We start from the raw sequence: 70,347 nt of genomic DNA, 5'->3' as shown, positions 1-70,347 counted from the left end.
CTCAGTATCCGGGCAGAACGATGGGGTTAAGGTCTGGTGAAGTACAACCACAACCTTGTAAAGTATACAGTTTGGGGGTCCCCCCCCCCATTGATTTTCCCTTCTACACGGTTCTGTTTCTCTCTTTTATTTACATCTCACAATGTTAGTGCACATGAAATGATGTGCTTTTTGAATTCTCAATGAAGATGCTTTTAAAAAAAGGAAAAAAGATGTCTGCAAATGTGACATGAATGCTGACAACAGCAACCCTGTTGTGGGGTAATTGCTGTCAGGAGTTCAGCCTACACTCGAGTAGGACCCTGGCAGAGACACATGCCTGACTGGCATGTTCTCTCCCTCCTGGTCGATCGTTCGGGAGCTTCATAAGCTTTCTTCTGCCCGAACATCACAGCGACCGATGGCAACAGACACGGGCACACTTAAGAGATCCGCAGAGTCTTCGCAGTTTGCGTAACAGACCTCAGCAACTCAGCATTTTGGCTAATCTACTTTATTTGCATATAAACACACACGGAGCACTGCAACATGGCTCCCTCTCTCTCTCTCGCATCAGACAGCAAAGAGAAAAAGACAAAGGACAATAGTCCCACTTCACGGAACACAGGAACACAAACATCCTGTCTCCGTCACTTCCCACTCTGTGGAGTCAAAACATGTGAAAGACAACAATCCCATGACTGCAATCACGGAGCAGGAATTCCAACAATCGCTTGCAGAGGACCGCAATGCCTGGAGACAGGTCATGCATCCATAGCAGTAACCGGAGGAGAAATGACCAGTGGGAGCAGTGCATAGAGAAGTAATGAACTGGTGCATCTGCAGCAGCACAACTGGGCGCCTTCATCTACGCCAGATGCAACAAAACATGTCTCCCCCACATTGCTATCTACAGCCATGGCAGGAGCTGTAACCTTCCAACAGTTTGACTTAACCCCTGAAAGCACACTCCACCATTGTCCTCCGAGTCGGATGGGTGCCAACAACAGAAACCTACGTTCTTACGTTCTGTTGCTGTACAACGCTCCCACTCTGAGCTCCGTACAGGGAAAGTGAGCTGTACATAGATATTTTGGGAAGCCAAAATAGCTACAGGGATCGAAACAATGCCTGCCAATAAAGCACCACATTGCGCCCTGAATGTGGTGGGAGGGAGTTGCCGGTTAGAGCACAGATAAAAAGAATCGCCGCAATGACAATAACATCCCTTATTGCTACGAGGTTTCAAAGAAAGGATTCGAGAGCAGAGGATGCCAGTAACCTGTTCGGCACGTCTCAGAACTCGCGGGGCCAAAAGAGAACAATAAATCCAGAACAAGGATGGTTAACCTGTATCCGGAGTGCTTTAATAAAGGAGAAAGGAATCAGCCTGGCCTCCGCCAGCCCCTGCCAAGCTGTGGTTTTAGTATTGCTCACAGCGAGAAGTTTATTGTGCCATTTCCCTGCTTGGCTCTCTCTCTCTCTCTCTCCTTGCCTTGCCTTTGATTTAGCAGGACTTTCAGGGCCCAAAAGTGCTGACTTATCCAGGTCAAAGTTGGTCCTTTGTGGAGCAGCAGCTGCCGCGGACAGGAAGCTATTTCTCTCGAGGCCTCTTCCTGAGTTACGATGGTTGTGCAGGAGAAACCCATTGCCATGTGAACTAAGATGGTCACCAGTGGACATGCAGACTGGTGCGTTCTGGCACATCCTGACATTTCTGAGCATCTTAACTACTCTCTTTATATTAAATGTCTTTGCTCATCCCGAGCCTTCGGACAGGCGGACAATGTCAAAGGATAACACTGGTGCGCATGGTTGTGCTTAAAGACTCTTTGCAAGAGCATAAGAAAAATCAAAATTTCCTTTATCTACCTGCCCGCATACTGTCTGGCCAGAGTGGTGCATGCTCTAGTTATCTCCCACTTGGACTACTGCAATGCGCTCTATGTGGGGCTACCTTTGAAGATGACTGGAAACTGCAATTAATCCAGAAGGCGGCAGCTTGACTGGTGACTGGGAGCGGCTGCTGGGACCACATAACACCTGTCCTGAGAGATCTGCATTGGCTCCCAGTATGTTTCCAAGCACAATTCAAAGTGTTGGTGCTGACCTTGAAAGCCCTAAACTGCCTCAGTCCTATATACCTGAAGGAGCGTCTCCACCCCCATTGTTCTGCCCGGACACTGAGGTCCAGTGCCGAGGGCTTTCTGGCGGTTCCCTCATTGCGAAAAGTGAGGTTACAGGGAACCAAACAGAGGGCCTTCTTGGTAGTGACACCCGCCCTGTGGAATGCCCTCCCATCAGATGTCAAAGAGATAAAAAAACTACCTGACATTTAGAAGAATTCTGAAGTCAGCCCTGTTCAGGGAGGTTTTTAATATTCAATGCTGTATTGTTTTAACACTCGTGGGGTATGAATAATAAATTGTTGTTGTTGTTGTTGTTGTTGTTGTTGTTGTTGTTGTTTAGTCATTTAGTCGTGTCCGACCCCCTGGACGAGAGCACGCCAGGCACTCCTGTCTTCCACTGCCTCCCGCAGTCTGGTCAAATTCATGCTGGTAGCTTCGACTACACTGTCCAACCATCTCATCCTCTGTCATCCCCTTCTCCTTGTGCCCTCCATCTTTCCCAGCATCAGGGTCTTTTCCAAGGAGTCTTCGCTTCTCATGAGGTGGCCAAAGTCTTGGAGCCTTAGCTTCAGGATCTGTCCTTCCAGTGAGCACTCAGGGCTGATTTCCTTCAGAATGGAGAGGTTTGATCTTCTTGCAGTCCATGGGACTCTCAAGAGTCTCCTCCAGCACCAGAATTCAAAAGCATCCATTCTTTGGCGATCAGCCTTCTTTATGGTCCAGCTCTCACTTCCATACATCACTACTGGGAAAACCATAGCTTGAACTATACGGACCTTTGTTGGCAAGGTGATGTCTCTGCTTTTTAAGACGATGTCTAGGTTTGTCATTGCTTTTCTCCCAAGAAGCAGGCGTCTTTTAATTTCGTGACTGCTGTCACCATCTGCAGTGATCCTGAACCCAAGAAAGTAAAATCTCTCACTGCCTCAATTTCTTCCCCCCTTGTTTGCCAGGAGCTGATGGCCATGATTTTCGTTTTTTTTATGTTGAGCTTCAGACCATATTTTGGGCTCTCCTCTCCTCTCCTCTCCTCTCCTCTCCTCTATTTTGCGCTCTCCTCCATGCACAGCCTACCACCAAGTTAAACCCCAGTCTGGGCCAAAATCCTGCCAAATGTTCTGGCAAGAGGGTGGAGTCCGCATTCCAGAGCTCCCAAATCCCCATTGTGCCAACACACCCACCTACCCCACTGGTGCCTCACTTGCCGCTCAGATTCCCCCCCCCCCTTCACAACCAATCACAAACAACCCTATAACGAGACCAAATTTGGCCTGTGCTCAAAGAGTATTTTGTTTTAATGTGATAGCAGGCTAACACAATAAAGAACGCCGGGGCAGCTGATCACCACCAAATGTGGGCTCCGGTTTTGTCTTAAAAGCTGCCGAAATCAGCGAGATGAGAGGAAACCCCCAAATGCCTAACATGTGCGAGCTATAAAGGTTCCGAACCCCGAAAGATGACAGTAATGGGGTCTGGCAGGCAGCTCCATTAAGGAGTCAAAGTTTCCAGTCTCGCCCACCTTCTCTGTGGCTGTGGTATAACTCAGTTCTGGATGCAAGGAGACACAGACACGGAGTCCCACCACGGGCCCATCGAGTCCAATAATATCTGAAAGTGGAATTCCGAAATCTGTGCCAAACATCTCCTGCACCCCTGAGATGTGGGATCCTTTAAGTGGCGTTTGTTGCCAGCAGCCGAATCTGCAAACTATGGAGAACATGGTACAGCATCTGCTTTGCTTGCAAAAAGTCCCAGTTTCAATCTCTTGAAGAGTCTACAGTTAGGAAATCACACCTCTCTGAAACCCCAGAAAGCCCACTGACAGCCAGGGCAGACCAGATAATTCCCCCAGCCAGGTGCCTGCCTCCTGTGGCAGTGAGTTCCATAGGGGTTCTTTTTTGGGAGGGGGTTGCTATGAATAAGGTTTTATTTCTTTAATTAACAAAATAAACCAAAGACAAAGGGCATAAAGAAATACTGTTACAGCAGGTTTGGAAGCAAGGTAAGGTTGGACCTTGTCATTGAATTTGTTGTTCCAAAACATTACAAAAAAACCCCACCAATTTTCTCCGTAGCTTTATCATAGTCACTGTGGACCAAATTTTCTCAATCCCTTTAGATATAGTAGGAGATACAGGTTTTGTTGTGTGAATCTTTGTACTTTTGTCCATTTCTGTATTTATTTTTCCCCATTTGAACTATAAAATGGTGAGATTACCTTTAAACATTTTTTTAAAGAAAAAAGCACTGTTTTTTCTTTCTTTTGATTTTTAGCTATTAAAAAAGCATTTGGCTGTTCAGAAGGATTGCTGCCTCCAATTGTGAAGAGCGTTGCTAGTCTGATTAGCAGCCTTCTTCTCCTCCGTGAAATTCCCCAATCCTCTTTTAAAGCCATCCGGGTTTGTGGCCATCACTGCTTCCTGTGGCGGGGAGTTCCACAGTCTCACCATGTGCTGTGTGAAGATCCTCCGACGAACCAGTGAGGACATCTGTGGCAGTCTCAATTTACCTTCTGGGAGCAGACCCAAGCGATGCCTCCTGGTTTAGTTGGTCCCATCCGCCTCCTGTAGGAATGATCGCTGGGTTGTGGAGCACACTTCCGCCCGCAGGCAGCCTCAGCTGTCTGAGTGCGTGACCTTGGGGTGTGGAGCACACTCCCCCCCAAAAAATAATGCCACAGCTGTCTGAACATCATGCCCTCTATCTAACCTTTGCTCTCTTAGTGGTCTTCCGTGCCCTCTCTGTGACCTTAGTCTCCTTCGTCACACATTGTGCAAGGGGAAAATGATGCAGTGGAAACAGGTGCCATTATAACTTTGCAGCACCCCACTATCTCGGGATTGGAAGATGTGTAAAGGTCACAGTCCAAAATGTATCTGACTGGTTTTGCATATTGTGCCAATAAAAGGAGCTTCTGCAGAGCTAGCCGCCAGCTTGCCTGAGCACAGCTCACCTCCATTACAACTCCTGCCTCATGTTCTTTACTTCAACTAGCCTAGAGGAGAGCAGAGCCAAAAGATTGCCCCTCGCCGGCCAGAGACTCCTACCACCATGTGACGTTGGATTGTGACGTGGTTGTCAAAAGTAAGCGGAGTTATCTGTCCTGAATCTTCCAGCACTCAACTTCAATTTCTCTATGATTGTTTTTGCTGTTGTTGTTGTTGTTAAATATAATTTACAGTGGTACCTCGGGTTATGTACTTAATTTGTTCTAGGGGTCCGTTCTTAACCTGAAACTGTTCTTAACCTGAAGCACCACTGTCAGGGAACTGCCATCAGTGTCCGAGGGAGAGAGCAAGCTCCAAAGGGATCCCAGAGAGCGTCCCGGGAGTGGGAGAGGCAGCCCGTCTTCTGGGGAAGAGAATCAGCGTAGCTCCAGTGGAGAAGGGGGGCAGATGGGGGAATCAGCGAGGCGATCCCATGACTCCTTGCCGGGGACCAGCGGGGAGAGAAGGGGTCCTCCACTGCCCACGCCCTCCTTGCGCAGAAGGCTTTTGCGCAGGGAAAGTAGGCGGAGACTGGGCGTCAAAGAACTTCTTTGCTGGAAGAAGTTTAAGAAACGCCCACTGACGGATTCTGCCAGCGACTGAGACGGTCACGAGCGAGTGGCTGCCCAGACAGAAAAGGTTCACTCCGGCAATCCAGCCAGACGTTGGGACAAGCTTACGCACGAGCAACCCCTAGAACCATTACAACCACTTTAGCTAATGGGGCCTCCTGCTGCCGCCACGCTGCCGGAGCACGATTTCTGTTCTCATCCAGAAGCAAAGTTCTTAACCCGAGGTACTATTTCTCCGTGAGTAGACTCTGTAACCTGAAGCATATGTAACCTGAAGCATATGTAACCCGAGGTACCACTGTATATTCCTCCCCTCAGCTGATGATCTCAGAGCAGGGATTCATGCCACACATACTTTTATAAGCTTCTATCACATTGCCTCTGACTCGCCTTTTCTCTAAACCAGTGGTTCCCAACCTTTGTTTGGCCATGCCCCACCTAAAGACAGCAGGTGGCACTGTGGTCTAAACCACTGAGCCTCTTGGACTTGCCGATCAGAAGGTCAGTGGTTCGAATCCTCACAACGGGGTGAGCTCCCGTTGCTCGGTCCCTGCTCCTGCTAACCTAGTAGTTCAAAAGCACGCCAGTGCAAGTAGATAGATAGGTACTGCTGTGGTGGGAAGGTAAACGGCGTTTCTGTGTGCTCTGGCTTCCGTCACAGTGTCCCGTTGCACCAGAAGCGGTTTAGTCATGCTGGCCACATGACCTGGAAAGCTGTCTGTGGACAAACTCCGGCTCCCTCGGCCTGAGAGCGAGATGCGCGCCGCAACCCGATAGTCGCCTTTGACTGGACTTAACCGTCCAGGGGTCCTTTACCTTACCTAAACATATCTAAAATCCTGATGCCCCACCCTCTGACCAACATATAATTCTTATTATTCATAAAGTGAATTCCTTTTCATGTGCCGGAAGCCTAAAAGGCCATTAACTTAGTCTAAACAAGCTTCCAAACAACATGGCATCCATGAAAAAGAAAAGAGCGAAAGGACAGTTGAAGTACTGTCCATTGTCACCAGCTGACCGTGTGTACATTCCGATTTTAATTTTAAAAACGTGCATGTCACAATATATATTTAATACTGCATGTGAGGTCCCTAGAAGCATAAGAAATGCAAAAAAATCACTGTTAATAACTCATCCCGAATTGCCCCCCTTAAAAATCATATTGCCCCCCCTGTGGGAACCACGGCTCTAAACTGAAACGTTCCAAATGTGGCAACATTTCCTCAACAGGGAGTAGCTTCTCCTTGATCATTCTGGGTGCCGTATCCTGAACATTTTCCAACTCTTTGTGGTGTGGAGGCCAGCACTGCCCCCTTCGCCCTCTCCTGGAGCAGAGAAGATATGCGTGGTTCCTCTCTTCTCTTCCAGCACTGGAGCCCCTCGCTGTAACCACTGCATCGCACTGCCTCCCTCCTCCTGCCCATTGCAATCTACATTTTTATAAGCCTCACAGCATGGATTCCAGGCTACTGCAATCTGCAGCAAGCCACTAAAACCTGCCCATAAACCATCTCCAAACTTCCTTGTTATAACTAACCCTACATTAAGAAGGAGGCTGGGCTTTTTACAGCCGCTCTTTGATTCCGAAATCTACAATGAAATGGATATAAGATACAGCAATGAATCTCGGCTAGGAGACATTTAAACAGAACCGGCATAAACTTTAAAGCCTCTCGCTTTTTTATTTCCCCCTCCCTCCTCTGCACTCTCTATCTCTCTTTAAAAAGTTATTGCTCTTCATCCCCCCTCCTTTCCTTTAAAAAGGGACGGCTACCCCCCGCCTGACAATGTCTGTTCTATAAATCCAGGGGAACAAAGCGACGTTCAGATCAGCAAGGCGACGGGCAGAGAACAAAGGCGGATTCTGACAGGAGCGCTTGGGCTTTCATCCCCCCAGGAAAAATTATTAGTAGAGCGCGGAGAATGACATCACTCCTTTCCAGATGTGAATTTCATATTTGGATCGCATAATTGGCAGGCGTTGGAAGGGAGGCGGCACGAGACGAGCGCCAAGGTCAGGCTGAGCGAAGGTAACACACACCACGGCGTCCTCTGTTTTGGGGGTGCAGACCTGGATCCGACAGGTGGGCTGGATCCTGTCTTCCTTCACCCCATACGGGGCAAGTCTGGCAGGTGATTAGAGCTGTGTACCTGTCAGTCAATTGACATCACAATGACATCAGCTGACCTGTTTTTCCAGAGCTTTGCAAGCCCCGGGAAGCAGCTGCTCACCGGGCTTTCAAAGCTTCAGCAACCCAAGGCTTTTCACAGGGCTTGGCAGGTGCTGTCAGTCAACTGGTTGCCATTGCTTGCAGCACAACTCTCCCACCCCCCACTTTGACCCATACACATATACCACTTTGATCGCCTGTGAACCGGACCGTGACAGAGGCAGAGCACAGCCATTAGGGCTAGCAGCCTTGGATAGCCCTCTTCTCCATGAATTGGTCCATTAAATCCATCTAGGTTGGTGGCTATCATTGCTTCCTGAGGCAGCGAGTTCCACAGTTTAACCATACACTGCATGAAGAAGGACTTCCTTCTATCTGACCCTAATCTTCCAACTTTCAGCATCGTTGGGTGTTCACAAACTCTAGTGTTATGAGAGAGGGAGAAATTCAGACCCTCCAAGTGTCTCTATTTCCAAGGAAAAAACCTGGATTTACAGAAGCCATCCCAGTTTCTGACTTGATCCTGGAATGTCCCGCTTTTCCTTAGGACGTCAGGAAAATGTTGGAGGGGATGGAAATCTATCCTTTCTTCCCACTGTGCATAATTTTGTACACTTCAATCTTCTTCATCTTTCCCTAAACTAAAAGGTTCTGAATGCTACAACTTTTCCACATGGGGGGGCCCACTCCACATTTGCATGCCCGGACATCCCCACCCCCCACCCTGGCCCTATGGACCACCCAAAATCCATGAATAATGAGACACGGCAACTAATGTTTAGGTCAAAATCAAGCCACAGCTTTATTGAGTGCAGATGTAAGAAGTTTGGCATAGGTGTTGGGTAGAACCAACCACTTCTGGCCCGCCTGCCGGAAGGTCTTAGATTTGGGGTCAACCGGAAGTGAAGGAGTCCTTGATCCACATCAAGGAGTCGCTGGGTTGCACCTGGGGAGTGTGGGGTGTGATACATAAGTAGCAGTCAAGTACAATATTCCTTGTTTTCCTAGAGTGGACATGCGGGGGAATGTTTGGTCCAGCCAGTCGAAAACTTCCTGTTTCCTCCTGGCTGGGACAGACTTCCTTTGCATGTGAGTAGTGGTGGGCATGACCTTACCTGCCCAGGTAACAAAAGGGCAAGGCACGCAGCACACCCTCTCTCTTTGACTTCCTCTTTCCCATCTTCCTTTCGTCGTGTGAACTACAGTGACTGGCAGTCTGCAGTCACTGGGATTAACCCCCCATATGGGGTAAATCCACATGTATATACTTTGTAGCTAAGTCTGCCTTCAGGGATCCAACTGTGAACTGATGATGTGAGTAAACTTCTTTTATATATACCAGAGGTAGGCAAAATAAGGCCTGGGGGCCAGATGCGGCCCAATCGCCTTCTCAATCCGGCCCATGGATGGTCCAGGAATCAGTGTGTTTTTACATGAGGAGAACATGTCCTTTTATTTAAAATGCATCTCTGGGTTATTTGTAGGGCATAGGAATTCGTTCATTTTCCCCCAAAAAATATAGCTCAGCCCACCACATGGTCTGAGGGACAGTGGACTGGCCCACGGCTGAAAATGTTTGCTGAACCCTGATATATACTTTACACAAGATTGTGGCATGTTTATTCTTTTAAGAGGGATTAAAAGGGAACTTACCAGGAACCTAGGGACGCTGTGGTCTAAATCACAGAGCCTAGGACTTGCTGATCAGAAGGTCGGCGGTTCGAATCCCTGAAACGGGGTGAGCTCCCGTTGTTTGGTCCCTGCTCCTGCCAACCTAGCAGTTCGAAAGCATGTCAAAGTGCAAGTAGATAAACAGGTACCGCTCCAGCGGGAAGGTAAACAGCGTTTCCGTGCACTGCTCTGGTTCGCCAGAAGCGGCTTAGTCATGCTGGCCACATGACCTGGAAGCTGTACGCCGGCTCCCTCGGCCAGTAAAGCGAGATGAGCGCCGCAACCCCAGAGTCAGCCACAACTGCACCTAATGGTCAGGGGTCCCTTTACCTTTACCTTTTACCAGGAACCTAATATTGAGAGGCTTAAACGAGCCTGCAACCAGCTATCTGCTGTGCATTTAAAAGGGGAATGTTTTTAAAGAAGTAAAACTCTGCTAAGTTATAGAACTTGCTAGAGCAAGTTAGGACGGATATGAATAAACAATATATCCGCTCCTGCCTCCCTGAACATTCCCGCAGGGAGTGCTGTGGCCCTAGCCCTGTCCAGCCAGAAGCCTCTCCCACTTCTGAGCCCACCCCTGGGAGTGACCTGTCCCCTCGTCTTACTCACAATTGGCCAGCTGAGCGATCGGGCAGGATCCGCTTCCCAGGCAGAAAGCTCAGTCCAGGGACCTCCTTTGCTGCCCGGTAAGCAGCCCAAGGAGCCCTGTCTGTCAGATCGTGGAGGGCGGATGGAAAGGTGACCCGCAAACAGTGCCCACCCAGAAGGGTTGAGGGGACTTCTCAGGAGCAAGAGCAGTTAGAAAAAGAGCAACCTCAAAGCTGCTCTTGCTCACTTGGCAGGGAGGGAATCCAACTTCTGTTACAAAGGGTTGGCAGAGTAGGATTGCAGAGCCTGTGATAAATGCAACCCTATCATTGCATCTACAAGTCTCATTTATATGGAAGGCTGACCAGCTGGAAACGGGCCTTGTCTGCTCTGTTCCTGCCATCCCCTGTGAAAGCAATATGAGTTCTTGAGCCTGATTTAGAAGCAGCCCCATTTTTTTCATGTTTGAATGAAATGCCTGGAGGTTCTGATATCCTAATTAATGATTCCCCGGGGCTGACTCCTGGGCAAGCGTCACTGGATCGCCGCCTAAAGCTACAATCCCATCTGGCCCTGTTTAGGAGCAAATAGCTTTGAACTCTGAGGAGTTTTCTTTGGAGCAGCGTGCGAAAGGTTGGGTTGCATGCGAGGAGAAAATCTCAGCCACTTGGCAGCCTTCTCTTATTCTGAAATGGACAGTTTGTGGCAGGTATGGGGAACCAGGTTGATGAAACACAACTCCCAACCGCAAGGATGGCCAGTGGCAAGGGATGATGGGAGTTGTAGTTCAGGAAATACCTGGAGGGCCAGAGGTTCCCCACACCTGGCTTATGGGATGCTTAATGGAAAGATCCTGCTTCTATTGGACAATGCAACCCTCAGAAAAGCATCCTGAATGGATTTGGGTTGTGTTTTTTTACCATGAGTAATTTTCTGGGAAGTATATAAATAAATTTCATGTTGTTTTCTTACATAAAGCAATCCAACATCTTAAATTATTATTATTACTATTATACTAGTGTGGTGTCTCTCCTATGCCACTCACAAGACAACTTCGTTCTTAATGAATTTGCTAAATAGTTTAAGATTCCAGTCCAATTAATGTTAACTCAGAAGTGAAGCCCAACGAAGCTCAATTGGCCTTACTCCCCGGTAAGTATAGATCTGTAGCTTAAATCTTATTAAGACTGTATTTCAGAAACATGTGTGGTAATGTTTAAATTAAAACAAGTAAATAGAATAAGAAAAAAGCATACTTTTTATAATGTAAAAATTCACAGGTAAGAATAGAAGAATTGTCCTCCCTGTCCACAAATTCTGAAATGGACAGAAGAGGGAGGAGGAGATAATGAAGATGATGATGATAAGAATGACGAAGAAGAAGAAGAAGGAGGAGGAGGAGGAGGAGGAGGAGGAGGAGGAGGATGCTGTGGTGACAATGAAGATGGTGATGAAAACAGAGGAGAAGGAGATGTTAACTTTCTGATTTACTCCTTTCCTTATAATTTAGCCCTTGCTTTCCCCTCATTTCCAAGTCTGCTAATTACAGGAGTGCCTGGCGTGCTCTGGTCCATGGGGTCATGAAGAGTCGGACACGACTAAACGACTAAACAGCAACAACAACATACTGGAACATATCCTGCATTTTTGGTGTTCCTGCAGCCCTGTGTACCCAGTTTGTAATTAAATAATAAAACTTCCTGGAGCAACGCAGACCCAATCGGTGAATTCCAGTAAGGCTACACTTCAAGGGTAGGTCTGGTCACAGAACTGCCAGCAGGGGATCCCTCTCCTATAGATCTCAAACACACACACACACACACACACACACACACACACACACACACCCCACTGGGCAAGTCTATCTGAGAAGAGAGCCTTGTCCTTGCAAGGCTCTGGGCCACGATTCGGGCTCCTCCTCTCCTCCCCTCCCGCCAGAGCCCCAGCCCTTCCATCTGGTGGGGTGCCTATTCAGCACTTACTCGAAATTGCTTTCCCAATTGCGCTGAGTTGTACCTGCTGCAATATTAAAAGGTTATGGAGGTTTTATGGAGGCCTGCCACTGACAGTGCCTATGAATTTCAATGCCATTTGCATCGCAGGCGAGAGAGCCAGCGTTATCTCCCAAATCTCTCGCGTCCACAGGCTCCTGGCACTTTCTTTAAAGCTTCCATGAATCCCCACAAAAAGCAGCTCCCAGTCACGCTTCCACCTGGGGAAAAAGACATCGTGATCTTAAGATCAAGAAATGTCTTGCGGGATCATTAGCAGCCCACTTAGTCCAGTATCGCTGAGCAACAGGAAGCAGCTCTATACCAAGGTAAAGGTAAAGGGACCCCTGACCATTAGGTCCAGTCGTGGCCAACTCTGGGGTTGCAGTGCTCATCTTGCTTTACTGGCCGAGGGAGCCGGTGTACAGCTTCTGGGTCATGTGGCCAGCAAGACTAAGCCGCTTCTGGTGAACCAGAGCAGTGCACAGAAACACCTTTACCTTCCCGCTGGAGCAGTACCTATTTATCTACTTGTACTTCATGCTTTCGAACTGCTAGGTTGGCAGGATCAGGGACTGAGCAACAGGAGCTCACCCCGTCACGGGGATTCGAACTGCCGACCTTCTGATCGGCAAGTCCTAGGCGCTGTGGTTTAACCCACAGCACCACCTGTGTCCCAATATACCAAGTAGGCAGCTTGAAATCTTTAAGCCCAAGTTTGGGAAACACTGATGTGCTCCAATGCCCTGCAATGCAGAAATCGCCACTAAAGAATCCCTGACAGGTGGCCATTTAGCCTCTGCTTAAAAAACCCCAATACCAAGATGAAGGTCTACCAGGCTTGTGTCTTGAGCTCGCTGCTTGATGGAAGTGAGTCGTGGGCAGCTTACAACCTCTAGGAGCAACACCTCCAAGCCTTCCACATGTGCTGTGTCAGAAAGACTTTGAGCATCACAGGGCAGGACAGAGTCTCAAACAAAGATGTGGTCTCCCAAACCCACATTCCCAGCATGTTCACACTCCTGTCTCAGCGTCATCTAGGCTGGCTAGGCCAGAATTTTAGGAGCAAGAAATTGGAAAAACACAACAATACCCAACATGGAAGATTGGCAAATCCTAATGGTAGAATATCTGCAGCTAGCGAAAGCGACAGGAAGAGTAAGAGGCTAACCAAAACAAAAAGTCTACAAGGATTGGAGAATCTTTAAAGAATATTTAGAAAACCATGGAATAAAAGGAAACATCTTGGCAGAATTAGACTGATCCCTGTATTGTATAAATATAAGTTTGTAGGGAGGTACAAAGAAATTATATATGAAATATATAACGGTGCGGTATAAAGTAATGGATAGAAAAAGTACAGTGAGATTAATTGGAGGTCAGTTTTAAATTTCTTTTCTATAAATTTTAGAATTGTGTTCAATACCAGGAGTATATATGATGATAATTATATTAATCTTCTTATATCTTATAGTGTGGTGGTTTGTTTGATTTTTCTGTTTGTTTGTTTGATTGTATGTTTGTTTACTTGTCTGTACATCTGTTTTTCATAAATATATTTATTATAAATTAATAAAGATATATTTTTTAAAAAGAATATGTAATGAGCACTGATCCTTAGCCCACGTCTTGTGTTTGTATTGTTGTGATTGGTTCTTATTGCAACGAAGGGGCTTGTTTCTGAGTCATGTATCCACAGCAGTGACCAGAGGAGGAATGACGACTGGGAGGAGCACAGAACAGCAAAACTGGACTCCTTCCTCTGCCCCAGCTGCAACAAAACATGTCTCTCCCTTATCAGTCTCTGCAGCCACTGCAGGTGCTGTGACTCTCCAACAGTTTGATGTCACCCCCAAAGGTGCACTCCTCCATTGTCTCCTGAGACAGATGCCAAAAATAAAAATAAAAACTCAGTCCTCATTTATCTAATTGCACTCTCATATGCAGTTCAGCAAATTGTGCTTTTTCCTGACGGAAAGAGAGTTAGCATTCGGATTTCTGCTGGCATTTTGAATTGTACCTTTATTAATCATTGTTGTGTGGTTTTGATGTTTGCTCTGCAAGCCTCTTTAGGGGGTTTATACTAGAGGAAGAGAAAGTGGGACACAGATCGATAGAATAAATATAACAAACTTGTTGGCTTCAAAGAACGTTGTACCTCTTAAAAAAAACAGTTTGAAAAGGAGATACTGCTCTTGGTTGGGAAACTAGATAACTCGTTCCTTCCATTTGGGAGATGAGTGTTTGCTTTTAGAAGATGAAAACTGGGTTGGGCAAGTTGCAACGAGGAGATGTTCCGTTCGGTTTGCATTTTAATGCCAACCTCCCTCATTTGCACTTCCTGAAACAATCCATGAACTGAAACACAGTTCTCCTCCGAAATTCACACTTCTCAAGATTTGACAATATCTGGTTCTCCAACCAAAACATGTGATCCCAAATGTGTCTGTCGGGGCAAAAGTGTGAATCAAAATGCACACACGCCTGTGAAAATAACGTGCAAGAATGCAGTACATATATTACGGGGGAAATTGCACACACAAAATGTCTATTGTTGCAAGTTAGGAGGCTCAGTTTGGCTGGTGCCCTGAATGCCTTCCGAATCTTGGGATCCTGAATCTGTGGGGGCAGATGGTATGGGATGCCAGTGGTCTCTAGGTGATGGCTTTCGCTGACTAGTTAAGCACTAAAAAAGTTGCAAAGTGTCATAGAACAAAGGCAGGGGCTTCCTTCCACTCCATTAGCTGATAGGTAAGATCATGGCCACTGGCCCCATCAGTTCCTGGCAAATAGAAGGGGAAGAAATGGAGGCAGTGAGAGATTTTACTCTCTTGGGCTCCATGAGCACTGCAGATGGTAACAGCAGTCACAAAATTAAAAGACGCCTGCTTCTTGGGAGAAAAGTGATGACAAACCTAGACATCGTCTTAAAAAGCAGAGACATCACCTTGCCAACAAAGGTCCGTATAGTTAAAGCTATGGTTTTCCCAGTAGTGATGTATGGAAGTGAGAGCTGGACCATAAAGAAGGCTGATCGCAGAAGAATGGATGCTTTTGAATTCTGGTGCTGGAAGAGACTCTGGAGAGTCCCATGGACTGGAAGAAGATCAAACCTCTTCATTCTGAAGGAAATCAGCCCTGAGTGCTCACTGGAAGGACACATCCTGAAGCTGAGGCTCCAAGACTTTGGCCACCTCATGAGAAGAGAAGACTCCCTGGAAAAGACCCTGATGTTGGGAAAGATGGAGGGCAAAAGGAGAAGGGGACGATGGAGGACGAGATGGTGGGACAGTGTTCTCGAAGCTACCAGCATGAGTTTGACCAAACTGCAGGAGGCAGTGGAAGACAGGAGTGCCTGGCGTGCTCTGGTCCAGGGGGTCACGAAGAGTCGGACACGACTAAACAACTAAACAAAGGAGAATGATAGCCAGAATAATGTGTGAGAGCTGAGCTGGAAGCAGGCTGGAAGCTGGAGACACAGAGACCTGCTTGCTCTGTGCTGGATTCAAAGCCGGTGTCAACTTTGCTGCCTTCGCAGCACTAGGCATATCCTTTCTGCTTTCCTCAGGCTCTTGATTTCTAACTTCTAGCGCAGCTGCTTTAGTCCGTGCACTTAACTTGCTGTTTTATATATTGCTGCAGCATTTTTAATCTCTTTTCTTATATTGCTGCTTCCTCTTAGAGGTGTGTAGGCTGCCTTGCGGCTGAAAGGAAAGGGAGGCAATCTTAAAAAAAGAGACAAACTTTAGGCCACGGCTCTGTCGCATCAGCATGGATGTTGCTGTCTTGCTGCCCTGACCCCTCCTGGGTGGTGCTGCCTCCATCTCATTCTGCAATCTCAGCTCCTTGCTTTGCAGCAGAGCAGATTTCGGTCTTCACCGCCAGGGGCTGGCGGGCCACAGCCGCCTTGGCTGATGGGCCGTGAATGTTCTCCTGTCTCTCCAAAGCTGCTCCGGTGGCAGAGAGATGCCAAGAGCGGCAGGCAGCAAACAAACAAACAAAAAATCACCCCTCCAGCTCTTTGGAGAGCAAAACCAAGACAGATGGGCAAGTCTGGCCTCTGCTGGTGGTTGCAACTTGCCAGCAAGTTTAGAAATCTGAGTGGAAGGCAGGATATGAAAGTCATACAGAGATTTATACCCAGATATGCAGAATGTTGATGTGTGTCTTTTAATCTGTTTTCAGTTTATCGCTGACTTTACATTTTCTTTTGAGTGTTTTAAATGGATGTTTTTTGACTCTTCTTACTGATAATTTCATTGTCTTCTCCTGACTGTGCCCCCAAATCCCCCAGTAATAAGATCATAAAGTTTGCAGATGATACAACAGTGGCGGGTTTAATCAGGGCTGGAGAGGGGGAGGCGGCCTATAGGAAGGAAGTTGAGCAGTTGGGGGAGTGGTTCAGGAAAAACAACTTACTGCTTAACTCAATTGCACAGTAAAGGCTTCTTTGCAATCCGCACTAGAATGACAACTTTGTCCTGTGTTTGATGTTTGATGTTGGGTTTTCGGTTACTGCATTGGACACCACTTTGGACGCTCTGCAGAGAAGTGGCTTATCAAAGCAGGAAGCGGAACGATATCAAAGTATCTTTGCCTCGCAGCTGCTCCTACAGAAAAACAAAGCAACAAGCCCTTTTGCAAGATGTTTCCCATATGGAAGGTATTTCATCACTGCAGGCAGCCAGCAATGTGAAAAGTACAGCAGTCCATGTGAAAAGGATTTAGGGGTCTTAGCAGACCACAAGCTTAACATGAGTCAACAGTGTGATGCAGTAGCAAAAAACAACACCGTAATGCTGTTCTAGGCTGCGTCAACAGAAGTCGAGTGTCCAGATCAAGGAAATAATTGTCGTCGTTTAGTCGTGTCCGACTCTTCATGACCCCATGGACCAGAGCACGCCAGGCATTCCTGTCTTCCACTGGCTCCCGCAGTTTGGTCAAACTCATGCTGGTAGCTTCGAGAACACTGTCCAACCATCTTGTTCTCTGCCGTCCCCTTCTCCTTGTGCCTTCCATCTTTCCCAACATCAGGGTCTTTTCCAGGGAGTCTTCTCTTCTCATGAGGTGGCCAAAGTCTTGGAGCCTCAGCTTCAGGATCTGTCCTTCCAGTGAGCACTCAGGGCTGATTTCCTTAAGAATGGATAGGTTTGCTCTTCTTGCAGTCCATGGGAGTCTCAAGAGTCTCCTCCAGCACCAGAATTCAAAAGCATCCATTCTTCGGCGATCAGCCTTCTTTATGGTCCTTTATGCTCTCACTTCCATACATCATACTGGGAAAAACATAGCTTTAACTATACGGACCACTCTATTCTGCCTTGGTCAAACCACACCTGGAATACTGTGTCCAGTTCTGGGCATCATAATTTAGGAAAGATGTTGACAAGCTGGAACATGTGCAGATGAGGGCAACCAAGATGGTCAAAGGTCTGGAAGCCAAGCCTGATGAGGAACGGTTGAGGCAGTTAGGGATGTTTAGTCTGGAGAAGAGGAGGTTGAGAAGAGATATGAGTGTCACCTTCAAATACCTGAAGGGTTGGCCCATGGAAGAGGGAGCAAGCTTTTTTTCTGGAGGGTAGGACCCAATCCAATGGATTCAAGTGACAAGGAAGGAGATTCTGACTAAACATCAGGAAGAACTTTCTGAGAGTAAGAGCTGGAACTGACTCCCTTGGAAACTGGACTCTGATTCACGAGAAGCTGGATTCTTTCACTGTGATTCTTGCATTGTAGGAGGCTGGACTAGATGACCCTTAGGGTCCCTTTTAACCCTACAGTTCTACGATTCAATTGTTCTAGTGCCTCTCTATAGCAATCTTCTGCAACCCAGTGCTCTCCAGACCACAAGTCCCATCAGTCCCATCATGTAGTCGAATACATTTGGAGGGTACCTGGTTGACAAAGGTTTCTATATACCTCCGCTATCTGCATTCTCCCTTTTGAAATATTGGGGGGGGGGTGTGTGTGTGTGTGTGTTGATTAACACTCCAGTTCTAGGGGAAAAACAAGGGTGAACTCTCAGCATCTCTTTCTGAAAAATGGGTCCCCAGTGGGAAATGCCTCTGACTCATTTTGGGTATAGTTGTAATCTTTTCTTGCAAATGTTAATTAAATGATTGATTTACCGAGAGCTTTAACTAACTCTGATAAGCTCACACAATTTTCTGGCCAGTAATTGCCTTTTCCTCCAGGGGTTAGCTAAGAAAGTGATGTTGAGGGGTAGAGGGAGGCTTATTCCGCACTAGAAGTTCAGTGAGAGGTTTTTGCCTTTGGGCCTTGAAGAACGCGAGATACGAAGCAAGTTGGACTGTTTTCTAGCACGGCCTTATCTCTATTCTTTCCTCCTTCTTTCATTTTCTCAAACATTAGAAATGGACCGGAAAATGCTTGCAGCAAAAAGAGCAGCCATCTCAATGAGCGGTGGGATTTTGTTTTGTTTTGTTTTTCAAGTCTCTGGCGAGGCATGCCGCCATACCTCATGAAGACTCTTTGGTTCACTTCAAACCAATGCACATATCTCCTTCAGGGAAATGCTGTTTGTGGCTATAGGAAGAAAACATGGTTTTGCGAGTTTGTCTTTTGATTCCTGAGCCTTTCTGCCCCGGTGTCATTTGTGGAGCAGATTGGCTAGGTAGTGAAAATCAGTGGGCAAGGTCCCATCTCCCATCACCAAATTTGTCAATATTAGGAGCCCCTGTTCCTACATGCAGTGAAGTTAAGCATGGAAGGAGAGGCTGTTTGACCTTTAAAATATGTCCTTGTGACTTCCTCCCAACGTTTCCCTCTTCCTCTAGCATAGAAAAAGACCACACATTTGGTAAGTTTAAAATGGTTTACTTACATAGTCTCCAAAGGTCAGATTCATGTGCTTTTCCATACAGCATTCAGAAAGTATTGCACAGGCAGTAAAACCTGACTTAGTTACAGCGGTGAAAGTTCCTAAATTATTGTTACAGGAACACAATAACGGCTTGTAAGAGTCATGTGGTCTGAGCCTGGAGCAACCAGCTCAGAACTCTTTGCATGCTGAGCTTCTCAAGTAGCTTCAGGGGAAGAAAGGCCTTCATTGCCTAGTCCCTTCTCAAGGTGAACTAAACCTGGCAGGACAGCTTACTCTATGGTCTTAACCCCTTCATGCATTAATTAGACTTGTGCACGTTGGTGATATGAGGCTGGTTACTGTACACCTACACCCTTGACAGAAGCTTAATACAGGAGGCTGTGATGACCACCAACCTCAACGGCTTTAAAATAGAATTAGACAAATTCATGGAGAAAAGGACTATCAATGGCTACTAGCCCAAATGGATGTGCTTTGGCTTCCTTGGTCAGAGGCAGCAGTGCTTCTGAACACCAGTTGCTGGAAAACACAGGTGGGGAGAGTACTCTTGTGCCCGGATCCTGCTTGTAGGTTTGCGACTGTGGGATGTAACATCAATGAAGCAGTCAAATACAACATTTCCTGTTTGCCCAGAGTGGGAATGTTGCTCCAGCCAGGAGGACTTCCTGTCACACCTGGTCTGGAGCATCTTCCTCCTGCTTGTGACCAGGTAGATGGGCGTGACCCTGGCAGACCCTATAAAGGGGCTAGTCACACAGCCATCTTCCTCTCACTCTTCTTGACTCTCTTGATGCCTTTTGCTGTCTGCTGGCTCTCAGCCAGCAGCACATGGGCTCATCCCTCACAGAGGATGAAGCCACACTTTTCTCTGCAACTGTAACTACAGGCTAAAGCCTGCCTTCAGGATCATACTGTGAACTGAATATAAACCTCATCATTACTTTTAAAAGAAGGCTGTTGTGTCATTATTATTTGTAAGAGAGAACTAAAGGGGATTTTGGGACGCGGGTGGCACTGTGGGTTAAACCACAGAGCCTAGGACTTGCCAAGCAGAAGGTCGGTGGTTCGACTCCCCGTGACGGGGTGAGCTCCCGTTGCTCGGTCCCTGCTCCTGCCAACCTAGCAGTTCAAAAGCACGTCAAAGTGCAAGTAGATAAATAGGTACCGCTCTGGTGGGAAGGTAAACGGCATTTCCGTGCACTGCTCTGGTTCGCCAGAAGCGGCTTAGTCATGCTGGCCACATGACCCAGAAGCTGTACGCCGGCTCCCTCGGCCAGTAAAGCGAGATGGGCGCTGCAACCCCAGAGTTGGCCATGACTGGACCTAATGGTCAGGTGTCCCTTTACCTTTACCTTTAAAGGGGATTTGCCAGGAACAATCCAATCTGCACAAGCCAGACTGGATCACTCAACTTACATGGTTCTAATGAATCCATCAACTAGCTTCCAGCAATGTGCAAGGGAATGTGCTCTGGTACAATCTCACTATCCTCTTCTAATATCCTCAGCATTCCCACAGCTACAAGAGGCATATGGAGAAGGCGATTGGGCCAAACAACAGCAGCAAGAGTATTGTTAGCCCAGAAATGGAATCAAGAAGGAATCCTGACGAAAGAAGAATGGCAGACAAAATTAATGGACTACGCAGAATTGGATAAAATGACAGGAAGGATTCGAAACCTGCGGGACCAGAGATGCACAGAAGATTGGAGGAAATATACGAACTATTTGAAGAGCAACTGTAATCAACAAATTACACTAGTAGGACTACAAGAAGTTTTGTAAGGAGGAATATATGAAAAATTGCAAAGTAGAGAAAGAATAGAGATATTAGTTATGAGATTTAAATGTAATAGTGAAAGTAAGAAAAATTGAGTGAATAGATTGGAAAATTTTCAGATGTGATTGATGGAAGTTAAAAAAAATTGTATAAGATATAAAAGTATGTTTAATTATTGTTGAAAATGATATGTTAAAAAAAACTAATAAAATTTATTTTTTTAAAAAAAGAGAGAGAGAAGGCGATTGGGCTGCATCCGGCCGCAGGGCCTTAGGTTACCTACCCCTGGCTTATATTCTTACGGCTGTGGAGAAGGTGGGGGGGGCTCTCCTTCCTTAGAGGATTTTACACAGAGGTTGGGGGGCCATCTGTGAGGGAGTCTTTCCTGCAATGCAAGCATTTGGACCCCAATGACCCTTCGGGTCCCTTCCATCTCTGTACTTCCATAGAATCATAGAATCATAGAGTTGGAAGAGACCACAAGGGCCATCGAGTCCAACCCCCTGCCAAGCAGGAAACACCATCAGAGCACTCCTGACATATGGTTGTCAAGCCTCTGCTTAAAGACCTCCAAAGAAGGAGACTCCACCACACTCCTTGGCAGCAAATTCCACTGTCGAACAGCTCTTACTGTCAGGAAGTTCTTCCTAATGTTTAGGTGGAATCTTCTTGTTGTTTGGATCCATTGCTCTGTGTCCGCTTCTCTGGAGCAGCAGAAAACAACCTTTCTCCCTCCTCTATGTGACATCCTTTTATATATTTAAACATGGCTATCATATCACCCTTAATCTCCTCTTCTCCAGGCTAAACATGCCCAGCTCCCTTAGCCGTTCCTCATAAGACATCGTTTCCAGGCCTTTGACCATTTTGGTTGCCCTCCTCTGGACATGTTCCAGACATGTTCCATGATTCTTAACATACCAACATTAATAGGTGTTGCTTCAAAGCTGTCCATGGGGACTTCTGCTGTGAAAGAGACAGCAACAAACAGACCTTGGGGTTCTGTTCAGCTGGCAATCAGAGTCCTAGCCAAAGGAAATAAGCTGGAATGGGGGCAAGTTGGGGGTGAAGGCAATGGGTGACATTGAAGCCTTGGTGTCACTGCAGCCAAGGGCTTAGTTCTAAACAGCCCTGGATAAGACAGCTGGAGAATGTGGAACAGCAGATATATAGATAGATAGATATTGTCATTGATTCATAGGATACATGACCCCTGACTTGGCTGTCTTGAGTCTGACCTAATGCCAGAAGTTTCTAGTTTAGCCTGTCAGAAGAGCTTACAGGAGATGATGGAAGCCGGAGTTTGTGTCAATACAAGAGGGCCTTTTGTCTGCTGCAATAAAAATTGCTTTAAATTGGAGACATGGTTTGCTAAAAGAGATTATTGTAGGGGTTCCAGGAACTCTGGTGTCCTGGCAGCAGAGCAGTGAAAACCGTAGAGGGGGGAACTGGGGGTGTTCCTGGAAACCCCTGAGCTGCGAGGGGGCAGGTGAGGAGGGGCAGGGGGCAGGGAGATCACCTGCTGGTGACAATGGGAAATGGCAGAGAGGTTGCACAAATGGGAAACAGCACTTTCGGACCTGCAGTTTTTAAAAAAGAGGTCGCCTTTTGTGAAGCCCAAAGCCAGTTCTCAACAGCAGGGGCGGCAGGAGGCGGGGGCTAGCAATCTGCCTCGATGCAATTTCATTGCAGAGTTTTAAAAGAAAATCTACAGCAGAATTTAGTGGCGCACGGACACTGTGATCTGAGCCAGAGCTCAGCCTTGGATCACTAAAAGGGAGGTATTAAAATTCATTTGAATTAAAGTGTGAGAGAGAGGCGGGGTGGAGAGAGAGAGAGAGAGAGAGAGAGAGAGAGAGACTTTGCTAGAACTGTTTCAGGACATTATGAATTATATTTTGCAAGGATAAAGAAGAGTGCAGAGCTGGTGGATTAAATTGAAGAACTGGCCAATCCATTCCCTTCTGCACATGTGTGGCATTGTAAGGAAGCAGGGCAGCTGAGATTGTAGGACAGCTGCCCATGAACACAGGAGCAGTTATTTTATTTTATTTTTGTATTTCATAAGAGTTATACACCGTTTGATTGGTGGGGAGGAGGACCCAACCCTCGAAGTGGGTTAAGGCAATGAATTGATCAACAAGAAAAATTAGCAACAACGATTTAAAGCTTCCAGAAACTTAAAACAACCACAGACTAAAGCTCATGTCTACCTTCTAAACATCTGGGTACGGTAAAGGGTAAAGGGACACCTGACCATTAGGTCCAGTCGTGGCCAACTCTGGGGTTGCGTGCTCATCTTGCTCTATAGGCCGAGGGAGCCGGCGTACAGCTTCCGGGTCATGTGTCCAGCATGACTAAGCCGCTTCAGGCGAACCAGAGCAGCGCATGGAAACGCCATTTACCTTCCCGTCGGAGTGGTACCTATTTATCTACTTGCACTTTGAGGTGCTTTCAAACTGCTAGGTTGGCAGGAGCAGAGACCGAGCAACGGGAGCTCACCCCGTCGCTGGGATTCGAACCGCCGACCTTCTGATCTGCAAGTCCTAGGCTCTGTGGTTTAGACCACAGCGCCACCCGCATCCCTAAACATCTGGGTAGGCTTGTCTAAACAAAACTGTTTTTAGCAGATGCTGGAAAAGAGTACAGGGAAGGTGTCTGGTATCAATACGCAGGGAGTTCCAAAGGGCCACACTAAAAGATCGAGTTCTCACAAACACAGAACTCCCTGTGAGGTCGCTGCCAGTTGGTGGCTGAGTGTGCATTTATTGGGTAAGGTGTTGCAAAACACAGAAATAGTCTCCAGGGGCTTCTAGTGAGTGTATGCTTCTGGTTCTTTTTCCTCTACTCTGCTCATTTTTTCAGATTTTCTATATTCTAATAAACTCCTGTTCCTCCCATTATATTTTACAGCTCTCTCAAAAAGACTATTACACTACAGCAAAATGTTGCATATCAGTGAGGAATCCGCTTCACTGATAATATATCAACGGGCAGAATGCACAGAGAGACAGCCTCAACCAAACGACTTGCACATTAATGATTTCTAAAACGCACAAGTCAAAAAAATGTGAAATAAACTCATAACATCAGAGACAGGTTGCAGCTGCAATCCTAACCCTGCTTCCCTGCAAATGAACCCCATCAAATTCAGTAGGACTTGCTTCCGAGTAGACATGGTTAGGATTGCAGGCTCAGTTGGGCTTGAGGTATAAACTGCTGAAATCAAGGGGTCTACTTTGAGCATGAGTACACCTGGCTCTAATCCATGGTGGATATATAAAACTCGAAGTTCTCCTCTTTGGAAAATCAGAATCCCTGTTCAGATGCTCATTAGGTGTAAAATGGAGGAAGGCGGTAGGAACTGGGCTATAGCCTGGCTCTAACTCTGTGATAGAATCATGTTGTTGTTGTTTAGTCGTTTAGTCGTGTCCGACTCTTCGTGACCCCCTGAACCAGAGCACGCCAGGCACTCCTGTCTTCCACTGCCTCCTGCAGCTTGGTCAAACTCATGCTGGTAGCTTCGAGAACACTGTCCCACCATCTCATCCTCTGTCATCCCCTTCTCCTTGTGCCCTCCATCTTTCCCAACATCAGGGTCTTTTCCAGGGAGTCTTCTCTTCTCATGAAGTGGCCAAAGTATTGGAGCCTCAGCTTCAGGCTCTGTGCTTCCAGTGAGCACTCAGGGCTGATTTCCTTCAGAATGGATACGTTTGATCATCTTGCAGTCCATGGGACTCTCAAGAGTCTCCTCCAGCACCATAATTCAAAAGCATAAATTCTTTGGTGATTAGCCTTCTTTATGGTCCAGCTATCACTTCCATACATCACTACTGGGAAAAACATAGCTTTAACTATATGGGCCTTTGTTGGCAAGGTAGAATCATAGTGTCATAAAATTGCAGAATCAGAAGGGACCCTGAGGGTCATCTAGTCCAACCCCCTGCAATGCAGGAATCTCAACTAAAGCATCCGTGACAGATGGCCACCCAACCTCTGCTTAAAAACATCCAACAAAGGAGTCCACAACCTCCCAAGGGAGACCATTTGGCTCTTACTGTCAGAATGTTCTTCATGAAGTTTAGTTGGAATCTCCTTTCCTGTAACTTGAATCTATTGGTTTGGGTCCGACCTTCCAGAGCAGGAAAAGACAAGCTTGTTCCCTCTTCCATGTGAGAGCCCTTGAAGTTGTCCTGAGACCCTTCCAATTCTTCGGCTCCTGGGATTTTTATTTTTTTTAATGAAAATGGCTTTTAATAGTGCTATTTTACTATCTGCATTTGAATAGATTTGTATTTTATGCAGTTTTAATTCCATTAGAGTTTAATCATTTTTAACCATTATCCTTTCTATGCTTTTTGTATTTTTCTAGGTGTTGTTTCAATTTGTATAAGCCGCCTTGAGTCTGGGGGGGAAAGCAGGTTATAAATAAAAATAAAATAATCATAATCCCTGAAGAGTGCAGAACAGCTAACAAAGGGGAATAGTGTGTGGACGGCCCAGTATAAATCCCCAGCTAGCGTACTCCTGTTGCATCGACGAGTCATTGCAGAATACAAATTGGAAGGAAACGGAGAAACCTGCAGCCGTCTGGAGGATCCCCATCTTGCTTCGCAGCTGAACAAAAAGGAAATCAAGTCTCGGGCGCACGTAGCCCAGAAGTGGCATATTAATTCAAATTGCATCAAATTTATGGGTTGTGACGGACCTCCAGCTGAGATAATGATTGCATTGTAAATAAATAAACCAAAGGATGTGCAATTCAGGAGCCTTTCGCTCCAATTGCTCTTTACTTAACAGCCGTTGATTGCCATCTGGAACAAGCACAAATCTTCTCCTGCTTCAGGTGCTCAAGGGAACAGGTGAGGGTCCAAGCCGGGTGCATCAGCCCCGCCCACAACATACCTGTACCTGCTGGCCTCACCCCCAGCGCTTATGTGTTCAGCATGAAGGCCGGCAGTGCGATCCACCACATTCAACTGAATGAGGTTTGAATCCACCTTGGGTCAGGGATTCTGACTGTGGGAAGGAGTCTAACCACAGTGGCTTGTCTGCAGGAATCTCCATTCTAATAACAACAACAACAATAATAATTTATTATTTGTACCCCGTCCATCTGGCTGGGTTTCCCCAGCCACTCTGGGCGGCTTCCAACAGAACACTAAAATACAATAACCTATTAAACATTAAAAGCTTCCCTAAGCTTGTTTTTCTGTTTGACATCTGGTGGGAGGGTGTTCCACAGGGCAGGTGCCACCACCGAGAAGGCTCTTTGCTTGGTTCCCTGTAGGTTTGCTTCTTGCAGGGAGGGAACCGCCAGAAGGCCCTCTGCACTAGACCTCAGCATCCTGGCAGAACGATGGGGGCAGAGACACTCCTTCAGGTATACTGGGCCGAGGCCGTTTAGGGCTTTAAAGTTCAGCATCAACACTTTGAATTGTGCTCGGAAACGTACTGGGAGCCAATGTAGGTCTTTCAAGACCGGTGTTATGTGGTCTCAGCTGCCGCTCCCAGTCACCAGTCTAGCTGCCGCATTCTGGATTAGTTGTAGTTTCCGGGTCACCTTCAAAGGGAGCCCCACGTAGAATGCACTGCAGTAGTCCAAAGAGATTCAATATGAATTCATTAAAGGAGCCGGGGGGGGGGGGGAGTGTTGCATGTGCAAACACTGCCTTGCTTTAAACGCCAGTGCATTCTTCCGAAAGCCTGAGGGAGCTCTAGAAGCCCCTGCTTTCGACACTTTCCAATGTGGTCACAAATATCGTGATTTCCTTTCCATATAAACTGCTCTGCAGAGACCTAATGGGGCAAGGAGGGTGATAGGCGTATCCAGTGATGCTTTCTTTCCATGGCTCTACATCCTCCAGATGTTGCTGGACTACAAATCCCATCACCATTGGCCCTGCTGCCTGAAAAGGCTGATGGGAGTTGGAGTCCAGCCGCCAGCTGAGATGCCCAAACACCACCCAAACCATTGCCGTTTTAATTAGTGAAAAAGTAAGCAGATTCTCTTTTGCAGCTGTCACTTGATATTGCAATTATCAGGGGAATCAGGCCTTGCAGATAGGCCTCACTAGGATACACAACTGGTAGAAGTTAACTCAAAGAGGAACTCTAGGATCAGAATTCTGAGTCGGTAGCGCCAGATTCAGCAAATTTGAATTCCAATGTTGTTCTGATTCATCTGTTCCGTCTCCATCACTGCTCTGCCAGTTTTTGCTCCTCCATTGAGTTAGTCACAGACTCAAGACCTCTTTGTCAGCTCCGCGTTCAACCACCTTCCTCCTGAATTCTCCAACAGCCGCCATCTGCATAATCCTTGTCCTAAATCACAGCCCAACAACCACAGTGCTCGTTAGCTGCTGTTTAATTAAGCAATATGGATCCTGCCTTGATATTTACAATTCCACTCGCTCTGATTGATTGGTGAAAATGTCTCATTTTTAAATACGGCAGCCATAAAGTTTAATACCGCTTGACTTATTGCAAGTTTCATTTACCGCTCCAGATGCCAATCCGGCCCAACCCAAAGCTAGGAGCTGCTGGCCTATTAAATCAATGCTAACTGTGCGTGCAGAAATAGATGATGAGCTTCATTACAACCGGTTTGCTGGGCAATTATTGAGATCTGGATTTACACACTCGTGCAAATCCAACATTTCTTCTCCTGGCCTCCGTTAAAGAGGTGAGAGAGGAACATGTGAAGAAAACATTTCATGCAGACAACTGCAAAGTTCTCACGCTCCGCTTCCGAAATCGTGGACAGCTCTTTTTCAAAAAGCTCGAGATATAATTACCTAGACAAGGTGCCCATCCTAGAAACAAGGTTATTTGTGGTTCTGGGAAAGCTGAAGATCTTCAACAGCCAGCGATGAAAGGGAGTTGGAGAGCTGGAACATCTGCAAGCCCAGAGCTTCCCCCGTGGTAGAGCTTTTCGTGAGAGATGGTGCCATAGAGGCAGTGATGGCCAACATGGAAGGCTTTCAAAGATTAGACAAATTCATGGAGAAGATGGCTATTAATAGCTACTAGTCAGGATGGCTCTGCTCTGCCTCTGTAGCTTCTGAATCCAAGTTACTGGAAACCACAGGAGGGTTGTTATGGTTTAGTCGTTTAGTCGTGTCCGACTCTTCGTGACCCCCTGGACCAGAGCATTCCAGGCACTCCTGTCTTCCACTGCTTTCCGCAGTTTGGTCAAACTCATGCTGGTAGCTTCGAGGACACTGTCCAACCATCTCACCTTCTGTCGTCCCCTTCTCTTTGTGCCCTCCATCTTTCCCAGCATCAGGGTCTTTTCCAGGGAGTCTTCTCTTCTCAGGAGGTGGCCAAAATATCGGAGCCTCAGCTTCAGGATCTGTCCTTCCAGTGAGCACTCAGGGCTGATTTCCTTCAGAATGGAGAGGTTTGATCTTCTTGCAGTCCATGGGACTCTCAAGAGTCTCCTCCAGCACCAGAATTCAAAAGCATCAATTCTTCGGCGATCACCCTTCTTTATGGTCCTTTATGCTCTCACTTCCATACATCACTACTGGGAAAACCATAGCTTGAACTGTATGGACCTTGGTTGGCAAGGTGATAGCTCTTGAACTTGAATCCTGCTTGCGTTGCATCCGGTTGGCCCCAGTGAGAACAGGCTGCTGGACTAGATGGGCCATTGGTCTGATCCAACCTCAGGGCTCTTCTCATGTTCTGTTTTGCATGCAGAAGGTCCCAGGCTCATTCTCCAACACCTCTAGGTGTCTGTCTGAAACCCTAGAGAGACCCTGTCTGAAACCCTAGAGAGCTGTTGCCAGTCAGTGTGAACAGTACTGAGCTAGATTATGGTTACCAGATGTCCCCATTTCCCAGGGACAATCCCTGGATTTACCAATCCGTCCTCAGAATGTCCCCGGATCTCATTTAATGTCCCCGGATTTATATTTTAAGTGTTGTAGATTTATTAGCAGGGAATGAATATTGCGTGATTGGTTCAACGGCACAAGACACATCATATGGGGAGTTCCGGCGAGGCAAAATGGCGGGCGCCACGGCAGAGAGCAGCTCCTGAAGCCAGCCAGAGCCAACTGCGCTACCAGGCTGGCTCCAGGCTGCTAGGACTGTCACTGCCAAGGCTCCACAAGTTGGCCGAATGTATGAAGAGGGGCAATTGAAAAGTCCCCGTCTTCCCAAGAGACAAAACGTTAAACAGGGGAAGTCAACAGAAAATGCAACTAGCTGGAGCAGAGGTAACTGAGGTTGCAAAGGAAAGGCGGCTTGGTGTTAGGGAATTTTAAAATGCTCTTCGGATTAAAGATAGCTGGAATAAGTGGACCACTCTATTAGAGAGGAAGAGATATTTGCATCTACCACATAAAAGCCTTCGTATTATGAACGCCAATGTTAATCTGCCGCTTAATAATGTAAGTTCAGCCATAATATATTCATCTTTTTTCAATCTTCTAAAGCCTAATTAAAACGAGCTGCCACACCAGGAGATGAACTCAATTACTGTCCAGTGGTATGTAAGCTTCAGAGACTTATTTCCAAAGCTCTCTGATGACCGTGTAATTTGTTAACAAGAAAACAAGGCACAGCGCTTCAGGATGATGCCGGGAAGTCTCATGGCACAGGTGCCTGTAGAGGCTGGTTTACTACTTGGCCCTGGAGACATCTGGAAGGGGCAGAACTTGCAAGCCCTGGGCTGAAAAAGCCACAGTCCAAAAACTCACAGGCAAAACCAGACTGGTCTAGGGACTGATGAAGGAAGACTCATTCTCTGGTCGGTAACACAATCTGACTTTGTTCGGCAACACAAAAGATCATGCTCACTTGGTCTCAACACAAGGCACAAGCCTAACGATGTAAGTAGAGCCTAGTGGATCAGACCCATGGCCCATCTGGTCCAGCATTCTGTTCTTACAGTGGCCAATTGGAGAAACCCACCATAGGATCTGAGCAACTGGTATTCAGAAGCACTGCTGCTGAACTGTGGAGGGCAAGCAGAGCTATCCTACCTAGCAACCTTTGATAGCCCTCTCCTCCTCCAGGAACTTGTCCAATCCTCTTTTAAAGTGGGAGCAAATTCCATAGTTTAACTATGTGCTGCATGGCGGAGCTTTCTTTTAGCTATCCAAAATCTTCCAACATTCAGCTTCACTGAATGTTCATGGGTCCTATCGCTCCAGAGGACAAGTGTGCCAGGCCCGGGGGTTAACCTGAGCAACGCGGTCCAGGTCCAGTCCCAAATCCAAAGGTTCTGCTAGAAGTCAGTCCGACAGGGCCAAGGCAGGACACGAGGCAGGAAACCAGGCAAGGACAGGTACAGGATCTCAGGCAGGATCTGGCATACAGCAATGTTGCTCCTGCAACCTGGGGCGGGGTCTGACAGCCTTTTATCTTTGGGGTAGCGGCCGGTCCTGATCCCCCGGCAACTCACCTCCCTGTCTCGCCCAAAGGCGAGCACTCCTCCTGCGAGTACTCAGGTCTCTCCTTCTCTCAGTCCTCAGTCTCTGCAGCTCAGGAGACGTCGGTGGGTGACTAGACCCAGGGGCCGCCTCAGCCTCCCCTGACCCAACCGGTAGTGGAGCAGCTGTAAGTGATGGCCCAGCTGGAGGCAACGAGGTCATCCCCGCATCTGGAGCCAGGGCAGGCTCAGGCCCCTGACTCGGCCCAGCTGGTGTTTGCTGCAGTGGAACCTGTGCAGACTGGGACTCTTCAGGATCAGGCCCCAGACTTGGTTCAGATGCCGCCTGAGGCAGAGGATCCGGTGCGGACTGAGACTCCTCCGGTTCCGAGTCCGAGCCCCAGTCCCAGGCCATCACACCAAGGCTAGAATTAGTAGAAGTGAGATGGTCAAAGGTCTGGAAACCACCAAGCCTGATGAGGAACAGTTGAGGGAGTTGGGTATCTTTAGCCTCGAAAAGCAGAGACTGAGATGTGATAGGCCTCTTCAGATATCCGAAGGGCTGTCACATGGAAGATGGAGCGAGCTTGTTTTCTCCTGCTCTGGAGGGGAGGACCCAAATCAAAGACTTCAAGTTACAAGAAAGAAGATTGCAACTCAACATCAGGAAGAACTTTCTGATGGTAAGACCTGTTTGACAGCAGAACAGACTCTCTCCCAAGGTGGTAGGCTCTCCTCCAGTGGAGGTTTGTAAGCAGAGGCTGGCTGGCCATCTCTCATGGATGCTTTAGCTGAGATTTCTGCATTGCAGGGGGTTGGACTAGATGATCCTTGGGAACCCTTCCAACTCTGCAGTTCTGAGATTTTATTACTTAAAATGGCAAGAAAACAGACTTCAGACGAACACAAGTGGGGACTGGACATCCTTTAAAGTCCCTTCCAAATCTATGCTTCTAAAGGCGGTTTGCAGCTAGGGTAAATCAATATGGGACGACTCCAAAAGAAAAGCCATTGCTTCTAAGTAGGGATGGGGAGACATTCGATTCAGTTTGCATTTAATGACAAACCTACCTAATTTACTCGTTTCCGAAACGACACAAAACCCAACCCTCCTCTGAAATTTGCATTTCTCAGAATTTCACAATGCTGTTCTCCGGCCAAGTAATGTGCATATGCCAATAAATGCAAATATTAGTGAAAACAGCTTACAGAAATTGCTTATCGTTTGGGGAAATTGCTTTGCAAACAAGTGTATACATTAGGCAAACTTGTGTATTAGGAGAAATTCGCTGGTGGGTTTGCATAAGCGTCTGGGTTTCTATTTTTTGGAAAAATTGCAAGCTGATGAGCAAAAGTGAACTGAACTTGGAGGAATGAGAAACAGGCAAATTTTGTGGTTGTCCCTGCCAGCCTTCATCCAGGAGAATTCAGTCTCCCTTCCACCTGAAGAGCAAAAAAGGAAGCCGCCATCACAGGTGCCCAACCACTTTGCTGAGGTCAGCCCTGGCGCAGCAAAATTTGGAAGAGTGAGCGACTGGTGCAAACCATCTCCGTGGGGCAAAGAGGATGCAGCTGGTGGACCAGGCCTATTCCAGGGAGCACATCTGCCAGGGAGAGGTGGTGGCTGGGCAGGCGAGGGTCCTTGCTCCAGTGCCAACTGGCCTGTGCTTATTTCCTCCACACGGGGGAGAGGTACTTGGACGCAACAGCAGGAAGCATGCCTGGACTGCCTAGAGGCCCTTCCCAGCGCAGCACAGGAGAAAAGGAGGATTTGCAAGCCTCAATTTTTGCTCACTTGCCTGAGCCACAGGAGAGTAGCAGCAGCCACAGCCCCCATCACTGACATTCAGCCGCCTCCCCAAACTGGCAAGCGGTGCCGCTGTGAATGTACATCCAGAACTCACTTTGCCATGGAGAATATTGCTTGGCATTTTCCTTCCTCGTCTATTGCCAACGAGGGAATTTGTAGTCATGGAGTTGGCAGTATTTAGCTACCGGGGCTGTGAAGTGCTGCTCCTAAATTCGATCTGATCCTGGGTCCAATTCAGCAGCTCAGAGGAGTCCCAAAATGACCCGGGCCTCTCTTGCTGCAGAGGGTAGGATCTGAACCCATGGCTTCAAGTTAAAAGGGAAGGAGATTCCGACTAAACACCAGGAATAACTTTCTGGTGGTAAAGAGCTCTTCGACAGCAAAACGGACTCCTTTGGAGGGCGGTGGGCTCTCCTTCCTTGGAGGTTTTTAAGCAGAGGCTGGATGGCCATCTGTCATGGGTGCTTTAGCTGAGATTTCTGCATTGCAGGGGGTTGGACTAGATGACCCAAGGGTCCCCCCCAGCTCCACAATTCTATCATTCCAAGGCCAATCTGGATCGCGCAAGGAATGTGCGGCCTAGGGAGAGTCCCAGGGGGCAGATAGAGAGGGCCAGAGTGCTGCATTCAAAATAAACCGGAAAGCAGCAGAGGGTGAGGAAAGAGAAGACGCGTCTCCCCCACCAAGGACCTTCAAATGTTAAAAGCAAACAGAAACCCTGTTCCATTAAACAAAGAGAACGCTTCTGCGTGCCCTTTGAAAAGCTAACAGTGAGAGGACTCTGAGGGGGTCCTTTCAAAGGTTGGGTGGTGCAAGGGAAGAAGACCCCTGGCCCAATCCTCTCATTTCAAGCACTCAAATCTCCACCTGTGATTGTGGAGAGATGCAGACAGGGAAAGGAACTATTTGCACTCATAGTTTCCAGTCGGGAGCAAATTGCATTGCACTAAGACACCATTTAGGGACGCGGGTGGCGCTGTGGGTTAAACCACAGAGCCTAGGACTTGCCAATCAGAAGGTCGGCGGTTCAAATCCCCGCGATGGGGTGAGCTCCCGTTGCTCGGTCCCAGCTCCTGCCAACCTAGCAGTTCGAAAGCACGTCAAAGTGCAAGTAGATAAATAGGTACCACTCCGGTGGGAAGGTAAACGGCGTTTCCGTGCGCTGCTCTGATTCACCAGAAGCGGCTTAGTCCTGCTGGCCATATGACCCGGAAGCTGTACGCCGGCTCCCTCGGCCAGTAAAGCGAGATGAGCGTTGCAACCCCAGAGTCAGTCACGACCGGACCTAATGGTCAGGGGTCCCTTTACCCTTTAAGACGCCATTTGCTTCCTTCCTCCGAGAATATTCCCTACCACTGGGACACAAACTAAACACAATAATGCAATCCTCGTTGTGGGATTGGTGGAATTTTCACTGCTCGCAGCTAGAGAACAGAGAGGGGTTGTTGTTTTATAAAAGCACCCTTTCCTCCCTTCAGGACACTTTGGCGAGCCTCCCGGATCCCACTTCCATTGCTATCTGGTGACGGCAGCGAGAACGGAAAGACCTTAAGAGCAGACTCTGCCTAACAGCCTTTCTTCAGAGAAGGCCAATGAAGATCATCTAGTGATCTGCTCACCTCGTGCAATTAGCAATCCTATTGAGAGCATGGTGGAAACCTTTCTCAGCGCAAGGGCCGCATTTCCTTACAGGCAACCTCTGAGGGGCCACATCCCACAGGTGGGCAGGGTGTGGGTTTTCTCCTCCCTTCTGGAGCTTTTGGCAAATGATGCGTTGTTGTGGCAGGTGGCTATTGCAAGACACCAGTTGCTGGAAACCGGTGGAGGGAAGGATGACTCTGGTGCTCAAATCCTGCTTGCGGATTGGGCAATGTGAGAACAGGACACTGGACTGGATGGGCCATTGGCCTGATCCAGCAGGTGATCTTCTGATGTTCTTAGCAGCTTATCAAATGAAAAGCAGTTTGATTCACTGCAGCAGTTTGACTCACATCTGGCAGAGCTCTTCTTCGGCTTGCACCCAGCGGTTCTGAGGACATCTCCAAGGTCAAGTAAGGAATTGGTGGCTGAGCCACAGCCTTACACACACATACACACACACACACACACACACACACACCCTCTAGTGTTTCAAGCCACAAAATGCCTCTCTGCACCCTGGGGCTGTTTTCGCACCAGGCATCTGTTTCCGCTTGGAAGCAGTAGGTCGGAGGCGGGTGCAGAATCTCAATTCCTCCAGGCGGCGTAAAGATTAATTACAAATGGGCCTTTAAAAATAAATTTGACAATTTAGATGCAGGAGGAGAGAGGGAAATAAAGCTGTGACTCCCATTAGGAACAAGATGACTCCTAAATACACTGTGTTAACAGCGTTCAGAAGCAGCCGAAATGTCGGCCTCCAGCCAGCTGCCTCGGGCGCGTGAGCAGGAGGAGGCCGGAGGCAGCGGCTGCATCTGCGCTGAGGGCAGACGAGTGTGAAAATTAATTAGGCACCAGGGCTTTTGCAGGCGAGGTGGGAGGGGAAACAGGGCAAGCCTCCCTGGACTGGCTTCGGAGCCAAATGCCCGGTGCCGTCTCAAACGGCATGTCCAGGCCTAGAACAAGGGAAGGTGTGCAATGGCTGCGCAGCTGATCCTGCAAACACCATTTGCACATTCTGCTGCCTCTCAGCTGCCCCGTCCAACTTCGCTCAGTCAGAGGCCTAAGGAAATACCTGCCGCAACAGGTCTGAGCAAGCCAGCCAGAGCAGACCCTGTGACTTGGGCTTGGAACTGGAGGAGTCTCAGTCCGCACCGGATCCTTTGCCTCAGGCATCACCTGAACCTAGTCTGGGGCCTGATCCTGAAGAGTGCCAGTCTGCACAGGTTCCCCTGCATCAAACACCAGCTGAGCTGAGTCAGAGGCCTGAGCCTGCCCTGGCTCCAGATGCGGGGATGACCTCATTGCCTCCAGCTGGGCCATCACTTACAGCTGCTCCACTACCTGTTGGGTCAGGGGAGGCTGAGGCGGCCCCTGGGTCTAGTAACCCACCAACGTCTCCCAAGCTGGAGAGACTCAGGTCTGAGAGAAGGAGAGACCTGAGTACTCGCAGGAGGAGTGCTCGCCTTTGGGCGAAAGAGGGAGGTGAGTCACCGGGGGATCAGGACTGGCCACTACCCTGACAAACATAAAAGATTGTCAGACCCCACCCCAGGTTGGGGGATCAACGTTGCTGCTTGCTGGAGCCTGCCTGTTACCCTGTGCCTGACCTAGCCTGGTTTCCTGCCTTGCCCCTGTTGGACTGACTCCTTGTGGAATCCTTGGATTCGGGACCAGAGCTGGACCGCTTTGCTCGGGTTAACCCCAGGGCCCAGCACACCCTGGACTGCTGGACCATATGAAGGCAAGAAGAGCCCGGCTGGCCGCCCCTCCAGTCCATCACTCCAAGGCCTCAGGAAGTATGTTCTCTGCTCAGCTTCCCAGGAAACGACGAAAAGCTAGAAACGAGCTTCAAAATGAAACCCGCTCGAAGACCACCCACATTAAGGGACCCTGCATGGCTTTGCCATCTAAAGGGTCTCTGAGCAGCCTGTAAAGAAATCAGCCCTCTGGAGGAGGCTCACTGCAGTCAGAACATGCCAGGATAAGCTCATACACATCCCAGCCTTTCTAGTATCTCTGAGACACGCACTACAAATTCCTCCGTTAGAACTGAGCGGATGAAAACTGAAAGAACAGGCTGTTTAGTAGAACAGATTTTCCTTTATGTTTTTATTTGAAAGGGTTTGGATTTTGATAAAAAAAGAAGGGTCGATAATGGAGCCAAAATTCATCCCTGCCTCTCGCCAAATGCTTCTTCTTAACCCTGTCCTGTTCAGGCTCCGGGAGACGATGCAGAAAGAAAGTCGACCGAGTGCCTTCCATGCAGAACTTCCGCCTGCTAATCCCTTTCTCCTTCATTGAGATTTATCTGTTGCCTATTCACTGAGCTGATTCAGCACCACACAAAGATTGGAAGTGGCGGGGGAGAGGGGGAACCGAAGGCATTCAGAGGCATTTAAGAACTATCTCCTTGGCCGCAAAGAGCAGCAGGAAGCAGATGCCTCTGCCAAGCCGAGCTCTGAGCTGCTCTCTCTGGCTAGGACATTTCAGCGCCCTCTAGCCGTGGCACCGACCAATTTCCCATCTTCAGGTAGGGATACAGCTATGGGGCTGACATCTAGCAGAGCTTCTGGGAGCAGTCTCCCACTTGCACTTGGTCCCTTCACCACAACCCAGACCAGCCATTTCCTGGCTACTCCTCTAAATTGGACATTCTTTTTCTTTCTTTGGCAATCCCTCGTAGCCGAGTAAGATTGTCTTCCATGAACAGTGAGTCCATAGTAAAATGAAAATCTGATAGGTGGGACTTGGGGAAGCCCAATGTTTAGAAAAATAAGGCTATGACAAGAATTTGTTTGTTTTTCTGTTTGTGTTCTTTATTTGCGTTATAAAATGAATTAAAAATGGGGGGGGGGGATTAACAGTGAGTCCATAAGGGACTGTGGAGGCCAATTCTGGATCCACGCGTCCTTCCACAGTGGGGACATAGGTTTCCAGGCAGGAGTTGATCACGGTGTGGATTTGCCAAGCGTGCCTTCCTCTTAGCACGTTTCTCCCTTGAGTCCTGAGTTCGAGCGTCTTCAAAGCCCACAACGCCTTTGGTAAAGCCTGTTCTCCAACTGGAGCGCTCGCAGGCCAGTGTTTCCCATTTGTCGGTGTTTATGCTACATTTTTAAGATCGGACGCATGGGGGTCTTTGGCCAAGCAGGCCAGATGTGTGGCAAATGTTCATTGTGTTCAAGACCTCAGTGAAAACAACTGAAGGCTTATAACAGCCAGGGCGGGGGAGAGGCATGGAAAAAGAGATGAAGGTGAGGATACCAGTTACCAGACATCCACTACAGCTTCTAAATAAGGTCCATTTTAATACCTGTAGCTCCCTGCAATAGGGAGGAGGACACCGTGAACAGAATGATCCACCAGTGGAAGCACGGACCCAGAAGGTTTTGCTGAGCCTTTTCGCCAAGAGGAGAGGACGCTTCTCCCAGAAAACCTCGATTGGCCTCAAAAGACCTCGGTTTAGCAGGGCAGAAAGACAATTTGGCTGCCAAAGCTATACACAGCCCACGCCACGTGCCCTGCACAGCTCCCAAATTACAGAAGCTTCCCCCACAGGAACGATTCACGCTGATCCCCTTTATTCAAAATCACAGTGATCAACCAAGGGTCCCAAACCCAAAAGGTCCCTGCTTTGCTTCTGCGCTATGAAGTTTCTCTTCGTTTCAGCTGATAATGCTCTTCAGGCAGGTTTCTCAAGCGCTCGGCAGCCTGTGGGGGAAAAAGGGAATTGGTGTGTGCACTGTTAGAATTCCTGATCTATGATTGCAGTCATGGGATTTTTGTCTATCACATGACGGTGTGTGGTTTGACTCCACAGAGTGGGAAGTGACAGAGACAGGATGTTTGTGTTCCTGTGTTCCGTGAAGTGGGACTATTGTCCTTTGTTCTTTTTCTCTTTGCTGTCTGATGCCAGAGAGAGAGGGAGCCATGTTGCAGTGCTCCGTGTGTGTTTATATGTAAATAAAGTAGATTAGCCAAAATGCTGAGTTGCTGAAGTCTGTCACGCAATTTGCGCAAACTCTGTGGATCCCTAAGTGTGCCAGTGTCGGTTGGCATCGGTCGGTGTGATGTTCGGGCTGAAGAAAGCTTTTGAAGCTCCCGAACGAACGACCAGGAGGGAGAGAACATGCCAGTCAGGCATGTGTCTCTGCCAGGGTCCTACTTGAGTGTAGGCTGAACTCCTGACAGTCAAAGAGAAGGCCCAGGAAAAGGAGAGCCTCTCTGCTCCAATCCAACCAGGCCTCAAACTTGCCAAAGAAGAAAGAACTTAGAATAACTCTATTCCAACAATATTCACCACTACCCCTCCTGCCGCCTTCTTTCCTGTTTTCACAAACCTCTGCCATAAATTGCCTTCTTAACCCATTCACAATGTGTATCTAAGAATGTAAGAGCAGCCTGCTGGATCAGGCCAATGGCCCATCTGGTCCAGCATCACAGTGGACAACCAGATGTTGTGGGAAACCCAGAAGCAGGATTCAAGCACAACAGCAGGACTCTCCTCTCCTGTGGTTTCCAACACCTGATACTTGGAAGCATTGCTGCGTAGACAGAGCAGAGCCATCGTGGCCAATAGCCATCGAAAGCCCTCTCCTCCATGAACTGGTCCAATCCGCTTGTAAAGCCATCTAGGATTGGCAGCCATCACTGCCATCTTGTGGCAGGGAGTTCCACAGTTTAACTATGCGCTGAGAAATGGCGTTTTCTTTCCTCTGCCCTGAATCTCCCAATGTTCAGCTTCGCTGGATGTCCACGAGGCCCAGTGTTATGAGCGAGGGAGAAAAACGTACCTCTTTCCAGGCCAAGCACCGTTTTACAAACTGTCACCTCTTTACTTGCCAAGCTCCACTCACCTGCTCGGGCGTCAAGTCCCTCTGAGCCTGAGCCAGCATTTCGTAGCCAACCATGAACTTGCGGACGGTGGCCGAACGCAGCAAAGGGGGGTAGTAGTGGGCGTGCAGCTGCCAGTGGCTGCAGTCAGCATCAAGGTAGGGTCCTGTTGGGGCTCCTATTAGAGGAGGAGAGAAAAGGGGTGAGGCTGGGCAGAGAGTCAGGTGCTGGCTAGTGCAGGGGATGCAGATGAGTTGGCAGGATCAGGGCCAAATGGGTAAATCTGACCCTCACCGTCGGGAAGGGAAGACTGGGAGGGAATTCTGCCCCGCAGAGGACCTTAAGGTCCATGAATAACCATAGTTTAGAGGTCCCGGGCCCTAAGGAAGTCAGACTATCCTCCACCAGGGCCAGGGCCTTTTCAGTGATGGCTCCGACCTGGTGGAATGCTCTGTCCCATGAGACCAGGGCCCTGCAGGATTTAACCTTCTTCCGCAGGGCCTGTAAGACAGAGCTATTCCGCCTGCCCTTTAATTTGAATTCAGCCTGATCTTCTATTTCCCTTCTCTTCCCTCCCCCTCCCCTTTTATGAAGATCACCCGCTCTGAGACCCCACAGCTAATTCTCCGCTGGCCCAAGTAGGACCAATTCAGCCAGCTAGCCTTGGGGATCATCTAATGCTTATTCGATGGATTTCCCCTAAATTGATTTCTGAACTTTGAATTTTATTGTTATTCATGGTTTTATACTGTATTTTATGCCGCTTTTACAATTAAGTGTTTTAAATTTGTTTTTAGCTGCCCTGAGCCCCGTTCCTGAACCAGGAAGGGCGCGGTATAAATTAAAAATAAATTATTATTTATTAATTATTAAGAGTTGGTCAAGGAGAGAGGACAGGACAGGGCAAAAAAAGACAGAAAATAGAAGGTTGAGCAAGGCAGGCCTTGTTCCCAGGCAGCCTTGCATCACAGGGGGTTGGACAAGATCAAGGCAGCCCAACTATTCATACCAAATGGGCTTCAAGAGAACTTCAACACAGAATCAAAATCCGTGGGCACCTGAAATTTCTCTGCCCTGCGCTTACCATGCCACCCCATGGAGTAAGGGAAGGAGATCTGGAAGAGGTTGTCATACTTGGTGAGAAGCCTCTTCATGATGGAAGCCAGGCCTGAAACACAGGAGACCCAGAGACATCAGCCCGCTTGCCTTGCGTGCGAAATCTTGCTCAGAAAGCTTCCGTGGATTAAGATCCTTCATATAAAGCTCACAGCCCAAACTCCGGCCAGCAGCAGGAATACACCTTAGTCCTCTTTCCCAGGAAACAATTGTCCTGATTCTGCTGTGGCCGCCCACAGTCTCAACCTGGCTCCATCAATCAAGCCCACCTGAGACACAAGGCCGATAATATGTGCAGCAGAGCCTCCTCCTAGGAAAACGTCCTCCCAGGGCAACAGTGACGGAGCTGCTCTTAAGCACCACCACAAAGTTTGGTGGACCAGGGAGAGGCACTTCATGGCTTGAATGTGGCCCCACAGATCAAATCGTCTATCCTTGACCTTAAAAGACCCCTCAAGGTGCTCTGGCCCACCTGCTCTCAAAGACCTTCAGCAGGTGACCTTTCTGCACAACGTATTTGTTTATTTACCGTACTTTTTCCCTCTATTGGACTCACCGGACCACAGGACGCACTGGACCATAGGAGGGGGAGAACAGGGAAAATAATTTTTTTTCTTGTTCTGCCCCTCTAAAACAAGGTGCGCTCTGTGCGTTCAAGGTGCGTTCACCCGAAGCCTCCGGAGCCCAGTGGGAGTTCCCGCTAGGCTATGGAGGCTTTGGGTTCCTTTCGACCTCCTCTTTGGGGTTGGCGGGGGGGGGAAGCCCTGCTTTTCCCCACCGCCAGCCTCCAAACCAGGTCAGGGAACAGTGGGAAGGTGGCGCTCTGCCTCCCCACTGTCCCCCGAGCTTGTGGGGCTGGCGGTGGGGAGAAGCGCTGCTTTCCCCACCGCCAGCCTCCAAACCAGGTCGGGTTTGGAGGCTGCTATCCACAAGCCTTGGGAGCCCGGCGGGAACTCCCGCCCGGCTCCCAAGGCTTGCAGATATCTGACCAGAGCCCGGGGGTGCAGCGCAGCACTCCCCAGGCTTCGGGCTGCTATCCACAAGCCTTCGGAGCGCGGTGGGCACTCCGAAATCTTGCGGATAGCTTCCTGAAGCCTGGAGAGCGAGAGGGGTCGGTGCGCACCGACCCCTCTCGCTCTCCAGGCTTCAGCGAAAGCCTGCATTCGCTCCATAGGACGCCCACATATTTCCCCTTCATTTTTGGAGGGGAAAAAGTGCATCCTATAGAGCGAAAAATATGGTAATTGCACTTACAATCTCCCCTTTCCCTACAGGGAGATTGAGGCGGCGTATGTGGTTCGCCCCACAGCTTTTTGTTTTCAAGAAAAATCGGTGCCAGAACGCACCATGAACTACTGCAATGCGCTCTACGTGGGGCTATCTTTGAAGGTGACCGGGAAACTACAACTAAACCAGAATGCAGCAGCTAGACTGGAGACTGGGAGTGGCCTCCGAGACCACATAACACCAGTCTTGAAAGACCTGCATTGGCTCCCAGTATGTTTCCGAGCACAATTCAAAATATTGGTGCTGACCTTTAAAGCCCTAAACAGCCTCAGTGTACCAGGTAGCATTGTACCAGACTTCTAGAAGACATCTGAAGGCAGCCCTATTTAGAGAAGCTTTTAATGTTTAATAGACTGTTGTATTTTAATATTTTGTTGGAAGCTGCCCAGCGTGGCTGGGGAAACCCAGCCAGGTGGGTGGGGTATAAATAATAATAATAATAATAATAATAATAATAATAATAATAATAAAGATTATGAAGTTGTTACAGTAAGTTGTTGGGCAACTGGAATTTGCTGCCAAGGAGTGTGGTGGAGTCTCCTTCTTTGGAGGTCTTTAAGCAGAGGCTTGACAACCATGTCAGGAGTGCTCTGATGGTGTTTCCTGCTTGGCAGGGGGTTGGACTCGATGGCCCTTGTGGTCTCTTCCAACTCTATGATTCTATGATTCTATGAACTTGGGGCAGCCCTGAACAGTTGCCAGCTTGACAACATCCATGCCTCCCCCTTCCCTTGCAGACACAGACCTCACACCTAAGCTCTTCCTAGCAATGCAGGTTCTCCACTCGTACAATGCCAACGGCAGTCTGTTCCTCTGGGAACGCGCCCTCTATTCCTTCTCCTTGGATTGTCCCTGCTTCTCTTCTCCCCACATTTCAGGGTGGCAGCAGCAGCGCCTGTTCCATGACCCCGCCCTCATCTGCCAGGGCACTCACTGTCTCTTTCCCCGTCCTGGAGGTCCTGAAGGCGACGGACGTGTCGTCGTCGGGGAAGCAGGAGGGTTTGAAAAGGCCACACCGCCCAGTAAGGCACCACCACCACCCAGTCAGAGTTCTCCACCACAATCCGCTCCTGCCAGGGATAACAAAGAGGGGCTCAGCCACAGGTCCAAGCGCCACTGCTGCCGCTGCCACCCTCCCCGCGCGCCAGGGGTCCCAGACCTTCCTCTCGGCCTCCAGCTGGGCGTATTCAAGCAGCATGGGGGTGCCACGCTCGCAAAGGTGCTTCTGCTGCGTCCGGTCCTCCAGGGAGGCTTCGTTGGGCAAGAAATCGCTGGCCCAGACCTAGAGAGGGGACGAGAAGGGATGTATCAGTGGTGCCCCGCAAGACGAATGCCTCGCTAGACGGAAAACCCGCTAGACGAAAGGGTTTTCCGTTTTTCGATGCGCTTCGCAGGACGAATTTCCCTATGGGCTTGCTTCGCAAGACGAAAATGTCTTGCGAGTCTTGAGATTTTTTTTCGCTCCCCACCCCCTTTTTCTAAGCCGCTAAACCGCTAATAGCCTTTTAGCAGCTAATCCGCTAATCCCTTAAGCCTTTAATAGCCGCTAATAGCCACTAAACCACTAATAGCACTAATCCGCTAAGCCGCTAATACAGTTGCTTCGCAAGACGAAAAAACCGCTAGACGAAGAGACTTGCGGAACGAATTAATTTCGTCTTGCGAGGCACCACTGTATCAGTGCAGCCGGTCAATTCAAAAGCCTCCACGCTCAAGTCTAACCAGCTGAGACGTAGCGGCAGAACATCTGCTTTCAATGCACAAGGTTCCAGGTAGGGCTGGGAAAGTCCCCTGCTTGGAACCCTGGAGTCCCTTGCTAGTCAGGGGACATCTGACTCAGGGGAAGGCAGCTTCCAATGCAACTTTCCCTGGAAAACACAGTGCCTCAACGCACAGGCACAGTTTATAGTAGGCTACTTGCAGGCTTACACTGCCGCCATGTGGACAAGAAGAAGAAGAAGAAGAAGAGTTTGGATTTGATATCCCTCTTTATCACTACCCGAAGGAGTCTCAAAGCGGCTAACATTCTCCTTTCCCTTCCTCCCCCACAACAAACACTCTGTGAGGTGAGTGGGGCTGAGAGACTTCAGAGAAGTGTGACTGGCCCAAGTTCACCCAGCAGCTGCATGTGGAGGAGAGGAGACGCAAACCCGGTTCACCAGATTACGAGACTACCGCTCTTAACCACTACACCACACTGGCTCTCAACATTTTAAGAGCAAGTAAGATAAAGGTAGAGACACCGGTGGTGCTGTGGGTTAAATCACAGAGCTTAGGACTTGCCAATCAGAAGGTTAGCAGTTCGAATCCCTGAGACGGGGTGAGCTCCTGTTGCTTGGTCCCTGCTCCTGCCAACCTAGCAGTTCGAAAGCACGTCAAAGTGCAAGTAGATAAATAGGTACCACTCTGGCGGGAAGGTAAACAGTGTTTCCATGTGCTGCTCTGGTTCACCAGAAGCGGCTTAGTCCTGCTGGCCACATTACCCGGAAGCTGTACGCCAGCTCCCTCGGCCAATAAGGCGAGATGAGCGCTGCAACCCGAGTCGGCCACGACTGGACCTAATGGTAAGGGGTCCCTTTACCTTTATCTTTAAGATAAAGGTAAAAGGTAAAAGACTCCTGGACGGTGAAGTCCAGTCAAAGGTGACTATGGGGTTGTGGCACTCATCTCGCTTTCAGGCCGAGGGAGCCGGCATTTGTCCACAGACAGCTTTCTGGGTCATGTGGCCAGCATGACTAAACCATTTTTGGTGCAACAGAACACTGTGACAGAAACCAGAGCACACCGAAACGCCATTTACCTTCCTGCTGCAGCGGTACCTATTTATCTACTTGCACTGGTGTGCTTTCGAACTGCTAGGTTGGCAGGAGCAGAGACAGAGTAACGGGAGCGCACTCCATCCTGGGGATTTAAACCGCCAACCTTTTGATCGGCAAGCCCAAAAGGCTCAGTGGTTTAGACCACAGCACCACCCGCATCCCCTGAAAAGCAATGACAAGGAGGACGTTCCACATGTCGAATCATAGAATTGGAAGGGACCCCCAGGGGCCATCTACACCAACCCCCCGCCCCCACAGTGCAGGAATCTCAACTAAAGAATCCCTGACTTTTGGCCATCCAACCTCTGCTTGAAAACCTCCAAGGTAGGAGAGTCCACCACCTTCCAAGGGAGTCTGTTCCACTGTCCAACAGCTCTTACTGTCAGCATGTTCTTCCTGCTGTTTAGTCGGAATCGCCTTCCGTGCCATTTGAACTCACTGGTTTGGGTCCCACCCTCTGAAGAGCCACGACCAGTCAGTGGACGCAACACTGAGCTAACTGGCTCAGTAGAAGGCAACTTCCTAGAAAGCCTCCTTACCTGGCAGTGAGGGTGGGGGTTGGAACAGCCCATCATGGCTCCTTTGTTCTCAAAGATCTGCAAGGAGGAAAAGGAGCGATCTTATGCAAGCTCATGACTGGTACCTCTCAAACCCCCTTCGAACTGACCAGTGGCCAAAGTTCCAAGGCAGGGAAACTGGTTCCCTATTCTGGATTCTTAGAGAAATTGTGCTTTTGTAAAGTAAGCCGATTTCTACACACCCACAAGTCCCTCTCTAGCCTACCCCCAGGCTAACAAGAAGCAGGGAGAGAGTTGAAAGATGCATTGCAGCCAGGCAAAAACGAAGAGGACGCCAAGGCAGATCAGCTCAGGAGAGAGAACCCCAAGGGCCAGTTAGAGAGGCTAAGGGTTCCCCATTCCTGCTCCAGATCGCTCGCCATTTTTGCCTTCTAAAAGGGAAACTGTTGCTTCTCTCCAGGAAGAACGGGCAGCCTAAGAAGGGATGGAGCAATAATGCAATAATGTAAGAGCCTGGTGGATCAGGCCAAGGCCCACCTAGTCCAGAATCCTATTCTCACAGGGCCTAAGCAGCTGCCATTATGGGAGACCCACAGAGCAGGATCCAAGCACAAGAGCCCTCTCCCCTCTCCTGTGGTTTCCAGTAATTGCTATTCAGAAGCATTGCTGCCTCCAACCATGGGGGCAGAGCGTAGCCATCATGGCTAGGAGCCATCACGGCTTTCTGCAGCAGCAAGTTCTGTAGTTTAACTATGCTCTTGGTCATTAATTGGACTAGCCCTGCTGTACACCAGGGAGGGCTGTGTGGGGAGTCTCTTCCTTTAAATTCCTAGGAGTTTATCTCAGTGAAGACCTTACTTGGAAAATCAATACAACCCAGGTGGTTAAGAAAGCCCAACAGAGACTCCATCTCCTCAGAATATTGCGAAAGAACAATGTCAATCAACATTTGATGATCTCCTTCTACCAGTCAACAATAGAAAGTGTCCTTTCCTACTGCATCATGGTGTGGTACGCTGGTTTGACATCAACGGATAGGAAGTGCCTACAGAGGGTGGTGAATACGGCGTAAGATATTATGGGCTGTCCCATGAATCCGCTGGATGAAACAGCGGAAGAACATTGCCTCAGGAGAGTAAGGAAAATTCTCAGGGATGATTCACACCCTGGCCGGCACTTTCTTGATCTCCTGCCCTCAGGCAGAAGATATAGAAGCAGGATTAGTTGCACCAACAGGGTAAAGAACAGCTTCTATCCGTGGGCTGTTAGGCTGCTGAATGAAAAGATAACAACAGGGCAACTGATTTTCGGGTTTGGTGGGTGTCCGTCAGTAAACGAGGGGAATTAAGACTAAGAGAGCTGAGTGGGGGGTGCTTGTGTAATCTCAATTGTTCAAGTGACAACAAAGTATTTCAATTTCAATAATGTGAGGGTTAGTAAAAAGGAAGTCTCGGGGCAGGAGGGGTTGTGGTGGCTGGCCAAGGTAGGTCCTTTCAGCAACTGACCTGCACCCAAGAGTAAGAGGCACCCAGCTCCACAGCTATCTCCGACCACTTGTCAATCACGCTGCGGATCTCGGCAAGTGACATGAGGGGCAGAGTCATGTCAGACCAGGGGTGGAAGCACATCACTTTGCTGGGAGGAAAAAGGAGGAGGAGCAGAAATCCTAGAATCAATTGGCTGGAAGGACCCAGGTCACCCTATCCAGCCCAAACTCTGCCCATGGGTAACAAACATAATCCAGACTAGTCTGCATCCCAAGTACAGGACAGGTCTGAATGAGGTATGCCACTCTTAAGTGGCTGCAGAGCAAACAACTCCACATTTTAATTCATAGAAAGTATACTACTTAATTACAGTCATGCCTCGGATTACAGATGTTTCAGGTTGCGTTTTATCAGGTCATGGACCGCCGAAACCCAGAAATACTGGATGGGTTACTTCCGGGTTTCAGCGGTCACGCATGTGCAGAAACGCTAAATCAAGCTTTGCGCATGCACAGAACTGAATTGCAACCTGCACATGTGCAGCCACGCCACTGTGGGTTGTGAACGCTGCGCGTTGCGAACGTGCATCCCACACATATCACGTTTGCAACCCAAGAGTCCACTGTGTATATATATATTTAAACACAAAGCGGTTTACAAAAAGAATAAAATAGCAGAGGTGGCCTTGCGATCCCTGGAACTAGAAATCATGCATTTTCTAGAAGTCATGCATATGGAAGTAGGAAGCCAGACTGTTGGGCAAATCATGATACGATGGCGGCAAGGCAAGACAAGCCGAGGAATTCCTACTCTGCAAAAACTGTTCGCAGTTCCTGGAAAAGGCAGAGAGGAGGACTGGGCCAAGAAGGGGAAAGTGCAAAAAGAAGCAACACAAGGGAACCCTAAGCCAGCCATTCGGCTCAGCAGGAGGGTAGGGCTGGGGAACACAAGGTGCCGGATTTACCACACGCCTCGAGCGGACGCTGCACGGAACAAGGGGTGGTCGCCAGCATCTGGGGAAGGAGAGGAAATCCAGTGAGAAACGCAGGGAGGTGGGCAACGGGTGCAGTCCAGGGAAGGCAGGAAGAAGCCAGCGTACCAGGAGGTTGCACAGCTGCGACGTCAGCCTCCCCCAGACCCCACAAATTCATCTTCTAGCCCAGCCAGGGACTTGGCATCAGTGCTACTGCTCGACTGCAATCCCGCCCGCCACATCCTGCAGTGAACTCTGCTGCCCCCAACTCAGGAGGGACTTTCAGGCCCAATGTATACGATGCGCACTGTGAAGGGCAAGCGAGAGGTTTGTACAGTCATACCTCCTCTTGCAAATGCTTCATGTTGCGTTTTTTTCAGGTTAAAAATGCAGCAAACCTGGAAGTGTTTACTTCTGGGTTTCGCCACGCGTGCAAAGCATTCTGCGTGGTTCGCGCATGCGCAGAAGCGCTCTATCGTGCTTCGCACATGCGCAGAAGCGCCACTCTGGTTACAGACATTTCGGGGTGCAAATGGCGCCCTGGAACGGATCGTGTCTGCAACCAGAGGTACCACTGTATAAACGTTCACGGTGGTGCAGCATTCCCTCAGCGCATTGTAAATCAACAAGGGGAAACTGTGCCTAACCCTGGACTACACAGAGATTTCATGCTGCATGGATGCCTGCTGACAGCTCAGGAATTGGCAGTGGATCTCCACAGATGGAGGGGTATCTTTAAGTGCAGCAAACAGGACAAAGAAGATCCCATTATTCTGCAGACTTCAACCATGGCTCTCCACAGTGCAGGAGCATCCAGCATGAGGTGGCCCCAGGCCCTTGCCTGTTTTGCACAGAAGCAGTAAGCCAACTGGGGCGCTCCACAAGAGAACCCGGCCGACCCCCGGAATGGAATGCTGGACTGGATGGGCCCTTGGCCTCATCCAGCAAGGCTCTTCTGGTGCTAATACCTTACACTTAATCTTTGTATTATATTGTGTTTAGAATAGATTTAGGAAAGATTTAGAAAAATTATTGATTAGAATATTTGTATGAGATTGTATGGGGAAAATACGGGATAACAGATATAATTTTGCTTAAAATGTATATAGGAAGCACATGGAAGCGATGGAAGTCAATCAATGAAATAAGCCAATCAATGAAATTTTATTATTGAGATATTTGTAGAATAAGTCTGGAAGAAATTCTTCCAACTTTTTCTCCTTATTTTTTCTTTTCTTCCTTTTTTCTTTTTTGTTCTTTTTTTATATGTGTGTGCTTATCTGAAATATGTATGCATGTATTTGCAGTATTTTGTTCGTATTTTGCAATAATTATGTTAAATAATTTATTTATTTTTAAAAAAGGCTCTTCTCTAGCGCGCCGGAGATCATCCTGCCTGTCAGAAAAGACAACAGCCCCTCTTGGAGTACTTTAGCAACTTTTGTCACATCAGGATGAGCCTTTGAAACAAATCCAACCAAGATGAGCTCCTTTCCCTCCATCCACAGTCCCCTGGGACATCCATGGGCAGCTAACATTTTACAGCGATATCACAGACCCTCAAAATGCTGCAACCTGCGGCAGAACTGCCACGTGTCTTTTTTTTTCTCTGACAAGGCCCTTCTGCCTTTAACTGCTGGAATCCTTACGGCTGAACAGGTAGCCCTGCCAGAAACAAGAACACACAGCAACTGGAAGCTATTCACTATATTAACAAAGGTTCCTGGCTCATTCCCTGCGGAGGAGGACTCATTAAATGGGTTCTCGTTGAGCCTCATCTTCCTTGGTAAATGGTTAAGTGCTAATTAGAAAAACCAGGCGAATTCTTACCAGGCTCCGGGGCATCTGGCTGCAGTGCAGGGAAGTCGTTGTCAAAGACAAACGTGCTCTCGTAGTGGGGATTCACCTGCATGAGGAAAAACACAGCAAAACACAGATTGCAGTCAGGCTGCTGAGCTGCAAGACCATAGGGCCGCAACTTTAGTTTCTACCAAATATTTCCAAGATTTTAGCCTTTAGGACCAGGGAGGAAATTCCCCAAGAATTGAGAGGACAGTAGGAAGAGAGAGTCAGTCATACCTGCAGCCATAAAATCCAATGAGAACCAAAATTCTGCTTTATTGGGATTCCAATATTTCAATTTGGACAAGATGTGCTATTTTCCGGAGGAACTTGTTAGAAAATGGTTCTCAGGGGGTGATGGTGGAGAGCAGAATGATTTCGGAGAGCTGTGCTTTTGGCTTTTGACTGTCCTGCAGACACTGCTGGAGAGTATATTAAAAAAAAATATCGCAGGCACAAGATAACAGGCTCTTTCTGCTTCACAACATATAGGGGGTCTATTAGCCAGTGTCGTGTAGTGGTTAGAGTGTTAGACTCGGACCTGGGAAACCAACGTTAAAATCTCCTCGTATCCATGAGCTTACCTGGGTGAATTCAGGCCAGTCACTGTCTCTCAGCCTAGCCTAATTCATAGAGTTACTATGAGGTTAAAACTGGGGAGAAACAGAGGCAGGCATTTCTATTTAAGTATTTGGAGAAAAGGTGGGATGTAAAATAAACACAACTGATGGTTATGAACTGATTTATGGCCTCCATGCAAGTGGTGCTGTGGGTTAAACCACAGAGCCTAGGACTTGCTGATCGGAAGGTTGGCGGTTCGAATCCCTGCCACGGGGTGAGCTCCAGTTGCTCGGTCCCTGCTCCTGCCAACCTAGCAGTTTGAAAGCACGTCAAAGTGCAAGTAGATAAATAGGTACCGCTCCAGCGGGAAGGTTTCCGTTTCCTTGCTCTGCTCTGGTTCGCCAGAAGCAGCTTAGTCCTGCTGGCCACATGACCCGGAAGCTGTACGCCGGCTCCCTCGGCCAATAATGCGAGATGAGCGCTGCAACCCCAGAGTCGGCCACGACTGGACCTAATGGTCAGGCGTCCCTTTACTTTTACCGTTTATGGCTTCCATTGAGGATTGAGGGTGGCCCATGCAGCCAAAGGGGCCTGTATCGCCCTCCCTGCCCCTGGCAACGCAGTACCTGGCCATTGGCTCTCTTGGCTCCGGGGCACAAAGGGTTGCCCGGATCACAGCGCGGGATGTCCTCCTGGGGGGGCTTCTCCACCTGCCCCTGCCACGGGCGCCGCATGCGGTGGGCAGAGACCAGCACCCAGTCATCGCGCAAGGGGTTGTAGCGCAGGTGCTGGTGCTCTGGAGAGGGAGGGAGCAGAGTTAGAGACGCAGGAACACAAGGCAGGGACAGGCGGCTAGGGCACCACCACCTCCATGACCCCTAGGACCCCCATCCCCTTTAGCCCTGCCTGTCTCCCTGACCACAGACCCCTCCACGTCATGACAGAAGCCCCGCCCCTCCAAGGCAAGCCCCACCCACCACACCAATCAGCAGCAGGCCCCTCCCATTTAAGGCAAGCTCCACCCACACATAAGAACAAGCCCCTCCCCTCCACGGCAAGCCACACCCACCACACCCAGCAGCAGGCCCCTCCCATTTAAGGCAAGCTCCACCCACACTTAAGAACAAGCCCCTCCCCTCCAAGGCAAGCCCCACCCACCACACCAATCAGCAGCAGGCCCCTCCCATTTAAGGCAAGCTCCACCCACACATAAGAACAAGCCCCTCCCCTACAAGGCAAGCCCCACCCACCACACCAATCAGCAGCAGGCCCCTCCCATTTAAGGCAAGCTCCACCCACACATAAGAACAAGCCCCTCCCCTCCAAGGCAAGCCCCACCCACCACACCCAGCAGCAGCCCCCCCCCATTTAAGGCAAGCTCCACCCACCTCCCCTCGCAACAAGCCCCTCCCCTGCAAGGCAAGCCCCGCCCTTCCACATATCAACCCTCGTCTCCTTGGCAACAGCGCCCTCCCACCCCGTGACAGCAAAGAACGGGGCGGGGCTAAGAAAGGCCTCTCAACTCCCAAGCCCCCCCCCCCTCCACCGCGCTCTCCCTGCAGGTGGTACCGCTGGGCTGGAACTTCTCCGCCATCCTCCGCCGCTTCCTTCTCTCCGGCCCCGCCAGTCCGTCACGTGACCGTCAGCGCACCGTCACGTGAACCTGCCCCGAAGGGCGCGCGGGTCAGCCCGAGGCGCCGGACGCACGCGGTTGGCCGAGCCGCCTCACGTGACAGTACGAGCGGTGGGCGGTGCCCGGGGTTGGCGAGGGAGGAGCGAGCAGACGCGCGCGCCAAGCGGCCTTCGAAGAGCGTCGCCCCGGATGGCCATTGGCGGGGACGCTCGAGCGTCTTCTGCCGCCATTGGCCGGCGGGCGCAGCGCGGGGCGTGATTGGCCGGCCGTCCTGAGGCGGCGAGGCTTGCCATTGGCTCTGCTCGGGGTTGTCCGGCTGCCCGTGGCGCAGGCGCGGTAGCCCCGACCCGCCTCCTCCTCCTCCTCCTGCTGCTGCTGCTTCGTCTCCTTGTCCTTCTCCGGCGTCTTCGGGATGCGGTGGCTGCCGGCGCCGCGCTGGGCCGGGCGCTTCGCGCGGGTGGCGGTGACCGTGACGGCGGCGGCGGCGCTGCTGGTCGGGGCGCTGCGCTGCTGGGTCGCCCTCTCGGCCTCGTCGCGCCGCTTCGAGTTCGACCCCGAAGAGATCGCGCGCCTCGCCAAGCACCACGCAGGCGCGTCACGGGGGGGGGAGGGGGGCCTCCCCGGGCAGGGGGGGAGAAGGGGGCTGGTCGGGGTCTCTGTTTCGGGGGGGGGGGCTGAGAGATCCGCCAGGCAGAAGTGTAGTAAACAGAAATAATAATAATAATAATGGGGTTTTCCAGCTGCCCTTGCTTTTAATTCGGAAGGCACCATGAGTTCCTGTCAGGGGAAAAGGCAGGGTGTAAATATTTAGAGTGGCACCTCGGGCACGCTTCAGGTTACAGACTCCGCTAACCCAGAAATAGTGCTTCAGGTTAAGAACTTTGCTTCAGGATGAGAACAGAAATTGTGCTTCAGCGGCGCGGCAGCAGCAGCAGGAAACCCCATTAGCTAAAGTGGTGCTTCAGGTTAAGAACAGACCTCCAGAACGAATTAAGTACTTAACCCGAGGTACCACTGTATATGCTGTGAACTGCCCTGAGATATATACAAATGTAATAAATTTAAATAAATATGTGATAAGGATACACCTCACTTCTTGGTTGTTGAAAATACGTGGTGTGGTTTGCCTTAAAAACAAACAAACCCTAACCAATGAAATTACCAATAAGGTAAAAAAAATCATTGGTGGTGTTTTGAGGCTTTCGAAAATTTAAAACAGCCATAGGTCAAAATTTGGAGTGACTTTCTAAACACTGGTGTCCAGCCCTGCTTCAACCCAGAGGCCGGGCAGCCGTCTGCCAGGGCTGCTTTAGTTGTGGCTCCTGCACTGTGAGCCTTTGAGGTGCCCTTCCAACTGTACATTTCCTTGACTCCCGGTGGGCTTTTGAGGGGGAACAGCCATTTGTTTTAGCTTCAACTCATTTCTTTTTTAAAGGAAAGGTGTGGCGTGAAAGGTTTTGGGTGAATTGAAATGCATAAATGTTTTCAGATCTATGGAGGAGGAGGCATTTGCTTGGCCTCTTCCAGTCTACCTCAGGCAGCACCTTACCTTCCATCTCTGTTCTTCCCTTTGAGAGGCTGACTCCTGGCTGCCCCAGAACACACAAAACATCTCAGCCTGCTTGATGTTAATGGAAAAATCAACAGGGAGCAGCTGTCTGAAGCCCAGCTTGCTGGCCCTTGCTTGGCCACTGTCAGGGATTGTGTTTAGAGAGACAGGTCTTGCCAAGCGAAACAGTTTCGGGACTAAATAATTAGTTTTAAAGACTTGCTACTGATCTCTTACACGCTCAGACCATGTAAAGTCAAATGCTGATGGTGTGGATGGGCTCTCGGCTTATTCTAAGAGGGAGTCATCTGATCTGTTCTACCCAACAAGGGATAGAAGCTTCATTTCCACTTTCACAAGAAAGGGAGGCTGTCCTCACTCGGACTCAGTGTTCTTCTCCCCCCCCCCCCCCCGCTTTCTACAGGCCTGGACCACGAGTTGGCTTTTTCCAAGATCATTGTGGAACTGCGCAAGAAGCACCCAGGACACATCCTGCCAGATGAGGACTTGCAGTGGGTTTTTGTCAATGCCGGTGGCTGGATGGGTTCCATGTGCCTGCTCCATGCTTCCTTCTCTGAGTACGTTCTGCTCTTTGGCACAGCCGTCGATGCTGGGGGACACTCAGGTAAGCTAGATTGAACCGCACAGGATGCTGATAGAGAGGGTCAGAGACAAAGGTTTCTCTCTTCGAGCATCAGGAGAATAGAATTGGCTCCTAAGTTTAGAGGCGGTTTTATGTTTGACCTGCAATTTCATTGGTGGTGTTGGTGCAGATTATGCAGTCCATTTGGATTTGGGCACAAGGAACATTACTTCACACGCGTGAATCCATATGCATTTTTAGCCAGAAGTAGATCCTCTTACAAATGGTAGAGCTTGTTCCCAAGTGCATATTTGAGCATTAACCATAAAGGGTGGATGTCGGCCAGCTGCTGTGTGTCAGTGCACATCCTGTAGAATTCAGAGTGATATGTTTGCAGCCGGCTCACCTGCTTAAACAGGCTGCCACCTTTTGCACTAACTGCAGCTTTTGGATCAAGGGTGGCCTCAAGTAGAGAGCTTTACATTAATTGAAAGAGGAGGTTAATAGCTGGCAAATCAACCAGAGCTGGTAATAGGCACTCTGCCCCACTGACACCACTTGGCCTTCCGCTCCATCGAGACCCGATTGGCTATTCAATTCTTGAAGGCAGGAGCCACCTTTCCACACTTCTTCCTTTGGTGTAATCCACCCTGCCGCTAGTCTCTCCGTCCCCCACTTCCTCACCAAAGGATAACACCTCTACAGCTGGCGGATGAGATTTTGGCATTGCTTTCTCCACCTCCCTCCAAACCAGCAGTTACAGTAAGAGTAATCAAATCTCACCTACTGAGTTGCGTTGCCTCTTAGTCCTTCACTGCTACTGGATGCTGTTTCTTCCCTTGCAGGTCGATACTGGGCCGATATCTACGATACCATCATCTCGGGGACCTTCCGGCAGTGGAAAGAAGGAACAACCAAAAGTGAGATCTACTACCCAGGTGAGTTGCGTGTTCCTTGTAAGGTGATGCTTCTGTGGGGGGGGGGGAGCAGGGCGAAACTCTTTAAGTGTTGTTGCCTGTTTGTGCAGGAGATACCATCATCCACCGGTCTGGAGAGGCCACGTCAGTGCAGTGGAGTGCCGGCACATGGATGGTGGAGTACGGCCGCGGTTTCATCCCTTCGACGCTCCCCTTTGCCCTCGCTGACACAATCTTCAGCACTCAGGACTTCCTCACCCTCTTCTACACTGTGCGTGTTTACGTCAAGGGGCTGCTCCTGGAGCTCAATGCCTACTTCAGCGACTCGGGCTAGTGAGCGCTCGCTGCTCCTTGGCTCCAAGTCAGTCATCATCCCCCTTGAAATGGAAGGCTCTCCTCCCTCATTGCCTCCCCTTGGCTGTGCTGTGTACTAGAGAGCAGTGGTGTACCTGGTGTGTTCAGAAATACCCACACAATACTGGGAGCATCATATGTGTTTCAGCAGGCATAAGAGAGGAACTACCAGCAGTAAGAGGGAATCCTGTCTTCCTATCTTTCAATACCTGAATGCTTCCTTCATGTATTTCTGTAAGTCTGCTGTGCTCTGCAATCTGATGTAATGGGCGCTTTAATGGAAATGTGGACGGCCAAGATTCAGGGTTTCTTTGGCCATGCATAGACGAGAGAGAGGCTGTTGCATTACATTCTGGGTGTGATTGAGCCACCTTAGGATGCAACCTACTGAGCTCATGTCAGTGCATGGCTTTTGCTTTTGCTTTTCTTTTTGGGGGGATGGGGGTGCTTGAAACATATATACACATACCACCCTCTCTAGAAATGAATGGTGTTGGAGCAGCAGCAGTACAATGAGAGTCTCTGAGCTCCCCCAGTATATTTGCACTACTGTTTAACACAGACAAAAAAAAATACTTCCTGCTAAATTTTGATCCTCTCCTACCCACCCCCTTGATTTGACGTGGGCATTTTCCTGTTCCTCTGTCGGTAGGTGTGGTTGGTTCTTTGGGGCCTGCTGTGTGGGGGCACTTGGCTCTTGGTCTGTGTTTGTAACATGACTTTTCCTGTATGTCTTAATCCCCACGGGGCCAATGTCTGGGAGGGAGCTGCCTTCCACCCTCAAAATGGGTTGCACGTTCTCAAGAGGACCTCATCCAGTTTTATCCTGTAATACTAATACGGAGAGCCACTGTCCATCGCCTTAACTTAGAGCCTTACTCTGGTGGCCTCTTCAGCTATGCACGCATGTGTAGATATATAGATATATATTTGTATACCTCTTAGTGTTGTGGCAGGATGCCATATGGCCACTGTTCCCAGGGATGGTTTTTGATTCAACCCTGGGGTGAGAATCTCGGTTGGACCAGACACTGCTCTTATTCCTTTTTTTCTTCCACAGTTCCTAATGGGGCTTGAGCCCAAAGGTAGAATTTTTAGGCTCAAAATTCAACTGGGTTGGGGGGGGGGAGGTGTACGGCCAAACCCAGGGATGATTTCATGGGGGTGGCAAAACCGGGTGAAAAGTTTGCTTGGGCTTCCTGTTGGGTGGCCATAGTGGTAGCATGTGCTCTTCTCTCTTTTCCTTTCCACTGTTTCTTTAGCAAAGACAGAATTCTTCTTTACCAAATGTCAGTTGCAACCCCCCACCCTGGTATAGTAAAGTTCCAGGATATTTGGATGGCTGGGAGGGGGAGAGAACTGGAAGCCCCAAGAGGAGGAGAGTTTTTAAGGACCCCTCTCACATATTGTGCAAACTGCCTGCCTTTAAGTTGCCTGCAAATTAGGCTATGAAATGGGGCATGGTTGCCCTAGCCGTAGTTCCAAAGGTTTTGATAGATCATGTATCTCTGCCCTAACCACTTCCTCTTAGCAGCTAATAACCGTGTTCTTCAGATAACTGACTGCAGAAGAAACCTTCCTTTCCCCTGCAAATGGAATCTTATTTGGTGGCAGGGCCACCTCAAAAAGTTAAGGATTGCAGAAGCTGTGCCTGCCAGCCCTCAGACCTTGTTCCCACCTCTGTCCTTCCAAACCATAGTATCTTCTTTCCAGTCTTTTCACTTGAAACGCTGTTGTAACTGGGCAGGATGTTTGTCTTCCACCCCTATCTATCATTTACCCTCAGTTCCTTCGCTTTTCTTCCTGGGTATTCCATCTAGTTCCCATGTGTGCAAATAGAGACTTCTTTTGACTTGGGTCGTGTTTGCAGCAGTTCCTGTTCAAGAGGGAAAGAGAGAGAGCTCAGCTGGAGTGCTGGCGTTCCCCACAGTTGCTGACAACCTTCCTGGGCTTTCTCCCCACCCATGACAACACAGTGCTTGCATGGGGAGGCTGCAGTGCAGACTGCATGATCCAAGCCAGTCTTGCAGTTTATTCCTTTTGGCTGTTTTGGTGGCAGGTGACAAGTGCAGCTATAATGCCCGAACCCCTCCTGCAAGAAGCAGCTGCGTAGGTGTGCCTTTAGAAAGGTCACCCCAGGTGCTCAGATATGTGTACTTGGTATGCTTTTGTCTAAAAACCCTGGAGCCAGGTGCTAGCTTACCTAATGGTCCCAGCTGATTAGCAAGCCTTAGAACCTGAAAGGGCAGCTAGTTCCCCTTCTTTATTCCACCCACCTCAACTTCCCCTGGGGCTGAACACTTCTTTATTTGAATCAGGATGCAGTGATGGTTGCCAGCAGCCGACCTGTTTGCCGGCTTCCTCTGTCCCAGCTTCTGCTAGCTCCTGTCAGAGGAGTCCCACGGGCTAGCATTAGCAGCGGCTGAGAATCGGATGCATTTCCAGTACAGTATCCATGTCACCATCAGCCAAACATGTAGCATGTGTCTGGTTACCGTCTCAGTTACTGCAACTGTGCCTCCGTGCACAGCCGACCTGGGTGTTTTGTTTGCCAACCAGTGTTTGAGAATAAATTGGTGTGTATGATTGTTATACTTTGACAAAAAGATAATATAATGAACCATGATTAAACTCACCGCTGTGTGTCTGTTTTTGTTATTGATTGTTGAAAACAGTGGCAAAATGAATGTTTGCTTCATATTGGTCTTTGTAGGGCAACTGCAAGCTGGGAAGTGGATCTGCGTGACTTTCTTTCCAGATCCTCGGTAGATGTTCAGGCTCATTTGTCACACCTCATGCTGCAAGGCCCCCATGCATTTCCAAGACATGCGTCTTTTCCACTGGAAGAAACAAAAAATGATCCCTTATTAGTTGGCTTAACATTGATTTTAAGGGGGGGGGCCCTCATGCAGAATTAACACTTTCCCAGCAAGGATTAAAGATGAGAGAAAGAAATACGAGAGAGTGAAGGGTAAACTGTCTGCAGGATTATGGTGATCCCTGGAGTAGAGGAGTACTCCTTGGAATTTTGATTAATAAAAACTGTAAAACTTGTCCCTCAGCAGGAACTAGATTTGCCTGTCTCCAGACACTGAACTTACAGGTGCCATCTTTCAACAGCACAGGTGTCACTGAAAGGCCTTTAGGACACTTAAGTTTTAAAAGGGTCATCCTTTGAGTATATAATGTTTTGAGCATATAATGCCAATCCTCTGGGCCCAATTCAAAGTGCTGGTTTTGCCCTAGATTCAGGTAGGTAGCCGTGTTGGTCTGATGCAGTCGAAATAAATAAATTGTCCAGTAGCACCTTAGAGGCCAACTAAGTGTGTTCTAGGTATAAGCTTCCATGTGCATGCACATTTGCTAGTGGACAATTTTATTTATTTATTTTGGTTTTGACCTATAAAACTGTAAATTGCTCAGGACTGCAATGTCTCAAGGACCACACTTCCCCATATGAACCAACTCGGACCCTGTGATTATCATCTGAGACCTTTCTTCATGTGCCTCCTCTACACAAGAACGGGGTTTTTCTGTGGTGGCTTCCCACTCGTGGAAGGCTTTCCCCAGGGAGACTTGCCTGGCACCTTCATTACATATCGTTAGGTGCCAGGCAAAAACAGTCCTCTTCTCCCAGGCCTTTGATTAAACCATCAATGGCCTTTTAAACTGGGTGGGTGATGGTTTTTTTAAGATGGTATGTATTTTTGTGGTTTTCTAATGTAAACTGCCCTGTGATCCTCGGATGAAAGATGATATAGAAATTTTATAAAACATCATGGAATTGTAGAATTCAAAGGGACCACAAGGGCCATCTAGTCCAACCACCTGCAATGCGTGAATCTTTTTGCCCAACATGGGGTCAAACCCATAACCCTGAGATAAAAAATCTCCTGCTCTAACAACTGAGGAACTCCATAGGTCAAAACAAGCCCTCATGGGGTTTTATAATCGAAGTTCAATATTGATTCTTGCCCCAGAGGGTCAAGAGCAAGCTGCTTGATTCTGTGCACTGTCTACCTAATTGCTGTTTTGCCCTTCTGGATCCAGTTGGCCTTTCTAGAGTGGAATAGAGTGTCCTAAGTCAAGGAAATCCCTAGCTTGCGGAGTTACTAGATAACATCTTCCTGAACAGATCTGATTGGATCATGAGGACACTACACTCACCCACTGCCCAACTGCTTGCTGAACTTTCTGCAGAGAATGTAACAGATTTGTTCAGAACATTTCTTATTTTGCCCTTTTCTGCTTTTAGTCATTTTTTAAAGAAAGGCACTGCATTAAAATGTTTAGTAACCAGTGACCAAGGTTCTTCTTACCTTGTTTCCTGCAGTCGAGCGACACCAGAACATCCGCCATGTAAATCTAGCCTCTTGACCACTTCTGACTCCTAATGCAACAGACCTTTCTTCCCTGTGAAGGCTCATTTTGCAGAATACCTGCCTGTTTCTCACAGCCCCGCATTCGGCTTCTTAGAATCATAGAATCCTAGAGTTGGAAGAGACCACAAGGGCCCTCGAGTCCAACCCCCTGCCAAGCAGGAAACACCATCAGAGCACTCCTGACATATGGTTGTCAAGCCTCTGCTTAAAGACCTCCAAAGAAGGAGACTCCACCACACTCCTTGGCAGCAAATTCCACTGTCGAACAGCTCTTACTGTCAGGAAGTTCTTCCTAATGTTTAGGTGGAATCTTCTTTCTTGTAGTTTGGATCCATTGCTTGGCTGTCAACAGGCTTGTAGTGTTCTCTCTTTTCCCCATTCCCTAAATGGAGGCAGGAAAAGGCTGGTGCCTATCTCAAAAGGAAAATCCCATGCTTTCTTTTTATCATTTGGAGTTTACAGGAGAAACGGGATAGCTGTTGCTGGGGCTTTATTCACTGGGTGCTTTTCCAGTTGTGAAACTACAACTAATCCAGAAAGCAGCAGCTAGACTGGTGACTGGGAGCGGCCACCAAGACCACATAATACCGGTCTTGAAAGACCTACATTGGCTCCCAGCATGTTTCTGAGCACAATTCAAAGTGTTGGTGTTGACCTTTAAAGCCCTAAATGGCCTCGGTCCAGTAGACCTGAAGGAGTGTCTTCACCCCCATTGTTCTGCCCGGACGCTGAGGTCCAGCGCCGAGGGCCTTCTGGCAGTTCCCACGCGAGAAGCCAAGTTACAGGGAACCAGGCAGAGGGCCTTCTCAGTGGTGGCCCCTGCCCTGTGGAATGCCCTCCCATCAGATGTCAAAGAGATAAACAACTACCTGACATACAGAAGACATCTGAAGGCAGCCCTGTTCAGGGAAGTTTTTTCATGTGTGACATTTTAGTGTATTTTTGGTCTTTGTTGGAAGCTGCCCAGAGTGGCTGGGGAAACCCAGCCAAATGGGTGGGGTACAAATGATGATGATGATGATGCCCAAAACACACGTTACTTTAGAGGGCAAGGTATGGATCTGCCTGAACCCCAGCTCATCCATGAAACCGTTCTATGCAGAAACCTCTAGGGGACAATACAGCATGGACCTTCGACTGAGAGTTCCTTTGACTTTTTCCCTGCACCAAAAGAAGCAATGCATCCGATATGTGCTTCGTCTACTCCCTATGCCTCGTGAGACGTGGTTTGCAACCGCCACTAGATGACAGTGGTAAGGAGGGCCACTTTGGGAAGGGTGACAACCCACCCACTGGAAGTGGTTCTGTGGGTCACTTCTGCCTCCTTGCTACCTGCTGCTGGCAAAAGTGCCTAGGACTTGCTGATCAGAAGGTCGGCGGTTTGAATCCCTGTGACGGGGTGAGCTCCCGTTGCTCGGTCCCTGCTCCTGCCAACCTAGCAGTTCGAAAGCACATCAAAGTGCAAGTAGATAAATAGGTACCGCTCTGGCGGGGAGGTAAACGGCGTTTCCATGCACTGCTCTGGTTCGCCAGAAGCATCTTAGTCATGCTGGCCACACAACCCAGAAGCTGTATGCCGGCTCCCTCGGCCAGTAAAGCGAGATGAGCGCCGCAACCCCAGAGTCGGTCACGACTGGACCTAATGGTCAGGGGTCCCTATACCTTTACCTTTTTCAACCTGGTCTCCGGTGGACTGCATCCACATCAGCCCCCAACTTGCTGAGTGGGCCTTGTGGGACTTCTAGTCTAAAAGGTGATTGGTATAGATGGTGTTGCTTCGATATCCAGTCATTGGACCTGCCACCAACCTTCCCCAGAGCGAGCTTGCATGCCTTGCTATCTGTGGCTTCCTACTATTGCTTGCTAAAACTTACAACATGCACCAGACATCACGGGAGTGATATCTACTGCTTCACTGCCTGCACTGTACCTTGCTTTGAATCAAACCACCAATGTGCTCAATGTTTCTGGGCTCCAGCAGGTGGCCCTATTGCCCAGTTTAATGCCGGTCTCGCTGCCTGCGAGGACTCCTTAAATTTTATCCATGGAGATCAATTGCTGAAATTCCCCCACTTAAACAAGGAAATAAGCCCAAACCATTGTTTATCAAAAATTAGGTGCCACCTGATCCTGCAGTTTAAAAAATATATAAAATAAAGCATTGAAATCATTGATAAATAAAACGGGGATTTAAAAATATTCAAAGGATGGTTAAAATTAGCAGTAAAAAGAAAACACATGGAATTTCTACATGTCTGCTTTGGCTTGCCTTAAAAAACATTTTAAGTAGGTGCCAAAAAGAATACAGCAAAAGGGCCGGTCTTGTGTCAAATGGCAAGGAATTCCAAAGTGTAGGTGATCTTACACTGAAATATAAAGTGTGGAATAATTTTCTGTGGTACCTGTAACAGGGCCAGTTCTGCAGATTAAAGCAGCTGATTGGGCATAACCTTAGTATGGGCTAAAGAAATCTTGCATGGAAACCAGCCCAAATCCCTTAAGGTTGCCATATACTAATAGCCTCTTTGGCTATTAGTATATGGCATAAGGTCGGCGGTTCAGATCCCTGCAACGGAGTGAGCTCCCGTTGCTCTGTCCCAGCTCCTGGCAACCTAGCAGTTCAAAAGCACACCAGTGCAAGTAGATAAATAGGTACCGCTGCAGCAGGAAGGTAAACAGCGTTTCCGTGCGCGCTGGTTTCCTTGACAGTGTCCTGTTGTGCCAGAAGTGGTTTAGTCCTGCTGGCCGCATGAAAGCTGTCTGTGGACAAATGTTGGCTCCCTTGGCCCGAAAGCAAGATGAGTGCCACAACCCCATAGTCGCCTTTGACTGGACTTCACCGTCCAGGGGTCCTTTACCGTACCTTTTTACCATTGGGGTAATAGAAGGCTGTGTGTTAAAGATGATTAAAAAGCAAAAAATAAATAAAAATAAAAATAGAACCAGGCACTGTTCCAGGGCCAACATGACCCCTTCTGATCCAGGTGTTATGGGGAGACATAACATCTGGACAAACATGTGCCATACTGTCGGCAACTTGCCCCCACACTCCTAATAACCCCTCCCAGCAGCTTCATGCAGATATTGAATAGCATTGGGAATAGCTGGGGGGGAAGAGATGGTGGGATAATTTGGAAACTTATAAGTAAAATTTGATAGAATATGGATTGAATAAGTATTTTGGGGGGATGATGGAAGGAATTTATCTGGTTCCAGGGATTAAGATAAGGAAGAGGAAACATTAGGATATAAGGGTATATTATTATAGGGTTTTAAGATTAGAAGATTTAAGGTTAATTCTCTTTTTCTATTATTATCTTTCTTTTTAAAAGGGGTAAAGGTAGATAAATGAAAAAGCAGCAAAAGATGGATGAAATTTGCCGATCAGATTAAAAATTGGTATACAAAGAGGGAGGTGGGAGGAAGTCAAGGAAACAAGTTAAAAAAGAAGGAATTTGAAACTTTGCGTTGTTTGGGTGTTTTTGTGTTTGCTTTTGGGGAATTTTTGTGTTGGGGGGTAGGGAAGAGGGTCTCCTTTTGGGGGGGTGTTTTTTTACTCTTTTCTCTTTTTACTATTTTATATTTCTCTTCTCTTTTTTTTTTTTGTTTCTTGTGGATATGTTCTTGTTTTGGTGTTATGTTATTGGAAAAATCAATAAATATTATTTTTTTTAAAAAAAGGGAATAGCATAGTTCTTTGGGGCTCCACACAGCATCACTGCCAGGGACCCCAACGCAGTGCTACTCTCTGGACTGGGTTCCATTGGTAGGAGTGGAAGCACTGGGGCACAGTGCCCCCCCTATTCCCACTCCACCGTTGCTAACCAGTTGCCCCAGTGGGAAGCCTTGCTGGAAACTACAGGAAGGGAGAGGGCTCTCGCGCTCCGATTCTGCTTGCGGTTTCCCACAGATATCTGGTCGGCCACTGTGAGAACAGGAGGCTGGACTAGGCGGACCATTGGTCTCATCCAGTAGGCTTCTCTTATGTTAAGGTGTGGGAACAGCCTGGGAGCGGGTTGTCGGGCATATTTACTGCTTGTGAGATGCAACGTTCTGGCAAACTGGTGAGTGGAGTTGAGCCAACGAGCGCAACCTTTAGTAATAAATAATAATAATAATAAATTTTATTTATACCCCGTCCTCCCCAGCCAAGACTGGGCTCAGGGCGGCTAACACTAGGTCTAAAAACAATTGATTCATATACAACTTTAAAACAAGATTAAAATACAACATTAAAATGCAGCCTTGTTTCAGTAGAAACTCAAATAAAAAACTTTTTGGGGATGAAAATGTCAAATCTTCACCAAGGCCAACTATCCAGACTGGTCCTGTGTGGGCCAGAAAAAAGGCAGGGAAGTCCCCAAATAGGAGTTCCATCATAGAAGGAGAAATGAAAGAGGGGAAGGGGATCAAGTTGATTCCAAGCCAAAGGCCAGGCAGAACAACTCTGTCTTACAGGCCCTGCGGAAAGAAATCAGATCCTGCAGGGCCCTGGTCTCATGAGGCAGAGCGTTCCACCAGGCTGGAGCCAGTGTTGAAAAGGCCCTGGCTCTGGTTGAGGCTAATCTGACTTCCTTAGGGCCTGGGACCTCTAGGGTGTTGCTACTTATGGACCTTAAGGTCCTCCGTGGGGCAGACTGGGAGAGACGGTCCCGTAGGTACTTTGATGGGTGGGGGTTATTCTCTGCCAATGAATTTCAGCAATTTCAGGCATCCATTCAGCTGTGTGTGCCTTCCCAGGTCTGTGAAGTCCCCTCTCACCCCTTAAAGTCCGTTGACCTTTCATGGGTGCCTTGGTTTTGAAGGACAAGTGGCAACCTCTGACTTGGGTTTCAGCAAACTCCAGCTCTTGCCAGCCTCGCTTCAGAAGCTGCCTAATGAAGATGTTGAGGCAACAAGCAAAGAGCGACAGCACTGAGCCCAGACTTTCTTTTTCTCCTCCTCCTCCTTTTCCCCTTTCCCAGTGCGAGATGTGAAGCCCATCTCAAAGCGAAATACTAAAAAGTTAAAGCAAATCAATGTTGATTTGCATTCCTGTGCTGAGGTTTTCGCACTGCCCGATAGATCGATAGGTTCTTCATTCCTTCAGCAAAGAGTTGCTCAAACATAGTTTAAAACAAAATAGATATAGCGATTGCAAGTAACTGGAAGCTGGCGGCTTTTGAAATCTCATCACCAAGCCTGCTGGGAACTCTTCCCCAGGCCCCCACACGAGCCCCGATCTATCCTATTGATTGTAATAGGTGACACTAATTAATAAACAGAGAAGCTAATGAATGTGACAGCTGCCCTGCCATCCGTTGGCGCTTCCAACTGGTATCTCATAATTACAAAGTTTTCTTGGTGGAAGGAATCCAGTTAGATTAATTAAAAACACTTCCAGGACGGCTCCCAGGACTTTGAGGCCTCCGGCGATCCGTTTAGGGCTATACTGAAAAGTGGTTGGGTTCATAGTTCAAAGAAAGACGGGGAGTTTCTGGAGAGACAGCAGGGAGTGTGGTGGAATTCGTAACATCTTCTTTGAAATTGGTCAGTTGATTTGACTTGCTTCTTTTCTTTCTGTGCATCAGCGCTTGAGATCTGGTCACCCCCTGAAATTCAATTCACACTATTTTCTATTAGTATTATTATTTACATTTCTATATCACCCTTCATCTGAGGATCACAGGGATGTTTGCAATGTTGTTGTTGTTGTTTAGTCATGTCCGCCTCTTCGTGACCCCCTGGACCAGAGCACGCCAGGCACTCCTGTCTTCCACTGCCTCCCGCAGTTTGGTCAAACTCATGCTGGTAGCTTCGAAAACACTGTCCCACCATCTCGTCCTCTGTCGTTCCCTTCTCCTTGTGCCCTCCATCTTTGCCAACATCAGGGTCTTTTCCAGGGAGTCTTCTCTTCTCGTGAGGTGGCCAAAGTATTGGAGCCTCAGCTTCAGGATCTGTCCTTCCAGTGAGCACTCAGGGCTGATTTCCTTCAGAATGGATCGGTTTGATCTTCTTGCAGTCCATGGGACTCTCAAGAGTCTCCTCCAGCACCAGAATTCAAAAGCATCCATTCTTCGGCGATCAGCCTTCTTGATGGTCCAGATCTCACTTCCATACATCACTACTGGGAAAACCATAGCTTGAACTATATGGCAAGGTGATGTCTCTGCTTTTTAAGATGCTGTCTATGTTTGTCATTGCTTTTCTCCCAAGAAGCGGGTGTCAAGCACAAAAATACATGCCATAATAACAAACAAAAACCATACCCGCCACACACACAGTTTAAAATGCCATAAATTGCCTTTTTGCTTGGTACATAAATATATGCAACGAAGGCGCCTGGCGAGTCTCTCTGGGAAGAGTGAGGAGCCACTGCAGAAAAGGCCCCGTTCTTGAATTACCATCCTCTGGACCTCTCAAGGAGGAGGCACACAAAGAAAGGCCTCAGAAGGTGATCTCAGGGTCCAGGTTGGTTCATATGGAGAGAGATGGTCCTTGAGGTACTGCAATCCTGAGCCTTCTAAGGCTTTACAGGTCAAAACCAGCACTCTGAATAAGGGCCAGCCCCCTGCTTGTATCACAGGGGAAGGTGGGCTAACAGGATGCCCTGATGTTCCCCCTCCACAGGTGGAGCAGTGCACAGCAGAAAACTGGATCATGTCCAGTCCCACATTAGCACTCGGCCTGAGGTGAAGTGACTCTGATAAAATGCTAAAGTTAGGCTGAAACCCCATGCGCACATGCACCCAGAAGCAAGCTTCACCTTTAAACCCCTACACGGCCTAGGACCCTCGTACCTATGGACCGCCTCTCCTGGTATGTCCCACTGAAGAACTTACGGTCTGCAAATAAAAACATCCTGAAGATCCCAGGCCACAGAGAGGTTAGGCTGGCCTCAACTAGAGCCAGGGCCTTCTCGGCCGCAGCTCCAATCTGGTGGAACGCTCTGTCACAAGAGACTAGGGCCCTGCGGGACTTGACATCTTTCCGCAGGGCCTGCAAGACAGAGCTGTTCCACCAGGCCTTTGGTCAGGGCGCAGCCTGACCCCCTCCTCTGGCAATCTGCACAGAGTCTTGCTTAATGGTTGCCATCAATTTGATTTTAATTAATTTTTATAATGAAAGGTTTTTAGAATGTTGGATTATTTTGATTGTTGTTAGCCGCCCTGAGCCCAGCTTCGGCTGGGGAGGGCGGGGTATAAATAAAATTTTTTATTATTATTATTATTATTATTATTATTATTTGTGGACTCGCAGAGTTGGGTCATCTACGTCCTACCCACTGCAGGAATCACATAGGCAGGTGCAGAGAAATGGGCCGTGGAGCTTCTCAGAATGTACAGGTCTCCCAGTAGATCGCAGAGCAGCCTGCGAAAAATCAACAAAGCCACCGAGTTGGGTGGCTTTTAAAAAGGATCAGACAAATTCAGGGAGGAGGAGGTGATCAATGGCTCCTAGCCATGAGATCTGTGCTCTGTGTCCACATTTGGAGGTCGAAATACTTTTGAATACCCGTTGCTGGAAACCACAAGTGGGGAGAGTTGCTCTTGCGCTCGAATCCCCTTTACAGGCTCCCCATAATAGGTATCTGGTTGGTCCCTGTAAGAAGAGGACAAGACGAGCCATTGCCGTGATCCAGCAGTTCTCTTCTTATGTTCTTAGTCTAACTCAGCCCAATAAAATCCCTAATTTCTTGACCTGATGACTTTGCTTTGGCCGAGGAATAATCAGGGCTACCACCTTTCATTGATTAGTGCGCTAGATCAATTGATTAAAGCAGCTTTTAATCAACTAGAAAGGCATCCCTCTGCAGACGCAAGGGACCTATTATTAGCAGGATTCCATTTGACTTGGCAGGCTCTCTTGTCGAAACCCTGCTGGAGTTTGAAAATCTGGGTTCTCCAGGCTCTGTCACTTCGGAGGTCCCGAGCCTCAAGGAGGTTAGATTGGTTTCAACTAGGGCCAGGGCCTTTTCAGCACTGGCCCCAACGTGATGGAACGCTCTGTCACAAGAGACCATGGCCCTGCGGGACGACATCTTTCCGCAGGGCCTGCAAGACAGAGCTCTTCTGCCTGGCCTTTGGTTTGGACTCGGTCTGACCCTTATGTTTCCCTCCCCTTATGGTCTTGATTTATCGTCTGTTTTAAAATGAGGCTGCATTTTAAATTGCATTTTAACCTGTACTTTAAATTTGTTTCCCCCTCTCTTTTCCCCCTATTATGTTTTTACTGTGATTTTATTGGTGTTAGCCGCCCTGAGCCCGGCTCTGGCCAGGGAGGGCGGGGTATAAATAATTTATTATTATTATTATTATTATTATTATTATTATTATTATTATTATGACCTCCAGATGTTTTCAGACCACAACTCCTATCAGCTCCAGCCAGCCATGGCAGAGGGCACCATCTTGGAGGGGAATGGTCTACAGCAGTAGTTTCCAGCTGGTGGTCTGTGGACCCCAGAGGATCTGTGGCACCATTCACATAACAAAAGCCACTGTTGGGTGTCTGTGGCTTGGCTTTTGAAAAACAGAGGGTCTGCAGTACTTAGCTCACTGGGAACCACTGGTCTACAGCTAAGTTGTCCTTTTGTATTCAGGGGAGTTGATGGGCTTGAAGCCACTAAAATGACAGAGCATAAGTAGCAGAAGATGCAAGAGGAATCCCACTGACTACAAGAGAGCCAGTTTTGAATATCTTCCATGATGGTGGTGAAGTGGAATAATAGAATTATCAAATTGGAAGGGGCCCCAAGAGTCATCTAGTTGAGTCCCTGGAATGCAAGAATCACAGCTAAAGAATCTCAGACAAATGGCCACCCAACCTCTGCTTAAAAACCTCCAATGAACGCAGGCTGGATGGCTATCTGCAGTCTTGCTTTTCTGCCGTTATTGTGTCTGCAACATGCCAACCTGCTGAACTAGGTTGGTGGAGCCTTCTGGGAATAATCCCTGTCCTTCCCTCCTGTGGTTTCCAGCAACTGATATTCAGAAGCTTTGCTGCCTGCAATTGTGGTGGGAGAACATGGTCATTGTAGCTAGTCACCATCAACATTAAGTTTGCAGATGACACCACCATAATGGGTTTAATAACAGGTGGAGATGAATCAGCATATAGAGGGAAGGTCCAAAAAAATATCTACATGGTGCCTAGGGAAGAACTTGCACCTTAATATCAACAAGACAAAGGAGATGGTGTTGGACTTTTGGAGGAAGAGAGGAGAACTAGCCCCGCTGTACATCGGGGGGGGGGGGCTGTGTGGAGAGACTCTTTTCCTTTAAATTCCTGGGAGTTTATCTCAGTGAAGACCTTACTTGGAAAATCAATACAACCCAGGTGGTTAAGAAAGCCCAACAGAGACTCCATCTCCTCAGAGTATTGCAGAAGAACGATGTCAATCAACATTTGATGATCTCCTTCTACAAGTCTACAATAGAAAGTGTCCTTTCCTACTGCATCACAGTGTGGTACGCTGGTTTGACATCAACTGATAGGAAGCACCCACAAAGGGTGGTGAATACAGCACAAGATATTATGGGCTGTCCCGTGAATCCGCTGGATGAAATAGCGGAAGAACGTTGCCTCAGGAGAGTGAGGAAAATTCTCAGGGATGATTCACACCCCGGCCGGCACTTTCTTGATCTCCTGCCCTCAGGCAGAAGATATAGAAGCATGAATAGTCGCCCCAACAGGGTAAAGAACAGCTTCTATCCATGGGCTGTTAGGCTGCTGGATGAAAAGATAACAAGAGGGCAACTGTCTTTCAGGTTTGGTGGGTGTGCATCAGCAAACGAGGGGAATTAAGACTAAGAAAGCTGAGTGGGGGGTGCTCATGTAATCTCACTGTTTACAAATTGTACAAGTGACAATAAAGTATTTCAATTTTCAATTCAATTTCGATTTCAACAGCCCTCTCCTCCTCCATGAATTCGTCGAATCCTCCTTTAAAACTATCTAAGTTGGTGGTCATCACTGCCTCCTGTGGGCATGAGTTCCACAGTGTAACCATGTGCTGCGTTACAAAGGACTATCTTTCATCTCCTCCTGAATCTTCTAGCCATCAGCTGCAGGGGATGCCCGTGAGTTCTGGTGTTACTAGAGAGGGTGGAAAACGTTCTTCTCTCCACTTTCCTCCATGTTTTGCAGGAAATGAGCAAGGAAAGAAGATGCTTCCGAAGTACCCTAAAGTTTGGAGTGCTGGACAAACTCTCCTCCCAAAACTCCCATCTGTAATTAGTGGAGAAGAAGTTCCATTCTGGTTGGGGGGGGGCATGGAGAGGCGAGGAAGTATCAGATGGGGAGGGAGATAAAGGAGCATAGAGTCTGTGCCGCCTTTGTTCTGTTGAGTCGATAGTTTTATTGAAAGAGACGCCACCACAAAAAAGAAAGGAAGGATAAATAAAAGCTTTGTTCAACAAAGAGTGACAATTAAAAATGGCAAGGCTTGCAAAAGGAGCCGTGATATAAGGGGGGAATAACCTTGGGAGGATCAATTGTCACAGTTTCTATGCGCCATAAAATGCAGCACTGGCAACCCATAGCATAGGCGAGGCAGGCGCCTGGTGTAATATTTGGGGGTTGGTGGGTTAGGGGATTCGTAAGACAGTAACATCCCCCATCAAAAAGGTCTGAAACCGGGAGAGGTTTCCAGGGGACACCATCCATGTCCTTCAACTCTGAGGGCAACCGTCCAGTAAATTGGATGGGGCAACAAAGTCTGACACAACAGGTTCTCCCAGTCTATGCCTGTAAGTTGCTTGGCCTTTGTAGCTCTATCTATTCAAGAAGATTCAGGACAGATAAAAGGCAGGAGGCACTGAGGGCCACCAGATTGGAAGTGAGCCTCATTTAAAGTTCTGGTCATGGAACCATAGACTTGTAGAGTTCAAAGGGACCTTCAAATGTCATCTAATCCAATTCCCTGCATAAATCCCTCAGGCAGGTGCTGTGATGGCCTGGGACTCGGGCTCGGACTCGGAACCAGAGGAGACTCAGTCTGCACCGGATCCTCTGCCTCAGGCATCACCTGGACCGAGTCTGGGGCCTGATTCTGAAGAGTCCCAGTCTGCACAGGTTCCCCTGCAACAAACCCCAGCTGGGCCGAGTCAGGGGCCTGATCCTGCCCTGGCTCCAGATGTGGGGATGACCTCGTTGCCTCCAGCTGGGCCATCGCTTACAGCTGCTCCACTACCGGTTGGGTCAGGGGAGGCTGAGGCGGCCCCTGGGTCTCGTAACCCAACGATGTCTCCTGAGCTGCAGAGACTCAGGTCTGAGAGAAGGAGAGACCTGAGTACTCACAGGAGGAGTGCTCACCTTCAGGCAAAACAGGGAGGTGAGTCACTGGGGGATCAGGACCGGCCACTACCCCAACAAAGATAAAAGGCTGTCAGACCCCGCCTCAGGTTGCGGGAGCAACATTGCTGTTTGCCAGATCCTGCCTGTGATCCTGTACCTGTCCTTGCCTGGTTTCCTGCCTCGTGTCCTGCCTTGGCCCTGTCGGACTGACTGCTAGCGGAACCTTCGGATTCTGGACCGGACCTGGACCGCATTTCCCGGGTTACCCCTGGGCCCAGCACAGTCCACCACATTCCAAGGGAGTCTGTTCCACTGTTAAACACTTCTTACTGTCAGATGTTTAGTCGGAATCTCCTTTCTTGCAATTTGAAGCTGTTGGTTCCATTTTCCCTCCACCTCTGGAGCGGCAGAAAGCAAGCTAGCTCCATCTTCCATGTGACAACCTTTCAGATATCTGAAAGTGGCTATCAAATCTCAGTCTCCTCTTCTCCAAGCTAAACATCCCCTGTTCCCTCAAGCTTTCCTCATAAGTCTTGGTTTCCAGATCCTTGATCATCTTGGCTGCTCTCCTTTGCACACCTTGCCAATCCCCTCCTTATCCAGAAGCAGAGCTGGTGACAACATCCAGGCCAGGAGAACAGGGCTGCTCCTGCCAAACAGCTCTGGACTTCA

The 70,347-nt window shown here is 48.6% G+C and overlaps 2 protein-coding genes and 2 long non-coding RNA genes across 4 annotated transcripts; 2 read left to right on the top strand and 2 right to left on the bottom strand.

The window, feature by feature from the left end:
• Window positions 1-35,627: 35,627 nt before the first annotated feature.
• On the bottom strand, window positions 35,628-50,726 carry GALT (galactose-1-phosphate uridylyltransferase). Its single transcript, XM_083403135.1, has 11 exons — window positions 50,550-50,726; window positions 49,607-49,776; window positions 48,408-48,483; window positions 46,569-46,617; window positions 45,623-45,752; window positions 44,139-44,195; window positions 41,940-42,062; window positions 41,715-41,850; window positions 39,462-39,545; window positions 38,401-38,555; window positions 35,628-37,255 (listed from the first exon to the last, which is right to left on the bottom strand). The coding sequence occupies exons 1-11, from the start codon at window positions 50,572-50,574 to the stop codon at window positions 37,190-37,192; spliced, it is 1,071 nt and encodes a 356-aa protein (XP_083259261.1). The 5' UTR covers window positions 50,575-50,726; the 3' UTR covers window positions 35,628-37,189.
• Window positions 44,657-68,097, top strand: LOC310659650. The gene is made up of 2 exons (XR_014502905.1): window positions 44,657-45,171; window positions 67,904-68,097. It is a non-coding gene; the product is annotated as an uncharacterized lncRNA (long non-coding RNA).
• SIGMAR1 (sigma non-opioid intracellular receptor 1) lies at window positions 50,734-56,647 on the top strand. The gene is made up of 4 exons (XM_083403217.1): window positions 50,734-51,203; window positions 52,587-52,787; window positions 53,591-53,683; window positions 53,773-56,647. The coding sequence occupies exons 1-4, from the start codon at window positions 51,026-51,028 to the stop codon at window positions 53,994-53,996; spliced, it is 696 nt and encodes a 231-aa protein (XP_083259343.1). The 5' UTR covers window positions 50,734-51,025; the 3' UTR covers window positions 53,997-56,647.
• Window positions 55,720-57,327, bottom strand: LOC310659584. Its single transcript, XR_014502827.1, has 2 exons — window positions 56,136-57,327; window positions 55,720-56,105 (listed from the first exon to the last, which is right to left on the bottom strand). It is a non-coding gene; the product is annotated as an uncharacterized lncRNA (long non-coding RNA).
• Window positions 68,098-70,347: the final 2,250 nt, after the last annotated feature.

The sequence above is a fragment of the Podarcis tiliguerta genome (genome assembly GCF_965153285.1).
Source record: "Podarcis tiliguerta genome assembly, chromosome: 11".
In the NCBI taxonomy this organism is placed as follows: domain Eukaryota; kingdom Metazoa; phylum Chordata; class Lepidosauria; order Squamata; family Lacertidae; genus Podarcis; species Podarcis tiliguerta.
The sequence above is the reverse complement of the archived record's forward strand: the minus strand, read 5'-3'. Positions and strand labels throughout refer to the sequence as shown.

Bases quoted from the DNA above. Each gene is read 5' to 3' on its own strand.
- GALT (XM_083403135.1), bottom strand. From the start codon at position 50,574: ATGGCGGAGAAGTTCCAGCCCAGCG. The intron at 48,484-49,606 runs GTACTGCGTTGC...TTCCTCATGCAG, and splicing joins CCAAGAGAGCCAATGGCCAG to GTGAATCCCCACTACGAGAG. The intron at 38,556-39,461 runs GTAAGCGCAGGG...CTCCTCTAATAG, and splicing joins TTACTCCATGGGGTGGCATG to GAGCCCCAACAGGACCCTAC.
- SIGMAR1 (XM_083403217.1), top strand. From the start codon at position 51,026: ATGCGGTGGCTGCCGGCGCCGCGCTGGGCCGGGCGCTTCGCGCGGGTG. The intron at 51,204-52,586 runs GCGCGTCACGGG...CGCTTTCTACAG, and splicing joins CCTCGCCAAGCACCACGCAG to GCCTGGACCACGAGTTGGCT. The intron at 52,788-53,590 runs GTAAGCTAGATT...CTTCCCTTGCAG, and splicing joins CGATGCTGGGGGACACTCAG to GTCGATACTGGGCCGATATC.